This window comes from Chamaea fasciata, unplaced genomic scaffold (assembly GCF_029207755.1).
Source record: "Chamaea fasciata isolate MVZ Bird 193981 ecotype frontalis unplaced genomic scaffold, bChaFas1.0.hap1 SCAF_4, whole genome shotgun sequence".
Taxonomy (NCBI): domain Eukaryota; kingdom Metazoa; phylum Chordata; class Aves; order Passeriformes; family Sylviidae; genus Chamaea; species Chamaea fasciata.
Genome location: NW_027094089.1, coordinates 73,810,252 through 73,880,133, shown reverse-complemented (window position 1 = coordinate 73,880,133; position 69,882 = coordinate 73,810,252). Strand labels below are relative to the sequence as shown.

At 39.9% G+C, this 69,882-nt stretch overlaps 3 protein-coding genes across 4 annotated transcripts; 2 read left to right on the top strand and 1 right to left on the bottom strand.

Moving 5' to 3' along the window:
- Positions 1-14,059: 14,059 nt before the first annotated feature.
- FAM199X (family with sequence similarity 199, X-linked) lies at positions 14,060-26,589 on the bottom strand. 2 transcript variants are annotated; one of them, XM_066182036.1, is made up of 6 exons: positions 26,364-26,589; positions 23,546-23,765; positions 21,307-21,456; positions 20,833-20,994; positions 19,578-19,838; positions 14,060-18,739 (listed from the first exon to the last, which is right to left on the bottom strand). In XM_066182036.1, exons 1-6 carry the CDS (start codon positions 26,549-26,551, stop codon positions 18,569-18,571), a joined length of 1,152 nt encoding a protein of 383 aa, XP_066038133.1. In that variant the 5' UTR covers positions 26,552-26,589; the 3' UTR covers positions 14,060-18,568. The 2 variants fall into 2 exon arrangements, with proteins under 2 accessions (XP_066038133.1, XP_066038134.1); XM_066182037.1 differs by lacking the exon at positions 21,307-21,456.
- Positions 26,590-26,721: 132 nt separating this feature from the next.
- On the top strand, positions 26,722-43,025 carry COMMD5 (COMM domain containing 5). The gene is made up of 7 exons (XM_066182035.1): positions 26,722-26,888; positions 28,927-29,087; positions 30,193-30,221; positions 33,916-33,966; positions 38,044-38,139; positions 39,778-39,853; positions 42,506-43,025. The coding sequence occupies exons 1-7, from the start codon at positions 26,747-26,749 to the stop codon at positions 42,605-42,607; spliced, it is 657 nt and encodes a 218-aa protein (XP_066038132.1). The 5' UTR covers positions 26,722-26,746; the 3' UTR covers positions 42,608-43,025.
- A 6,351-nt stretch (positions 43,026-49,376) lies between these two features.
- LONRF3 (LON peptidase N-terminal domain and ring finger 3) lies at positions 49,377-69,297 on the top strand. The gene is made up of 12 exons (XM_066182034.1): positions 49,377-50,050; positions 51,288-51,406; positions 51,938-52,060; positions 54,215-54,370; positions 55,748-55,991; positions 56,652-56,742; positions 59,951-60,065; positions 60,470-60,591; positions 61,129-61,287; positions 62,313-62,475; positions 63,270-63,419; positions 64,149-69,297. Exons 1-12 carry the CDS (start codon positions 49,429-49,431, stop codon positions 64,305-64,307), a joined length of 2,223 nt encoding a protein of 740 aa, XP_066038131.1. The 5' UTR covers positions 49,377-49,428; the 3' UTR covers positions 64,308-69,297.
- Positions 69,298-69,882: the final 585 nt, after the last annotated feature.

Sequence of the window (69,882 nt, the reverse complement as noted above, 5' to 3'; positions counted from 1 at the left end):
TCAATATCCCCACTGTTCCTACTTAAAAACTAGTTATTCACACCCTGCTTTTGACTAGGTGGTCTCTGTTCACTGTTGCATCTTCCTGGCACCCACACCAATGCTTCTTACAGAACATTCCTGTACACTAGGAATGACCTAAAAGAAACATCTACTTCTAGACTGAAAAACAAACAAATAAACAAGAAGCAAAAGAAAACACGTAGCTCCATGCATACAAGGCAACAAAGGGCTCAGCCACCTGTGGAATGGGAGCCACAGACCACCTGAATTAGAGCTAAACCAGCTCAATGAGAAGATCTAACCATGCTGAACTGAGATTTCTGGTCCCATGGGTATATACTGTGAACAGCACAGGGTTTAGATAAGTTAATAATTACTGTCATACTTTTAGCAGCCACCAAGTTGGGGTTTTAATTGGCATTTTCCCCAAAATTTAGAAATTACTTTTTGCTGTACATATCCTTTCCCCCCTGAACTGCCTTGTGCCAGGAAGCTAAGCCATGTTAGACACCCCAGAATATTACCCTTCACTTCCAGAGCTTGCCAGTGTTATTTTGAGGGTCTAGCTTTTTAGGTTTAAGTTCATTATTAATCAGTTAATATGTCTTGCAAAACACATTTTTAAAAGTTATTTTCATAAACACAACTCAACTGAAATCATGGCTGCATGATAATAATAAACCTACAAAATTACAGTCTTAGATAATTCCTGCATTATCTACAGGGGAGAACGATGGAGGTTGTAATGTCAGAATATTGTTTGTCTCCATTTAAAATTTAGGTGTTACATACAGACTTTGCATTTTGGCAGCTATACATCAAAACAGACAGAAAATATTCTGTTCTCTGCTGCTATTTCAATATGGAAAGGTCTCATACACAATGCAACAGACTCACAGCAGGTCTTTAGAAAATATTGTACCTTTAGTACCTTTGAGTAAACAGGCAACTTTAGAAGGAGAGAAATGAATACAACAAGCAATCCAAACAAATTTTAAAATAATTTCACGAATGGTTTCCCTTTCAGAAGGATAAAAAAACTCTGTCTACTGTCTAAAACACTCAACTGATAGCTTACTTATTAGACAAAAATTAGTGTCCATTCAACCACGAAAAAGACAAGCCATTATATGCTATAAGGGAGATCAAACTGACATCAGCTACTGTACATCTTGACACTTACTACATAATCAAAGTAAACTTTGCTATATGTGTCTGATCTAATGTACCTGTCAGTTATCACTGTCTCTGCTCAGATGAGTTCGTGTGTCACCTATATATGTGGGACAAAACAAATAAATAAATTGCAGTGTTATCTCTTCAAGCTGCTCACACAGTAAGGGGAAAGTACTTAGTATTCCATAATGGAGTTAGGAGTAATTTACTGAGAGATAATTTCTTTTGGACCTAAAATCTCCTACCTCCTGTAGTGCAGACAAATAGAACTATCTTACAGGAAATGGGGCATGATAATACTGCTCTTTAAATAGAACTAACAAAATGGAAATACAATAGACATTACAAAATATATAGCTAACAGTCACCAAAACCTTTGATGTTTTTATAGCTATTTACTGCAAGAGATTGTATTAGCTGCTCCAGTCCATTTTAATATACGGAAAGCTTATCATGTGTTTTTTAAAACACTTTAAAGAAAAAAAAAAAAAAAGAAAAAGAAAGTTAAACCTGTAAAGTAGTACTCTCAGGCATTTGGGGAAACTGAGCACGAGAAGGGAAAGCCACTTGGTTGATGAAATAACAAAGATTTGGCAATCAGCTCCTGTAGCAGATAAGAAAAGTCTTATAAGATAAGGGCCTTCTAGGCCTCTGATCATTTCTGTTCCTTTCTGTCACTTTTGCTCACCCAGAAGAACTCTGGGAAAGGTCCGCTAACATGACAGTAAAGACCAAGTTACATAACCTAGAAAACAAGTTGTTGTGTTGCTTTAACACAGCCTGGTTCTGGGGTTGGGGCAGCAGAAGCCACAGAGGCATCTTCCAAAATAAGCTGCTCGAAGCTCCTACTATGTCCGGCAGAGCCAATCTCTGATGGCTCTGAAGATAGACATGCTGCTGGCCCAATTAGAGAAGCTGGTCACGCCTCTTTGTGATGACAAATTTAAGAAAGGAAAAAAAGTCACGCATGTCTCTTCCAAGCGGTTAGGGAGGCGCTGCAGCTGGGACCATCCAGCAGCATGGCAAGCAATTCCCTGATACGGAGCCCAAACGAAATCAACCCTTCAGTGCTGCAAAACCCTGAGAGAACTATCCAGTCTATAGAACTTGAGAACAAATGAACCTATGGGCAACAATTTTCTTCTGAGTCAGAGAAAAGGAAAAAGTGAGGACACGTGAGGAGAACAATACGGTGACACTAAAGTCAGTGAAAAGGAGGAGGAGGAGGTGCTCAAAAGGTTGAAGCTGAAATTCTTCTGCAAGCCTTGGAGAGGACTACAATACAACAAACTGCCTTCCTGTAATTTATAAAGTCCATGGGGGGATGCTGAGATCCACTCACAGCCCGGGAGAAAAGGTGCTCACACTGGAGCTGGTGGTTGCTGAAAAGCTGTAATCCTATGGGAGACCCGAACAGAGATGGTTTTCAGAGACAGAGACAGAGAGCCCTTGCTTCCAAACTAGAGCAGCATATCCTTAAAAGACTACACCCTGTGAACTAAAATGACCCACCCCCCGGCAGTTTTGGGAAGACTGTTTGCCCATGGGAGGCATTCACATTACAGCAGGTTGGGCAAAACTGCTACTCATGAAAATTAGAACCATGCTAGAAAATTTCACAGAGAAATGTCTCCTGTGGAAAGGACCTCACGGCATAGCAGAAGTGACTCCTCTCCCTAAGTGAAATAAAGAAAGATCTTGAGTGAAAAACTGACCAAAACTCTCATGCCCCGTCTCCCTGTGTTGTCGGTGGGAAGGAAGGAGGGTCTGGAGGGGAGAAAAAAAGGTGTTCTAAAGGTTTATTTTAGTTCTCATTATCCTCTTTTAATTCTGTTAAAACATTTTTTCTTCATACTTTTTAAGTTTAAGCCTGTTGTGCCTTTAGTGTTTTCTCCTAATTGTTAACTCATGAGCCCTTCAGTTCTTCTTACCCTCTCCTCTGTTCAATAGCAGAGAATGAGTGAAAGGCTTTTTTCGTGGGTGCATCACTTTTAGCGAGTGCCAAACCACGACAGGTGTATAACCAAATATGGTCACCTTGTGCTTTGGGTTCAGAGTGGTCCAGGGTACACATGAACACTGCATGATCAGAAAGCTGATTGGTTAGAAGTACACGTCAACAGCAACACCTGCAGTGGCAGCCAGTGCATATTGTTATCTTGTCACAAGAATGTAAATAGATAAGAATTTAGCATCTGAATACAGCATAAAATGGTCCAGATTTTTGCAATAAAATATTCTCTTCGGAACAAGAACCAAGAGGGTCCATGTCTCATTGCCACATGCTCCAACAGTGGTGAATATGGTCTATAGTTATTATAGCCCTGATGGTTCAATCGTTCGGAACTAACCTTCCTGTACATGCAGCAAGGTGCAGAGTCTGGGACACTCGCCTGGGATTTGAAAGGCTAATTCTACTTCTGACTCTGCCCCTGCACCTCCACGTGTCTTAGGCAAGACACTTCTGCATTTGCCACATTCTGCCCTGTCTGCAAAGCACAATGTCCTCAGGGAGAGGAACACCATTCACCCTGGTGCTTTGCACAGCACAAAGAAGTGCCAAACACAACCCTCCAGCACAGTCCTAAAAGGAGTAACCAAGGTCTTACTGGACAAATAAATTTGTCAAGTTGATTTTTCAGGGTTATTTTATCTTTTTTCTGCTTTATACACATACATTCCTCTCATTGTATTCCCTCTTAATTGCATATCTTTACCAAAATCAACTTGGTTCTGGCCTCTCTTGTCTTCTCTCTTTTGTCTTGGGCCTGGTGATACCTCTCTAAAATGAAAAGATAAATTATCCAGGAATATAATTGTTCCTATAACAGAAAGTGAAATGACTGCAGCTACCCAAACCCAGCTTTGTTCTGTACTAAGGTCAAGTTGAATCTCCAGCCACCAAGAATGCTGCTTTATAACAAATTTTTCAGGGCATTTTGTGCTGAGCTTTTTTCCAGAGCATCTCTTTTGTTCATTTGGCTGATGTCACTTCCCTCTCAGGGGACTTTTTCAGTACAACAAAATATTTATCAGGGCTGAATGCTCTGTGAAGTAGAAGTGGGAAGATTCTCTTCAGTGGAAGATATTTAAAATATTTCACTTTCCAAGTAGCTCTGTGAATACAGGGAAGAAATGCATAACTTAAGCACAAGGAGTTACTGACCCAGAAGTGATTAGCATTAGTGTAAAGCTTTCAGACCCTTTTTCATCTTATTGATTCTAAGCAGAATAAATCCGTAAATGATAATAGGGCTCAATTTAAATTACCTACAGCAAGTGCTGCTTTTCAGCTCTCATCAGACAATCATGCTGTTCAATCAGCTCCATTCTGTATGTACAAAGCAAATTAATGTGTATAAAACAGTCGTAACTCAGGCCAGTTTTCAACAAAAGAATCTTTTATGTAGCACACAACTGCCTTTTATCGACATGCTTTTAATTGAACTTATAATGCTATATCCATATTCCACCTAATTATAGCAGAAAATTCATGTGTCTTTCAAAATACTGACCATACCTTTTCCTTTATAAAGTTCCCAGAAACTTTACCAGAGTAGGGAATGATATTCTCAGTTAAGCTGAGATTTGTTTAGAAACACTGAAAGGGCACACGAAGGCAATCCTGAGCCTATGGCAGCCAAACAATGTCTCAAGGACAATTACACTGGTCCACTGAATTGGCAAGGCCAGCTCCTCACTCTCTGAATCCAGTCTGTAAATGTGCCTCCCAAAGCCAGGGAGAGAGCATTGCGCATGAGGCATTGATAGAGAAGACTCCAGTCTGCAAGATTCTTTCTTAAGCAATTTGTTTCTGTTTCAAAAGGCATCTTTTGTGTGTCTCGCTTTCTTTACTTGTGTTGCTGAGTTTACCAGAGAACAGGCAGACAGGATACTACCTCTTTAAAGGGAGAACTCCTGGGACGACAGAAGCAATGGCAGGAAACAGAATTAAAGATGGACTCTGAAAAATACATCTGGGTCAATCCAAGATGTTTGGCCTGTGGAATTATCTTTGAGCGGGCAGCAGTGCCAGTGACGGGGGAGATAACTTGCACTTGTCTCTGCCATTTCAAGCAGGATGGCTTAGAGAGAGCTAGTGGGGGATTCTGCAGAGATGAAGGAGGACAGAGCACAGAGTCTTTTATTTCAATTTCAACATCACCAAGTCCAGGCCTTGCTCTGGGTAGGAAAAATCCTGCTGTCAACTTCCAGAGCCTTTGTAATAAACCTCAAGTTAAGACAACAGCACATATTCTTCTTTAAGAACCATGCATGCCATACCATGGTTACCAGCAGCAAAGAGCAAATAAACCCAAGGCTAAAATCAACTAAACTGTTGACATTGATTTTAACGTGGGTAGAACTCCACCTCAAGGATGTACATTGCAATTACTCAATTTTATTGCCAAGTTCTTCTGACAGGTCTGGTCTGCATTGACACTACACATGGGACTCCCATCTAACATTTAGCTTTAAACATTTTTCTATTAACCAGTCACCCCAAACACAGATTAAAGTGGAGGACATGAGTGCAGCCACTCTTAGGTTCACATAGATGCAGCAAGTAGCTAGGAACACCATGCAGAAAAGCAAGTTCTTCAGAAGAAAAAAAACACTCCTCCTGATTAATGCATACAAAAGAAACCTGTAGTGTAAATTATTCAGACACGCTTCCCACCACACAAACACACTTGCCTGGCACTCAGATGAGCAGGTGGAGCATGGCGGCCAGTGCTCCCACTCAGGGCAACAGCTCTCTACAGGAGTGACCTTCTCTTCCTTTCTTCACATCTCCTTTCTTGAGGAGTTTGTCAGGCACTGCAATTAAAAGTCTGTGAGCACTAGTGGAGTTAAAGTAAATAGATGTTTAATCTCTCTGGGGAAATATTTAAGAAGCGTACCCAGATGTATTTACTGAAGATTTCACTAATTCAAATAAATCAAGTTAAAATTACAGACTAGACTGACTATTGTCAGTTTTCTGAAAACCTTTCAATTCAAAAAAGCAAATGGAAATGGTAAGTTCATTTGTCCTTAGCTTTTTGACTGGGAGCTGAGCTGACATTGATGTGGTGAAAGACATTAGTATTTAACTACTTGAAGAAATTCACATTACCACAGTGTCGTTTTAAATTGCTGTACTTATGTTCGCCACATAAGTTGCTATTAGCAACTCCAAAAAAACAACAAAAAAACCCAACTCTTACATTACAGTCTTGAACATAGCAAAGGTTTATTGTACTAAATTCTTTGGAGCTTTCCTAACTCAATATTTGAAGTAGAATTAAAATTCTATCCCTGGAAAAGAACTGTTTATTCTAAAGTGTATTTATCACTCACTGTAAAAACAGACTTTATACACCAATGTAGCTGACAAGTAATCTCCAAGTTTTATATCATAAAGTAAAACAAGTCCTTGTGAGAATATTGACTTGCCCCTTAAACTTGACTTTCCAGCTTTTAAGCTAAATAAAAGCATATTGGTAAAATCCTTATATTGAAGTGATTTTGATTTCTCTGAAGCATGTGTTAATTCCTGTTTGCCTTCTAACACTTTTTTTATTTGCATATCACTTCTCCAAATTTATAGTACCATGAAGTTCTAGAGGAGTAGAGTTTAGATGGTATGTATTTAAAGTTGAAGCAAATATTTTATCTAGGACATATGAAACCCTTTGAGAGAATCTGCCTTAAATATTTAAGTAATGATTCACTAGGAATAAGTGAGACTACCTGATGTTAAAAACAAAATAATTTTTTGAAATGTCTGCTTTACTAAATAAAAATTGTCTCTGACATTCAGGTTTGGTGGGCTGAGGTTTCCATTCAGGTAAACAACATTCTACTGAAATAGCAAACAAACTCCTTGTCCTTGAAAACAACCACACTCAGCATTAACAACACAGAGTAACAGTATCGCTCAAATTTTAAAAAATCCCAGCATGCCAGTATATTCTCATTTACCATACTTTTACACAAGAGGATCAAATTAACAACTCAAATGAAGAAAACGGGTCCAATCTTGTAATAGTGTAGTATTAAAGGAGCAAAATTATTAAGTCAGGAAGAATGTTGGAAGGTCCTGCTTCCCTTTCAACATGTGTCAGAATCCAGGTTAGCTCAGAGCATTGTGTTTTCCTCTCTAAGAACTGGGCAGTAATGTGTCTTGGACCTACAGGAATGAACTCAGGATCAACTTGCTTTGGTACAGAAGCAGCTTTGCTGCTCTATGCATACTCAGATACAATCATCTAACCTGTAACACAAGATAAACAAAATCCTCAGAGAATGGAATTCTTTCACTGACATTTTAAAATGTCTCACTGGCAATTTATATCTAAAAATATAACTAGTCTCAAAATTTCCCTTTATGAAGTTTGCAGCTTAGTGCCTTGCAGTAGCACAGAGTCCCATGTTCCATTAGGCTCCATTATCAGTAATATTTTTATGGTATTTTAGTCAGGGGGACACAGTTCATTAACTAAGCAGGGAGAAGGAACAACAGTGATAAGAAGAGGAATGTCAATGGCAGAAAATTGTTCACATCACGTGCATTGAGCAAGTGAGTTTATCAGTTTGAGGGGAGGATACACTTTCCCCATCAGTGCCAAAACATTTCACTAATGAAATGTAATTAAATATGCCTTCAGGAATGGGCTGAAATACTGCTGAAGTGGGGCTTTCAGGTCTCACTTTAAAGTGAGACTTCAAATTCTATTCTGTGGAGTTAAAGGGGGACCAAAACTCATTTTTCTCTTACACGAACACTCTTACCTAGACTACCTCCAAAAATAATTTTTAAAAAATTATGGCTGGGCTCAGATTCTTCTCAATTCTTACTTTTTTCTGGCAGTACTGCTCAAGTTAATTTTTGTGGTCTCAGCAGAACAGATCCTAGATTTCCATGCTTTTCTAGTTGCAAAAAATTCTGCTTTCTTCTGGAACAGAGGATCTAGATTTAGTTCAGTCACTGCATTAATTTTTCTAATGCATTCCAGGTCTCTGGAGACAGGAGGTTCAGGATGGAGAGATATAAATATAGCTGTTTCTCCATGGAGCATTCTGTTGCCTCAGGTTTCCAAATCCAAATTAAGCAGTTAATGATTTATGTATACACTGAGCATTAGCATCTTTGTGCCACGTTAGTCATCAGATCACAAGTGCCTCTAAAGAGGCTTTAGTCAAACAAATGAATATTAGGTTGAATGATTCAGCTTACTTCATGTAAACAGTTCCAGCATGTTCACATCGATCATCACTAAACGGCACAGAGGCAGCAGGCTCAGTTGTAAAGGTGAAGGAAAAAACTAACACTGTCATGGGAGCAGCAACAAGACCCTGGCTCTTCTTTGAATTCAGGTTTTATTACATGGATATGCTGTTCTCCAGATGTATTATCCAAGCTTGCAAGCATTCAATGTAGGTAATGTTTTTATTAAAGCTTCACTAATGCCATTATGAAATTGCAGGACTGTGTCTCTTCCTTTAAAGATAACTTTCAGCTTCCACGGTCACAAGAAACACTGAACCTGTAAATACATAACCAGAGACTAGCTGTATTTTTGCATACATGCAAGTATTAATGATTCTTTTTTTTAACCTAATTCCTAATGCAGAGATTTAACTTGGACTTTTTAGACACTGAATAGACAATACAGGGCAGATGTGAATTCACCCTCACCAAAGCTTCCTGTTGTACATTTTGCTCTTTAAACCAAAGTTTCCTCTGCGGGTGTTGGGTTGGCTTTTCTCTCTCAGTTTTGATACTCAAACTCAATCATTTTATCACCTTCACATTTTCTTCACTGGTATAACCAACCCACAGGCATCTCTGACTCAAGAAACCAGGGTGGAGGAATGTTGGGAAGAAGACTTTCCCTTGGTCAAGAAAGACTGGGTTAGAGAACACCTATGCAAACCTGACATCCACAAGTCCATGGGCCCTGAGCATTCTAGGAATGAGCAGGGTTTACTCTGCAACAAGGAAAGCAAAACTGCCTCAAAAACAGAGTTAACTTGAAGGGACGGCCTTGCAAAGAAAAATTCAGAGACAATTCGAATAAACCGGTTTTCAAGGTTAAATTAGTTTTGTTTTACAGATTCAAGATCATTACTGCAAATGGTTCGGCCTGACCAAGTAGAATAATTAAATTTCAAGGAAAGGAACAGTTCTAAAATCTCTGTTTGTTTGTTTATATTCTGCTTTAGATAAAGTGACATCAGAAGTCCTTGAACAAAAGTATTTCTCAGCTGTATTCTCAGTCCCACATTGACAACAAAGCAATTCTCTGAATGTAGAGAAGATAAATTGTGCTAATGCCACTAAGCAAACATGACATTTTTGTTGCACTGTGATCATAGATGAGTCACCAAGTAAAATGATTAATCACAAATCCATGTTACTAGGCTCATTTAGAGATGATTCTCCCTTCACAAAGCAGGTAGAAGCTCTAAATTTATAGGCTAATGCGTTTATTCTAGCTGTAGCAGTCTCATTATTGGTCTTAAGCATCAGAGTCTGCAGGAAATTTGTGTGCAATTAAGCTAAAGTGATGACCTCCTTATACACATTTTGGCACTTTTTTATCTGACAGTCTGTTGTGCAAATATATAAATGAATTGAAGCATTACATAGAAATTACAGCTAATGCAATACTAAGAAAAATAGACGTATCCCCAAACTTTAATACATATGCCAATAAGGTATCTCGACCATAAATTACACTCATTTTATCAGTCTACAAATGGGTTTATCAGTCCATAAATGGGTTTGTGGTAAGATTTTAGGCTGCTTCATTTTTGCTTGGCTAACATTTGTAAATTCTACAAACAGTTTTATGACCTAAATTGTTTCACGAGGAAGTGCATGCATTTGTGGAGCAACATGTTCGTAAGTCAAACACACATTGTGAATACTTTCTATTTGGTAAATAAACTCACCTTATTTAAAAATCAAGCAGAAAAATTATTCTTTCCAACTTCATAAAGGATTAGCACCATAGTGCTTTTTCCCTTACCTTGAATTTAATAAAATTAAATACTCACAGAAACTCATGCGTGTTTTTATCTGCCTAGCAAATTAGTCAATATAAATTGTCACTGAAGTGATCTTTTCTATCTACCAAGACTAAAGGCTTTACCAATCCTAGACATGATAGGCCCTGGTCTCCTGTACTACCCAAGAGGGATTATTCCAAAGTAGAGCTGGCTGAATATCAAACATGACTTAAAGAATATGAAATAAATACATGACAATTTGATGAACTTTAGTGTTCGATTATACTTTCAGCAGGGAGTAATTAGTTGAATATAATAAATATACTTCTGAGTGTGTGGTGAAAGTCACTTTGCACCATAATCACAGGTTTTTAGACCCTCCTAACACACAATGTTTTTGCTTCATTCAGCAGTAGCAAAGAGATGGGATACAGAAGCCCCTACACTGGTCAATGTTCCAGAAGAGCAGAGAGGAGTTGCCAACCTAGGAGTTGTGAGATACTAAGCAAAAAGAATTTGTAGTAACTGCTAAGCAGCTGACACTGCTCTTGCAAGAAAGTAGCAGTCAGGTAGTGAACACACCAGTGTGCTCCAGCTTTGGAACAAGATCAAGAACAAAATCTCTGGACATGCACAAACCTGCCCTGCATGAGGAGCATTTATTGCTCAGAGTATATGCCCATCATCACAGTTCTTGTATACTTCCAGTGCTCCTCGAGACTATAACTGGTGCACTGCATGTTTAAATACCTCTGGAACACAGGAGACATGAAATATACATAATGATCTAAACTATGTTTAGATGCTGTCCACACCTAAAAATTGACCTGCTATTAAAATGAATGAATTTCAGCTCTTCCTTTCTCCTACTAAGCACAATGGAAAGTAAAACAAAACTCTGTGACTAATTACTTATTTCTACACTGAACAAAGGAAGCAAGGTCTAAATCAACTTTTAAATCACTAAGAAAGGAAACAAATACCATGAAATGAGAATTACCTAAATAACAAGAATGGTCTATAATGAATTAAAACTATGTTTTCAGCAACCCCTGCAATGAACTACAATGTTGTACTCAGAGCTTACTGTTCTCAGGAAGTATACACAGGAACTAGGTGTCAAGAAAAACTATGTAGATATAAACAGTTATTTGTCATATCTTAAATCTCTTTACTCTGTGATTATGATTTAAAACTTTGTTCCCTCCTTTCAAGATTATTTGGGCACACATCTTCCCTAGGGGAAATATCCTACAGTTGAAGACTTTAGAATCTGCTACTGTTTTTATGACAGCTACTGACACAACAGAGGATGGCTCTGCAACCACAGAGAAGTGCTCAAAGCCTTCCTAGTTCTGCACAGAACCATTAAAAGCTTGACTTCCAAGAATGAACCAAGATATCAGGGAGAACTCCTCACACGTTCTCTACAGTTATATGTGTTAGTAAGCTTTTTGAAAGGTAGCAATAGCTGTCAGACATGCAAAGAGAGAAAAAGAAACACTACAGAACAGTTCCCTTTGAAGCAGTACTTTCCTTTGCTCCAAAGGAAGCCCAATTCAGAAGTTATTATTTTTAAAAAAAGTAAAGCTAATCAAGCTGTATCTTTTCTGCACTGCCTCTGAAGGACAGACAGCTGTGTACATTATGAGACTCAGCACATTGCAAGCTGGCTGCTTGTTTTCTATCATCACCTAATATTCTTAACTGCAAAATTCTCAGCCCCCCAGTGAAGAAGTCTGAATTCAAAACAGAAATCAGGAAATATAAACAGCAATGCAGTACATACATAACACTAAACAGGAGCGTACTTCCACCTTTCAGTTGCAATAAGCAGGACCAGGCAAGAATTAGCAACCACCATGAACAGAAAAAGCTAACTTTTCCCTTAAGTCACTGGAGATGTTTTTATTGTAAAACTGACCCTTAGCAAAAACATCCCTACTTCAAAAATAGCATAAGAGGAGAAGCAAAACCCCCTAACATCTTTTAACAGGATGTAACAGAATAAAGGCAAGCATTTACAGCAAAGCAACGTTGTCAGCCGTAGTTTAAAATCCAGTAAATGACCACAGCGCTCCCCCTGGTGACAACAGACGGGCCGAGGTACCCGCCATGAGAATCAGCACAGCGCTGTCACACTCCAGCATCAGCTACTGCAATGAATCCTCCTTCTTCGAGAAACTTTGTAGCAATACTGCAGTTGCTTCCACTGAAGTACGATCAGAAGGATTCTAATGCCACGATGAATTACCACGCTTTAGCTTCAGGAATGTGTTCTACATTAGCAGAAATAAGTTCTTACACCAGTGACACTGCCAGGTGTGAGTCACTGCAGCATGGAGGAAAGAGCATTAAATGAGATTTCAGAACAGAAATGTGGACTTGGATTTGGATTTAAATTTACATTTGATTTCACCACTACAGAAACAATTCACAATGGATGGATGTTCTAGAAGAAGGCAAAAAATTGTTTTCTACACAGTAGAGCACGGGATCTTCAGGAACACATAGAAAGGATCTCAGAAAATCAAACTGTAACTAGTTTTGTACTGGAAGATGTTTGAATGAAGTGGACAGTTCAGGTCAGTATAGTAGGACTGGGTTGAGGACAGCAAGCCCATAGCTAATGACACCTTTCAATTAAGAGAAGCAAGCTTATCAATTGGTTTTGCTAGTGTGGAAATCTTCATTCAGCTTGTGCCTCAATAGTGTTTGGCCATCGAGCCAGTGAAACTGGCTACACTTGAGAGAGAAATGAAGAAATGTTTCAGGACAGCTAATAAGAGATTCATAAACATCATTGGTTCTGCCCATGTAACCCTGGTGACAGTACAGCAGATCAGACTTACCTGTGCAACTTGCACCTTGATAATGAACTGCTGCAACAGGACAGAGACTGAGAAAGCTCCTGGGAAAGTGTAAGCACCAGTTTCCCCGCAGTTTCTAGGTGCTACCCAAGGAAACATCAGTCCTTAGAACAAACAAACATCCCAATGGGTCAAGGTCCTTGGAAACATTTCAATTTCGTTTTTGTTACAAAACATTCCACACTGTCACTCACCTTTGGGTGAAAACAGAAAAAACACACAAGCAGGCTGCTCAGGTGAAGGCATAGCACCACAGGAGCAAGAGCTTCCAGAGTTCTGTTCGCAGCAATTAAAGATCTCTCACAGTTTGACAAGACTTGCTGTGATATGCAGCATTTTTCACCCTGTCCTTCTCCATCGCTTGACATCTACAGAAACTGGGTTAGCAACACTTGGCCAGTTTTAACTTCTGTCAGTGTTTGATGAGAATCAACTCCCAGAAGTGTTTGATGAGCTACAGCCAAGACAAAGAAGGCAGTTTTAGATCCCCGAGATGCTGCAGGAAACGTTCTGCACGCTGAGGAATACATCCCTATGCCAACTATCCTCTTCTCAGGTTTTCAGGATTTTTTTTGTTGGATTCCAAGGAGAAAAGGGAGTTTTTGCAACATTACACTTCAAACTCCAGTATTGCAGAAGGCAAATTTTGTTCAGGGACACAATTTATACAAGCTGACAAGTGTCCTCACTCTTGCCTATTCAAAGACTGCTGTCTCCTTGCTGGTGCTGAGCATATTATTAAAAAAATACCTCTGGCACAGGAATCAAAACAGAGGACATGACCTTGGGTTATACAATTCACAACAATTGATTTCTTCCTTATGAAACAATTCTTGTCAGATTTTATGGTTAACAAACCCCTTTAGCTAAGGGGGGACCAGTTTGCTTTCTGCCATCAAGAACAGTTAAGATGTGCCACTTTATTTGTGTTTTCTGCCTGAAGGGTGACTCCGCAGGTCCTATATACAAATCCCCTTCTGAAGAAAGATACCACATCATTTCATAAGAACTTTTGCTATATCATTAATTTTAATTCCAACCTGTACTTCAATATGCACATAACTATTTTCAAATACAATGAAAACTTGAATTCAACAGCATCAGAGCTTTCAGTAAATCCTTCACAACTTCAGAAAAATCTCTATAAACATTGTGTTAAGTAGATACAGAATGTACAGAGAATGGTTTTCTATACAAAAGTGCATTTTAGCAATACAATTAGCAGAGAACCTGGGAAAAAAAACCCTCAATTTAAGCAATACCATATACTCTAATCTATACCCTCATCTCTCCTCTCACAAAAAGAAAAAAAAAATCAATCCCCCCACCTTCCCCTTGCTTTGGTTATCAACTATATTCAAGGCTTCAATATTACTATTTTTTTTTTACATTGAAGAATTTATTTGTCATTTGGAAATGTTTTAAAGTTAGCCAGATGAGAGAGAATGCAAATACAATTCATCTGAGTTAACAGTCAAAATAGACAAACTTAGAATATTACTTAGATTTGCCACTGATAGATTAATAAACTAATCTTTGCAATCCTTAAATAGACAACTACCGACTTTTCTGTGCCCAAGAATTGCAAGATCAGTAAGCTTAAGAACATTAAACCAATAAATCTAACAACATTTGCCATGAAAATCTGGCTTATATGAATGAACTTGAAAATCTCCCAAAACAGTCAGGTTTATTAATATTTATAGATCAATGCAGCAACTGATTTCAAAGTTGAAAGAGTATTAGGAGAAAAGAAATGGCTTCAAGCCATTCACCATAGATGAACAGTACATATTGCCATTTTTATCTTTCTGTATTGTATATGCATCTGCTGTAAATGCATGTAAGTTCAAGCAGGTTGGTTGGTTTGTTTTCTCCCCAGAGAATGATCTTCACAGGTTTCAAACCACAATATGAGAACTAAAATTTGAGCCCAGGAAAGTCTTGCAAAGACTTTTCCTGCTCTTCCGAGTAAGCACCCCTTACTGAGGACATTGTAACCATCTTTTTATCAGTTTCCCAGATTTAAAAAAAAAAAATATAGGTATTTTAACAAAAGATTACATTAGATACACAGAAGTCAGCCAAGTTTGTCAGGCAGCTTTCTTTGTCATATTTAAAATCATATTAGAAAATAATGTTCTCTCTTGTTTACAGTTCTATTGCAATCAGACTTTCAGTGCTCCTTCTAAGCCTTTTTAGAGAAAAAGTTACCATGGAAGCAAACTGTTATCATTACAGAGTGTAAATTGATTATATTCACATTGCAGTGGGTATAAAGTTCCTACAGACACAGTTTTGGTACCAATGAAGCCATGTAACTATGAGTTTTTTCCTGTATGTCTCTGTGTTGCTTTTAAGCTTGACACTTTTTCTCTATTAATAAAAAACAGGGATTTATTTTTCTAAGAAAAATAACACATTAAAGATGCATTATTTTAGTGGTCTGTTACTCTTCTCCATCAGAACCCAGTAGTTATACCTGTAGCCACAATGGCCAAAACTTAAATCAGCAAGACCAGATTTCACTGACATTCCAACTGTTTGACTAATACCACGGGTATTTCACAGAAATTCACAGGTTTAGATTGGAAAAGTCCTTTTAAGATCATCAACTCCAACCCTAAATCTAACACTGCCCACCACTAAACTAAGTGCCACATTTACATGTCTTTTAAAACCACCATGGATGGAGTCCTCCTGAGTAAGCATTGAGCATGCTGCAGGGAAAAACATGAATCTGACAGAAAACCTCTCCCCACCACAAAATGAGTGTGTCACTGGAACTACAGAGGATGAGAAAGCAAAAGGAAAAGAAACCCAAATGTGTAGAAGTGTGGCAGAACTCTTGACTCCCACAGCCACTTCAGGCCTGATTCTCCGAGATCAGGAAAAGACAACATTGTACCTCTGAGTACTCGGCAAAGAACATTCAAGGTAAGCAAGACGTTATTTTGCATTCTTACCAGAATATTCACAGTTTTGTATTCTTTGTTTTCTTATGAGCATCCTGGATCTATGAGATCACAGAGCTATACACTACTAGCATGGAATCCCTGGAAATCCACTCTCTTCTGTCATTTTAACTGTCACAACATATGACTAAAGTACCTGCTGGAGACAACACAGCACAATCAGCTTTTCTGGCACCCAGGACCTTTTTGTCCAATGTAACAGATGAGCAACTGGACCCATCTAATCACTTAGAATAATTTATACTTACATGCTCACACTATGATGGAAATACTATCCTCCCTCACTTCATGATCTCTGGAAGCTAGTAGACAGGTGACCAGAAAGAACTGAACCTCATCAAAATGATGGGGTCTTCTCTCAACAAAACCCTGAGGCATTTTAAACTCTGAATAACTGCTGAAAAAGAATAAAGTGACACACTTTCATGCTCCACCACACTGAGATATTGCACCTTTCTTACAAATCACTTCAGAGTTTCAATTCTCTACAGTATAAAGTGTGCATTTTTCTTCAGAAAAAAAATTCAATTACATTTCAAAGTCACTGCAGAAAATAAAGGTTGTACTGAACTGTGACAGTGTACACATGCTGAAGTATTTCATGATGAATTCATCCATTACCATGGAAGAGTTTAACAACTGCACCCTGAAATTCACCAAATTGACAGCAATTTCATTTTATCTTCCATACAAGATATTTAAAAGAAGCTTGAGTTTGAAGCCAATCTAAATTTTCAGTAAAGTGTATAGTGTTAAGAAGTTTTCAGTATTCATTATACAGGAGGGAGGCATCAATCAGCAACAGCGCAGTACAAGCAAATACTGATAGGTCACGGACACTTGTGGTTAGTGGACAAATAACTGGCCATATGAGATAGCTAACATGAGCTTAAAATGACATTACCTGGCTTTTTAGTCAGACAGTGGCCAAGCCTGGGGATCTACTGTGGAGCAGCACTAAGTTCAAACATATTTGTTTGACTATGGACCTCATTTATTTCTTACCAAAACCCTTTCAGAGGCCATTCTTCAGACAATTTATTGGTCAGCTTATTTTGAGGATGAAAGGAACGCCACTTCTGAAAGAAAAATACTTCATCTGTCAGGGCTGATAAGTCTGTGCAGGACATGGAACATTAATGTCAGTAGTCCTAAAGCTGATCATGCATTTTGCAGGATTGGGTTATATCCTGCAATTACAAACAGCTGTGGCCACACTAAACTGTCAAACTCCTTAATTCATGAGCAAAATTAAAGTAACAAAGCATCAACATAATTAAAAATTATTTCCTAAACTCAGAACTCAAAAATACTTTTATAAACTTTTATATTAAAATTTAGAACTATCATTTTTATCTCAGCCATGGGAGGAAAGAGTTCTATAAAGGTAGTTCCAAGATAATGACTAAAATCAGCTTAAAGACTGTCAGAATTAAGAAAAAGATTGAAAGTACTACTACTTCCCTACCTGAAAGCCACATTTTTACATAATTTTCTTATCATGAGAAATTTCAAAAGCTGATAGAAAACAAAAGGAGAATTCTGATACATGCCATGGTGTAACAACCCACACACAAGACAACCTCAGCTAAACATACAATTTAAAAAGTACAGCTGCATTAAGTTCTCCTGACAACAATATGAATCTATTTAGATATGCTTCTGGGGAAGAAAACTACTTCCCCAGAAGCATACCTAAATATGTTGTGTGCCATTTGTTTGCACTTGGTTTCCAGTAGAGTTTTTAACTATTTTAAGTAGTGCCCTAGACAACTTAATTGCATTATTTTTAATGATAAATGTGTTTTTATTGGACTTTTTTCACAGAAATACTAGGGATGTACTGGTGAACCATTAGTAACAATCATAAGATACTGAGCAGCAAAATAACCTTCTGAAGACTAAGCCTGCAAATTTTTTGAGGTTTTTTTTTCTATTTTAGTTCCTAAGAACTACTTTAGGCAGTATTTGTATTACAGATTCTCTGCATTAGATGTCCTGCTTCTTGTTTTCTGTGTAGTTTGAGTTAAATCACAACTTTTAGAAAAGTATCAACAGTAATTTGATTTTGTACAAATCAAAAGCAAGACTGAAGAAAGCCCCACAGAGCAAAAGATTTTTCCTCATGCTAAACAATCTTCCTAACAATGGGAAAGGAAGACAGAAAAAGACAAGCGTAATAGTAATTCTAAGTTGGACAAAAACTAAAAAAACTGAAGCATAGTAATGCATGCTTTGTGTCATCCAAAAGCACCCCTAGACTTACATGCAAGTAAGTTAGCATGTAAGCTAAGTTCAGATTTCCTCAAAATCATATCTATTCAGCAGCTTTTCCGAAGACAGATAAGTTTCTGAATTCTTTGTTGCAAAATTAGTGTTAAAAAGCTGAAGTTACTCAATACTTAGACCTTCTTAGCAAAATTACACTTGAGAAAAGATCTGGGCTGTATTGTGAATACTAAACAAATTTGGTCAAGAAATATATGTAAACAATAAGGATAATACATTTAAGGCTTAGAAAGAACACTGATAAATTCACCCCTGTCACATTAAAACATCCACATCTCCTTCGTGGTCCTCCTCAGTCACTTTTAAAGACAGCACTTCTTCGTTAAGAAATAATCCACTCAGTCTTTCCTTACGAGCTTGTCTTTGTTCTTTCAGCTGTCTCTTCCGTATGGCCTTTTGCTGGAGTTTCCGTTGCTTGGAACGTTTCTGTCAGAATACGGAAGAGACAAAACATAAGATTTCATTCTGTAAATTAGAAAAAACACTTCTAAAGCTGGCAAATATAAATTAACCTCTAAAACAACATCTGCTCTGAAAAATAACCAAAATGAATTTTTAGAGGTGGTGTAAACAATCATTCAAAATCATGCCTAGTATTAAAATATCAAGACCATTTACCACAACTGAATTATGAGGCACATTACCCTGTGATGTTGCATAGTCAAGTCTTTGATTAGAGGAATCTATATTGCTGGAGAAATGTTACAGTCTTACATAAACAAACCCAAGATGCTGAAGAGCAAGAAAGAACTGCTCCTCTCCTTCACAGCTGAAATTAAAATTACAGGGACAGGAGTGGCACAGCACTACTTTAAATGAAACATACTTCAGAGAGTCCCTTCTCACCAAGGAATCACATGAGACATGCTCAAAAAATAAAGAAGATTCAAAAAGCCTGATGAAACTTCTAGGTGAGGAAAAAACCCAGAAACAATCAAGGGTGTCTCTACTGTCCAGAAATTATGCCTTGATTAGGGTGATCATTCTTAAACAATTTTTTTCTTAAGTAAGATGCATAACCCCTTATTCAAGCCTACTCAACTTATCCTAAACAAAAGGAATTAGAATATCTACTACACACAAACACTAGTCTTTCAGTTAGATGGGAAGAGCCCAAGTTTAAACTCCTTATCATCATTGGTTTAGCTAGGTAACTCATTTACTCTGTTCCTTTAGGACAAACATTCTTGGTAAGATCCCATGAGCAAGCTTCAGGACTTAAGACAGCTTATTTAATACAGATAAACATAATTAGAAACTTTACTTTTGAATCCCGGATTCTTTCTGCAGCACTTGTGGACAAATTGCTGTCGCTGTGCGCTCGACTCATGTTGGCACTGGAGTTTGAAGTGGAGTTGGCACCGCTGGAGCCACTGCTGCTTGCTGAGCTGACCATGCTGGCACTGCTGCTGCTGGCACTGGCACCACTCACACCACTGGTACTGGCACAGCTGTAGCTGCTCCTCTTCCAGCTCTCCCTTGCAGACCGCTGGCGAGGTCCGTGTTCCTTGATATAGTTTCTCACCTTTAGAACAGAGGCAGCAAAATTACTACAGCTTGATAAATGCTGCACTGAAGATACTCCTTCTCATGGAAAAAACACAGTCTGCCTATTAATAATCATGAAGTTATTGGGTCAGTTCAGTTAGGCTTTTAAAACATTTTCCTATGACTGCTTAAATCCCAAGCATCGGGAGTCACCCTATGTAACAATATGTTATTCTTTAAACATCAAACAGGAATATCGGACAAGTTTAACTGAACCTAGTTGTTTACCTAATGTATCAAACCCTTTGTTTTGCTAGGTACACTCAAACAAAAAGTGTGTGCAAATAAAGAAGCACTTTTCTACTTTAAGATGACACAAAATGCTTGAAATATTAAATGGACCAAGCCCATAAAAGCAGTGAATGTTTTCCATTTTCAACTTTATCTTCATCGTTATCAGTGCAACACTAAGGAGTCCAGCTTGTTTGGACACTACATCTCTTCCCAACAACACATCTCAATATTCAGTGATTTAGAAGACAGTAGGATGCATCTACCCTATCAGCCAGGCACTCTTCTTGGTTATAATCTGCATCTTGTAACATCTTTAAAATGCATTCCCTATCCCTTTCTATATGAAATGTATGGTCTTCCCCAGTGAATTCCAATCTTTTGGAGTTTTAAATGCTAGTTTACTTTCAGTGAGCAAATGAAGACTCTCAGCTAGCTGATGGTCATGAAGTGGAAGTAAAGTGTAATAAGCAGCACCAAGTCCACAACCTAATTCATTACACACTCACCAGCTCTGGCTTAACACATAGTGAGAATATAAAACCAGTCTTTTATGTAAAGGTTTAATATACACAATATGCTTTCGAACTCTGTTTCCTGTCACTGACAGTATTGTGCTCTAGTGTCTTTCTCTCTACATCTCATGATTATGCATAAATATTGATCACAAGTCCACAAGATTTTGCAAGATATAATCAGATGCTGAAAGCCTAAAGTCGAATGTACAAACCTTAACTCACCTGTTTCAGTTTTTCATCTGTGAGACAGTTCAATTCAATAATGAATTCACTATCTGTAGGTGAGATCTGAGCAGTAGGATCAATAATTTTAATAATATCAAGTTGCTCTCGAAGGCCCATCTCTGTACTGACTTTGCGACTCAAATATTCAATATATTCAACCTAGGATCGAAAGAAAGGCAGGTCATTTTGAAGCATTATTGATTCTACATGAGAGACAGAAAAAAGAAAGAACCGACAGAATAAAATATGCACAAATATCATGGTTCTATATCCTTAAAAACTTAGGGTGAAAACTTGAGTAGGCATTAAACTACCCCGTATAGATGCAAAGGACAAGATTTAGTTTTAAGAAACAAATAGTACTGCACAGGTCTGCATTTAAATCTATAGCAAACAGGATGGCCTTTAAGTTGTGTCTTTTAATTGGGAGTTCTTCTGTACATTGCAATTCTCACATAGGAAAAAAGTCACCTGTTCATCATTTGTCATTGCACTCCATGGAAGTTCATCAAGATTCCTATGCTTGTTTTTCTTTTTGGGAAGCAGACAGGGAGAGCTGGGAATACTCGGTATAACATCAGAAAGCACATCACTCCCACTTGTAATGTCGCTGCCAGGCAACTTGTGACATGCAAAAGGAAGAACAAAGCTTTAGAATAGAGTAGGCAGAGAGTAAATCATTCTAGCACTATTAACAATTCAAAACATACCATCAAATTAGCAAAGCATTGATTATATCTGTACTTTAACAAACTCTTTCTAATTACTCATAAACCTGCAATACTCCTTTAAAGCTTCCCACAAACATGTGCCTCAAACTCAATCCACACTATTCTGTACTTATCAATCCTCTTTTTAAAAATTTGTGTTTAAGAAAACAGCAGATAGAAGTCGCATTTCAACTATTTCCCTTCTCCATCAGTGGAAATTGTCCATTATAATCCAAACCTAAATCTAAACCTCCCATTTTGGAGCCTAAGTCTAGTTTAAAGAAGGTAATTTTAAAGCAAGTCTGCAATTGCTAACAATCTCCATAATTACACAAGATAATTCAATTAAAATCACTGTCATTTGACTGGAAGCAACTGAGAACTTCAGCTAGCTTCATTTGTACAACTGATATGTGATTTCTGCACTTCCAGTTAAAGTGGGACAGTTGGATTACTTGTGCTCAGATTCTGCCAGATAACACCATGAAGAGCTACAAAAAAGTCTTTCCAAAATCCTACAAATCCAATCAAGTAAGTCTCTTAAGACCAGCTTGTTTTAAAAAACAGAGAGTAATAAAAAAGCTAGTTACCAATCAAACGTCCTGTCAGCTAGCTAAGGCATAAGAAATGGCTTCTTTTCAAAACAATTGCCAAGTTTATCAGTCAACTGAAATTTCATAACTCAGTGAAGCTCTGAATCTTTGGGATCCAACAGCCTGAGCTGTTCCTACAGGCTACATTACACACACACACTTGTAACTTCAGTGATGTAACATACATTGAGACCAGCAGCTGGACTAAACCAGTCAGAAACACAAAGCTGATCTCAGTACACATCTCAGGTTCACTTGCATCTTCTGGAACAGGATTTGAACTTTCTTGAAATCAGTTTCCAGTTCTTGTACTGTCCTTAGAAGACTCTCTACATACTCTGACTAAGCTTTATGACAAAATTTTAAAGTATTCCCCAATAAATTCTGAAGCCCTATGTTGCCTATTTCAAAGTTATGTGTACAATCGTAGTTGATTTAAGCCTTTAATATAAAAAGTCAATTTAGGTCTATAATATATTAAAAATGTATATAACATTTGAAAAACCGCTGAGCAGGGAAGACTGGCAGAAACTAGAAATACCCAACAAGGATTGCACAGCCTAGGGAACAGGATGTGATTCACTTTCCCATTCTGGTGAGACAAAATGAGCTCTGTACTCTCAGTGGCATATAAAAAAAAATAGGATAGAATTAAGCTATGGCAAGAGTTGGTACACTTTACCTAGAGAGTTTCAGTAGGACCAGATATCTATAACCAGATTTCATTAGCAGGGCAGATCCTCAGTACAAAGAGTGTAAGCTCATGGCTGCAAGAAACATACGCAGGTCCCTAAAACCAAATGACCATAATGTGAAAGCATCCTTCTTTGGAGAGCTGACCTTCAGTCTCTCCTCCTGATTAAGGAGACTGGAATAAAATAAAATGAAACAAAACATTCTTTCTATCATTCAAGACTCAGATATGCTCTCCTATGTTCAGTAGTTACAAAGAAACAAGTGCTGAGGTCACTTGGTTTGTTCAGAAGAGGAGGGGAGACTTCATAGCTGTCTACAGTTTCAAGAGGGGAACAGGAGGGGGAGGCACTGATCTCTTCTCTCTGGTGACCAGCTACAGGACACGAGGGAACAGCAGGATGCTAGGTCAGGGGAAGTTAAGGTTAGGTATCAGGAAAAGGCTCTTCCTCCACAGGCTGGTCAGGAACTGAACAGGCTCCCCAGGGCAGTAGTCACAGCACCAAGCCTGACAAGAACTCAACGACTGTTTGGGCAACGCTCTCAGACACAGGGTGTAATTCCTTGGCTTGTCCTGTGCAGGAGCTGGACTTCAGTGATCCTCGTGGGTCCCTTCCAACTCAGGATATTCTATGCTATTACTTCTCAACTAGAGCTAAATCCAGCACGCAATAGTCTACACAAAATTTTACATTTCCAGTGGAACCAGTTTACCTGCCACTCAAACTCACTGTCTGACCAATCCCAGTATGTGCTGATAGAAGAGGAGACATCACTGCAGACACTGCCCTCAGGGAATAGATCAAAAGAGGTGAACTCCTGGTCATCCAGCAGAGAGTAACAATCATCCTGATCCCCCACTGACACTGATGAGAACAGCTCCTCGCTGCACTCTGAGCTGGCCACGCTCGTCCCACAAGATGTCAAGTTCCACCTGCAAAACAGGACAACACAATTAAGAGAGCAGCAAACCTTGGCATCATGTGCCCTAAGAAATTCCTTTAAGCCTTGTAAAACTATCTCCACTTTGCTAGACAGTGATATATACACTGATTTTATTGAAATAAGTCATAATTATGTAAATTGAAGTATTCTTAAAGAATTTTAAAATATTTTTAAAGGTACATAAACAACACCAAAGGGAAAAGTGTCACAAATATTAAGGCAAAAATCCATATACAGTTAGTATAATTACACCTTTATTTTGCTATATTATCAGTGTCTACCCCAGAGCAATGACTCCTGTAGTATGGAAATTGCCCTTTTTTTGCTGCCAGTTGGGTTATTAAAACACACTGATCTAAAAATAAAATTTTCCATATACTGGGATATTTAAGCTTCCATATAAACTGGAATAAACAGAACTAAGTAATTAATTAATCAATTTGACTTCAGAACAAATAGAAGTCAAAAAGTAATTTCAGCTTGATAGTACCCCACAAAATTAAGGCTTAATAAGGAAACACATTATGGATCTATTATTCTCAACTCTGAATGTCAAAAATATTGGACATGCTATTGGAATGAGACAGTGCAGGATGGGGAAGTGACCTGTGTGAAAATGATACCATGCCGAAACTAAGTGCTTTTTTCATCTGATTATTTAATTACAAAGGTAATTAAAGCTGTTGCTAAAGGAAAGCTATTGGGAACTCAATTTTCACAGAACAGATTTTTTTACTGTAATGCGAGTAAACCAGAATGTAAGAAGCTCATGAAATCAGTCTCCTCCATATCTGGACTTATTTTACATTTTGGAGAAAAGTAGGTCGAGACAAAAATGAGTCAGCACAGCACTGCAATATGGCCAAAACAATTTGAAAACGACTTCTAAAATGCACCATACAAATCCACACAATCAACTCCTGTCGCAACAGCTTGTCCACTTCAGCCTGGCTAACTAGAAAAACACTCTTCTATTCAACTGAGCAATCGTATCACCAGAAAGGCTGGTCCTCAATCTCATTAAGCTGCATACCAGGCTGGCTAAATAAGTTTGTGATGGATTCACTCCCACATCTACTTGGCCAGATGTGAATTTATCCAATGTTAAAGACATTGCCAAAACTTTCCTTGTAGCAGATTCAGGAGTTCTTGCCCTGCCTCCCCTTTCTGCATCCCTTATAGATGTGCAGTTCTTTGCTGGTACACAGATTCTTGAGGGCAGGGCAATCCATTGGTAATAAGCAGAAGAAGACTGTGGTGGCACAGTTACCCAACATGAATACAGTTTCAGAATCCATGAAATAATAACAAAAGGAAAGATAGAGTTGACAAAGTTTCCAGACATATCAAAACAAAGGGTGAGGTACAGTGGATCTAGCACCAACAAACTACATAGAGACCCCACGTACTCCAGGCAGTCAGCGTTGCCTTTTCATAGCTGGGGGGCTGCTATGCTCCCTGGGGTGAACTGGATTACCAAAAAAGGGGAACTTCATTAAAATTACTCCCAACTTTAAAAAATAGAAAGCCTTATGTGAAGACCACGGATTGAGCTGCACATCTGCAGTGGCTTAATCAGTGCAAGACAGGGCATGTCCTTTTCCAGAGAAGTCAAACAACCCCTTGAGATGCCAGGGTTACAAACGTGGGCTTGTAAAATGAGCAAACCTGAGCAACACACTTGGGAAGGCAACACAAAGAGAAATGTGCAAAATTAATTAAATACAACTTTGGTGACTATCACGCATTTATTTACAGATATTCTAAGAATAAATCTTAGTGCTCAAGTCTTATTACTTAAAAACTGTATTATGAAAGTATATCGTGTTTGATTAAGGCTCTTCATGCTGAATCATTTAAGAATGTACAATTAAGAGTTTGCCCTTGTGAATGATATTTTTAAAGTGCAATTTCCATGACTACGTACAAATTCACGAGAATTTCTTTGCAGAGCTGCATTTTCACTTCTAGAATAGACCTTTTCTACAAATTACAGGCAGTGTAATTTACTCTTAATTAGTAGCATGGGGTGGAAATGTTTCTGCAGGAGTCAGCACAGTCAGCAAGCCGCCTAACTCATTCTGAATCTCCAAAGGTCTGCCTGGTGTCCATGCAAGGCCTGCCTTTAAGTCTTATAAACGCACCATTTTGTAGCTGCCTATAGCCCTCAAAAATTCAAAATCTCGAAGATAAGAAACTCGGAATGAGGCTGGGAGCAACCTGATCCTAGTGGAAGGTCTCCCTGCCCAGGGCAAGGGAGATGGAACTAAATGACCTTTAGGGTCCCTTCCAACCGAAACCATTCTGTGATTCCATGAAAAACACATCTTAATAAACCGACCCAGCTCACACTGCCAACTTTGACGTGATGAGCCGAACCCCGACTACGCCGAAGGGAAGGGTAACCCATCAGGGCGTGCGGCGGACACGCGGGGCACCGGCAGCCCGGCCATGCCCGGCTCGTCCCGGGCAGGAGCAGGGGAAGGATGCGCGGCCCTGCCAGGGGCGGCCCCGACCCCCACGGCACCCGCCCCGGCCCCTCAGCATCGTCCAGCCCGGCCCCTCAGCCCCGACCCGCTGAGCGGACCTGTTGGAATGGAAGCGGTGCAGTGGGTCGGTGCGGTGGCAGGAGGAGAGCTGGCAGCCGAAATCGCTGACGTCCAGGCAGCCCTCCTCGCTCAGGCTTAAGCTGCCGCCCCGCGGCGGGTGCTGGTGCGAGAGCAGCGGGCACGGCTCCTCGGGGGCCAGGAACTTCTCGTAGGGCTCCTCGGTCATGGCGGCGGGCGCGGGGGCGGCGGGAGCGCCTCAGGCGGTGGCGGCGGCAGCGCCACGGGCACACGCCGTCCGCGGCGCCGCCATCAGCGGCCGGTCCCGGGACGTGCCGCGCTGTCGCGGTGGCTTCTTCCGGCGCCGCGCCCCCACAGCTCCCCCTGCCGCGGGGAGGGCGCGCGGCGGGCGGGCGGCGCGGCCATGGCGGCCGGGGCGGCGCAGGGGCTCGGCGAGGGCGGCGGCGGCCGCGGCTTCCTGGGCCCGCGCGTACCGGCCGAGGTGGAGGCTATGGCCCGCGGCGTGCAGGACGTGGGCAAGGAGACCTTCCGGCGGCTCCTCAAAGGTAGGGCCCGTGCGGGGCCCCCGGGGTGCCGCACCGGCGCGGAAGGGCCGCTCTGCCCCGGTACAGGGACGCGGGAGGTTCCAGCCAGAGCCCGTGGGCGGGAGCCGCGTTCCCCGAGGAAGCCGTGGATCCTCACGGGAAGGCGAGGACAGCTATTAGAGAGCTTCCAAAGGAGACCAAAGTATCCTTTGGTGAAAGGCCGTAGGGGGGAAGTCATACGGGCTGAGGTCACTTGGTCTGTTCGGCCTGGAGGGGACTGCGGGGAGGAGACCTGAAAGCTGGCTACAACTTCCTCGGAGAGGCCGCTGAGAGACAGACACTGATCCCTCTCTGGTGACCAGTGACAGGACCCGAGGGAACAGCAAAATGCTGTGTCAGGGCACTTCAGGTTAGATAACAGGAAAAGATTCTTTCCCTAGATGTTGGGTACTGGAACAGGCTCCCCAGGAAAGTGGTCGCAGGGCCAGCCTGCCAGAATTCAAGGAGTGTTGGGACGATTCTCTCAGGCACATGGGGGGATTCTTGGGGGGTCCTGTGCAGGGTTGAGTTGGATTTGATGATCCTTCTGGGTCTATTACAACTCAGAACATTCTGTGACAGCTGGAGGGCTGCAGCTTCCTGGGGCAGTTCCCACTGCCTTTCCTGACAGGAAGCTGGAGCTGAGCTTTAAATAAAATTAGGGGCTTGATTCGTTGTATTCTGCAATTGTGTGAAATCTGTGATAATGAGGAATGAAGTTCTGCAGCTGTGGATGGTCCCCAAAGTCAGCTGAGTGCTGTTAAAGTCATTCCTCTCTCATCCCTGTGTCCCAGAGCCAGCAGCCCTAGTCTCTGTCAGGTTGTGCGTGGCAGTCAGAAGACTCACGGGCATCTACAGAACTTGCAGGAGACAATACAGCAGCCCCAATGTGCAGGTGTCCTATTGAGGTTGAGGCTGTAAGATTGACAATGACTGATTTCATTTTTGTCTGTGAGGCTTCTCCCTGTGGTGACAGTTGTCTCAAGGCACTTTTGACCATCAAAATCAGGAGTTACACAGTTGAGTACATATGGGTATATAAAACAATCATGAAATAATGGAATAATTGACTAGCAGAGTGAAAGCACAGCTTGCTGGAGAGTAGCTGCTGCCCAGCATGGTATAACTCTGGCATGTTCTCTCAGCTAACATCTTGTCTAGGATTTTCTTTTTGATTTGTAGGACTCAAAGTATCTGGTAGCTGGTTTTTCTCTAAAAGTGTTGCTGCACAGTAGCAGAAAGGAGGAATGTGTCAGGGGTTCCTTGTAATACTGGAAATAATAAATCTGTGTATAGGCAGAGGCATTTGGGACAGAAGTAAATGCACGTGTTGAACCATATTTGCTGTCTAATGCAGGAACATAGAGACTGAGAAGCCTTATCAGTGCCAGGAAGCTGACTGTCTGGGTTTAATTTTGGTGTAAATTATCACCTGCTTTTGGGTGTGCAATAAATGCCCCCTGCCACAGCTGGGGCAGACAGTCCTTCAAACTGCCTGGAGCCAGGGCAGTGACCCCAGTGCAGATCCCCCTGGAGTGGGTGGGCACAGCCTACCTCCAGTTATGCAGAGCTGGCACAAATCTCCCATCACTGTCTGCTCTTGCTGACCTTGTGACTCACAGTTTGCAGGACTGCAGTTTTTCCTCTGAAGGTTTTATAATCTTTGAAGATGTGGCAGATTTCAGCACTGTAAAACTACATTGCTCTTACACTTGCACCAAGTTAGTTTTTCGAGGCTGTTGCTGTTACTGTATTACTAAACAAAGACTAATGTAAAAAAATGAGATGCAGGTTCATGTCCCTGGTCAGTTCACCATGTAAAAACTTCATGTAACAGTATTTGAGGGTTATCCAGCCAGTGTTATTGCAGGCTCTGCTACATTGTCTCAATGATGCATTTCATTTTTGTCTGTGAGGCTTCTCCATGTGGTGAGAATTTGTTCAATGCACATTTGACCATCAAAATCAAGAGCTACACAGTTGAGTAAATTAAGGATCTTGCTTGCTTTCTTATTCACAGTCACTGTTAATGCATTGGAAGGAAAAGACTGCAAGGAGTCTGTCAGGCTGATTGCAGAGAGTGCTAATCTCTCAGAAGAGCAGCTTGCTTTCCTCATTTCTGGCATGTACACCCTCCTTCGAGAAGCTCTGAGACTCCCCTTATCAACTTTCAAACAAGAAGTAAGTTCTGGGAGTACTTGGAACCCTGATAAGATAAAAGCTGCATCAGACACAAGTCACCAGCTCAATCTCATTTCCCTGGGTGGGAAGCTGCACATAAACATGATTCGCTGAGTTAAAGTTGTTGGAAGAAACTGCTGAAAATCTGGAACTTATTATTTCACTTGTTAGGTAGATTTAGAGTGAGCTTTTTGAAAAAATATTTAAGCTTTATGAAAAAGATTCCTCTATCTATTTCTGCTTCAGCATTTTGTTTATTTTGCATGTTTGTTTTCACTCCTAAATTAAAACCACCAAAGAAATCATAGCAAAATGTTATTTCGTAGGCATCAACACTTTCTCTTACTCCAGCTGGGTGTTCATACATACCACTCATTTTTGTCCATGCTTACAATTTCTCTCTTTTTTTTTTTGCCTTCTTTGTTCATATGTCTTCAGAGGAAGAAAGGTCTTATCACCAGAACAATATTATGGAATTTGGAAGAAATTTCCACAGCAATTTCCCCTTGTGCTGTGGATGTTTAGTGTGAATATGTAGACACCTGCCATGTTCCCAATGCCTATCCCGTCTTCATTTTTCATGTTCCTTTACCTTACAATTTTCTTTTATCATTTTCATGTGAGCGAACCACTTCTGGGTTTCCGATACCTCTTGTTTAAGATACAGCTTCAAATTTACCCAGGCAATACTAGGAAAGCTCCCATATTGCAGGCAATGTAGTGGAAGTATACTTTCAGTATTCAGACCTTACATTTTGCCATTTCCTTTTTCTAGTCACAGTTTTAACAAGTTACTGCAAAACATATTTGGAAATAAGGACACATAGGTTGTCTAAAAGAAGAATGTTTCTGAATATAAAGAAGTGGCAGAGATGTTGTTTTGAAAAATAAAGGCTTCCAAAATACTTAGGTCTTTAAATCACATCTTGATTGAACACTTCTGAAATTCTTTTCAATATATTACCAGTCATTGCAAAACTAGCGGCACTCAAGTCTAAAATTTTTGGGGAGAGATACCAAATAAGTAACCACTATTGTTTCAGGAGGTAAGAAATGATCATTTAAGGCTATATGATGTAAAATTTCATCTTCCTTGTCTTTTTAGGTTTTTAAAGAAGATCTGAAGGAGCTCAGGTATGCCTGTTTACACCAGTTCTTTTAATGTTTGTTTTTTCATAGTTTTTATGTAACTGCTTCCCCAGATTAACTTTTTTACACTAAAACATTGTTATAAAAATTACCTGTAAATATCTCATAAGGCATCTGTTGCCAAATGTCATGCAAAGCCAGAGGAAAAAAACAGGTGTTGTGTAAGACTTGATTTAGCACTGAGCATGACCAGTTTTATTTCACCTGCTGAGGAGAATGCTCTGATTTAGTCTGTAATGTAGGTTATGCAAATATGACTGACCTTCTCTCTGCCATCCCCACCTTGCCCAGCAATATTTTTTTAAGTGTTTGGTAAGACAGTGGTAGCATTTCAGAAGCTAAGAACTGCCCTACTTCTTTCCTTCTTTGAAAGGTCAATGATATAATGCTCATGAAACCCTACCACCATGTTCAGCTATGATTTCTCCTGCCCATTACCCAAGAAATCATGACCTTTGTTACAGCCTTTGCCGAAATCTTTATCAGTCTTCCATGAGTATCTCTGAAGGGATCATATCCTAAAAGATAGATATCAGATGCTAGTAATAATTGTAGGTTTTCCCTTATTTCTGTATTTAGTAATAGTGAGAGAATAACAGCAATTGATGTTTTCTTCTGTGGCGGAACTTCTGCATCAAGGCTTAATTGTTTCAAAACACTATTTTCACACATTTCTTCAACATTCTGATTGCTACATAGGAGAAATAGACATTCTAATTCTGTCTTTTTTCATCCTTATTTGTCTGTTAACCTGTACGTTGGCTTTCTCCTCGTAAGCAGTTAAGTCATAAGCATGATTTACTTTATGAGCAACTTCAGGCAAACTAAAACTGCAGATGTAATTGGGGTGTAACCAATGAAAGATGCCATTTGGGCCATAGTGAAAGGTGCCTTGCAAATTGATACCGTTTTGTCTGCTGCTCAGTGCTGGAGTTCAGCCTGCCTTTTGTCTTGAGAGCTCGAATGCAAGCTGCTGCCATGTCATGGAGTTCACACCCAGGTTAAAGTAGGTCAGTAAGAAACTGATGAATTGCTTTTGACCCAGTGGGAGCTGGTGTTTTTTGAGGTGCACGCAGAATATGCCAAGTTTGATTATGGAATAACAAAGAACACTAAAAACTCCGTGCCAAATTCTCTGGGGCTGGGTGAATAATCTTCTGAGCAGTGGAGAAAGTTGGTATAGGAGTGTTAGAAGTCACTCTCTGGGCTGGTTTTGTCTAGAAATGCAGACTCCCAGGTCCCTGTCATTGTCATTTGGCCACACTTTAATGACTTACGCTTTTGTAGTTGTGTTTGGGGGTTTTTTCTCATTTAATGGTTTATTCACACACTTTACTCAGCCACTTTTCAGTCTGGGTGATCTTTTTTATATCTTTTATGTCTTCATACATCTTCTTATCTTATTGTTCTGGTTAATGTGGCTGATCTAGCAGCAATAGTTAGGTAACTGTGTTTGTGCTGCTTGCAGACTTTAGTGTTTTATGTGCTGCTGGTTGGTGCTATGTTCCCATTATTCTCACAGTATTGAGACTCTTCCTAACTTCCATCTCTGACAGTCTTACTTCCTTAAGTAGCTCTCTTCACCTTGTGGCTAAACTTTTGGAAGACTTGTTCTACTCTCAAGCTGTGATAGTTAGAAATTTGAAATCTTCAGTTCCTCTGGGAAACATTATTTCCTACTTTTCCCAATGGGCTTGTGTTTGGAGATTAAGTACTTGCTTGTTTTCAAAGCACTTACTAATTACATTCAGACACTTAGCCTGCTGCAGTGGCCATCCTGTGATCAAACACAAAGAACATGACATTGGTTGAACAGTGATGTTTTGGCATTATTGGCATCCAGTGTTTGGGCAGATATTTGTCTTTTAAGGCAGAAAAAGGGCCTATAGCCCTCTTTTTTGTTCTGTCTTCTTTCAAAAGATTTGAACTCTGTGCCTTTTTTTTTTTTTTTTTTCCCCAGTTCTTGTATTCTGTTTTGTTTCTTTCAGTGAATCTGAAGCTTGAGCTAGTTCTGCCCATATACTATCTTGTAATTCTCAGTTTTCTGGTGAGGTACCTATATTGGCTTCTAGTTTTGATGAAGATAGAGGCTGGAATACATGCCCACTTCTGATTAACTAGATCAATATTACTAGTTTCAAAGAGTTGCAATTCCCTATTTCTTAATCTGAGTGGCTGAGCTTCACACTAAATTGTGGGTGCTTTTTTTTTCCCCTACCCTCACAGATTATTTAATAACTTTATGACTCAGGTGAATAATATGAGATTGAGACATCTTCACACATTTCTTGCCCTTTGAGTCCCTTCCTCAGAATGTTCCACTGACAAGTGATTGCCGTCTGTAGTTCAGGTTGAACTGTGCCATGTTCTGTCTTATCTATGTCATGTGTGACTGGCCTCATGTGTGCTGCTTGAGCCAGGAACAGAATTTTCAGCAAAATCATTGACTGTGCAGCAAAAATAAAGCAAACTCAAAGGTAGTGTTAATGTTTTTGTTTTGGTGACACTCCTGGGTCAAGCAAGTGTTGTGGTAGGTATCATCGTAATCCTATTACAGCCCCCTGTCTCCAGCTATTCCACTACATAGTCAGGATATCCAGTCAGTGTCAGGATGGGCTAAATGATACACTTGCATGAAAATGTAAGTAATGTTTGCAGAAACAGTCTTGTCTCTTCTGAAAGCCAGACTCTTGTAGCCAGAAAAGCACCATTCTAGTGCTTGTTAAAATGAATTTCTTTTTATCCAAGCACTATTTTAAAATGTGGTTTAACCCTACTTCTTTCTTTATGAATTCAAGCTGTAGTAACTGCTGTTTCATCTTTCTGCTGTGTGACTTGATGAGTTGTTTTTTCTCTGGTCATTAGGCACTGTAAGCTCTTTAGGACAGATAACTTCCTTGTTTGCTTTGATTTTTCCTTGAAACACTGCTGTGTGTCTCAAACCACTGGTGAGTAATGTCTCTGGGCACTGATTCATGGTGAGTGCTGGATTTAACTGTGGCAGCAGCAGTAGTGACTTCTCCCACTTGTCCAACCTGCCTCTCTGTAGGAGGTTACTGTCCCTGTGGCAAAGGCAGCTGAATAGATAATGTTTGCTCTGTGGTCTTTGCAATTCAAAGCCTGATCTATTGAACTGAGAATCAACAGTAACTTGTTTGTAAGGCAACAGCAGTGTCAGAGGAATGGTGGAGTGGAGAGGTGTAAGTTAGATGGAGTGTGTGAGTCTCTTCAACCAGCCCCCATGTACTTACAAAAGGCTACTTTTGTAAGTAGCCTTGGCCACAAGGGCCTCTGTTTGAATTTTGCGGGTGCAATTCCTTCTGTCTCCATTACACTTGAGGTGAAAATGAAATTAAGTGTGTAAGTTTGGGATTTTTGAAAGCATGCATTGCTGGCCTGGTTCTTTTCAAATCCACTGTTGCCATACAAGGTAGGACAGAAAGATGTATTACAGTTTTTAGGGTTCTTGATGAATAAACATAGGTTGTCCTTTTGAGAGCCCTGACTGAATCAATACTGAAGTGCTTATGTAAGAGCTGGCAATTTTAGGCAATGGAAGATGGAAAATTTTGAGACATCTTTTGTGTTCTGTAATAGATTTAGGGCTTTTTCAGATAAGGCCATATAACTGTGGTTACAAAAAAAACCCTAACTGTTTTGTCTTGCTCTTCTCTTTCAGGATACCAGAGGATTTCATTGTGGACTTTTCCAGTGTAGTCTTTGGTAACAGGTTAGTGTCTTCATTGTGCAGACAGCAGGGCTGCACAGAGCTCTGCTGACACAAATCCTTGGTGTATTGAAGGAACAGCAATATTTTCCAAATAAATGAGAATAAGTCCCATTATTTTGATTCAGCACAGTATGATGTCCATCATGCATGGCAATACATGCATTAAGTAGCTTTCTTGCCGATTTTCAATTTTTCTCTGTTCGTCAGTTTTTATAATGTTCTAAAGATTGTGAGGTGGATCAATACCTACAGATGAAAACTGCAGTGCAGAATTACTTTTGCCATCATTATCATTAGCAAGTTATAGCAAAAGAGGCAGGCTACGAAGCCCTCTAAATGCTCTGGTTCATGACAGCTTTCTCAGATAGCATTTCTCAAGCCTTACTGTACAATTCAGTTGGGAATTCACACTGAGTGACTTGATGACAACACACATGAGATATCAAACGCTCTGCCTGCTGTAATTCACTTTTTAAGCAACATTCTTCAGTAGCTCTAGAGGAAGTTCTAAATCGAGAACTTTTTGAACAGCCTGTCTCTTTTGTCCATTCTTGGGATTCCCTTTTTCTAGAAGTTTCTCTGCTCAACAATGTTTGGCCTATTCTACATCTAGAAATTCAAGATCTTGAACACTGAATATACGAACTTGTGCAGGGGCTGGAGTTGGATTCTGATGATCATTGTGGGCCCAACTCAGAATACTCTGCAATTCCAATTTTCCTTCTTGAAACTTGAGGTCACTCAGCACATGACATCACTAACCTAATGCTGCTGCAGATTCTCTGCATGGCAGCCCAATAATCATAGTTGTGGTTTTTCAGTTACCCTCAAGAGTCTGAGTGCTGCTACCAAAGCTAAAAATATTTTTCATTTCTTTGATTAAGATCTTGGCTTACAGCTAAAGGTTCTTGGAGTAAAAATAAATTCAATCTTCTCATCTTTTCTTTGCTCTTCTGTTTGAATTATAGGTGTTAAGAATGCAAAATTCATGGTTGCAAAGTGGAAATATTGTTTGCAGTAGGGAAGGAAGATAAATTTAGATGTAATTTGAAGCATGCATGATTGTCTGTTTTCTACTGTGAAATCACGATGCTGGAAAATTTAGCTTTTTCTCATTTTGAAAGCTGTGATTATCCGGTGTAATCTTGCTCTGTGTTTTGAGACCAGAGAAGGAACCTCAAGTTTGATTTTTAGACAGCTCTGCTTCTACAGTCTTAAATGTAACACTGAATCATACATATGCGTATTGAGTTGTAAATATATATGTTTGTGATGGTAAGAGATGCGCATTCGCATGTGATCAAAAATTCGGTAATTCAGTAGGAGCTAGATAACCCAGAAAAACCAATTTTGAATACTTTTCCTGGCATCTTATCTTATTTTTGGAGTTCTTTTCTCTAAACAACAGCTCTGAAGTATTTGGCATTTGTATTTGTGTTCCCACAGTTCCACCAAGCTATGTAGACTGAAAGGAAAAACTTGCCACATTGACACCCGCAAATAACTACATGAAATTAAAACTGATTTTAAGAGAAAGGATAACACTAACTTCCTCCTCTCTGAATCTTTATAATAATTGCACTGCCTTTTTTTTTTTCCTAACAGTCTAGCTTTAGTTTCTACCAGGAGGGTGCATTCTGTGTCCCATTTGTCAGCATTTCACACGTACAAGTTTGTTCAGCCTTCCAGTTCAGTGGCCTGCTAGGCATGTCTTGTTATGTGCATAGGGAACCATCTAGAATTTGTGTATTGGTAGATCAGCTGCTGCTCTAAATTCTCTAATCTTCCATTTTCGAGTTGCATCCTTTAGCAGGTGATGTTCTTGTCACCAGGTGTATCATCCCTTCCACCATACCTTGTATGGTCTCTGGGATGGTCTCTGCCTGATCCATGGTCTTTTACTTGTTCTGACTTCTGCCCTCTGCACAATGTGCTGACAGAATATTGCAGCTGCTGGCACAGAGTGTTTACAAAATGTAATTATTGGCTATATGTTTGGATGTACGATTCGTTGAGTCTTTTCTGCTCCATTTTGCTATTCCTCTCAGAAATCAATGGCTTGATTAGCAGCCTGTGTAATTTCTGTATGCATGTTGGCCGCTATGCACATTCTGTCATCTTTACAGGATTCTTGCAGTTCCCATTGTGGTCTTGTCCAAGTTGGGAAGGTCTTGACAGAAGCTTAAACTAAGCTATAGAAGCTGTGACTCTTCCTGGGAGAATGGTACAGAAGTAGAGTCCTGACCAGAAACAAAGCTTTCATGTTTGACCACAGAAATGCCATCTCTCAACAATATTTAGAAACTTCCTCTCTGTTTAGGAGGTGACCATTTCTGACTTTTCCCACCACTGCTAGTAGAGTATCCCTGTTTTTAAAACTTTTCTCCTCCAGAGTACTGGTGCTGCAGTGAATGGATTGACTTCCATTGTCGGGAGTTAACATGTCTTAAGGAAACGGTAGCAGTGTGGCTATTTTTAGGGAGTCTCCAACTTAAGCAATACTCTGGCAGCAGCTCTCCGCTGAGAGAAAGGCCTCTTCTTATTGTTTAATCCTGCTAATGACTGTTCTAGACTCCAGCTTCTCATGGCTGCACCCAGCTGTGGTGACCTACTTCCTGTCCAGGAGTTGACAGTGAGTAAGAACCAGCTGATGTACTTTTTTTTGCTCATTCTTTTACCGTGCTATTAGGAATGTGTGTCACTTCTTACACCACTCAACCCCAGACCACCCCCCTCCACCAAAGAGATAAATTGTTTCTTGTATCTCCTTTGCAAAATGCAGGACACTTGCAGGATCTCAGCCTGTGAGTCCCATGTACCTTATCAGATCATTAATCTTTCTGGACAGTTTCTAAAGGCCCAGTTAACTTGCACACAAGAATCTGAGTAGTGATGTTAGACTGCCATTCCTATCAATCAGTGCTTAATTTGTTCAGAGAGGATTCCTTTCTGATGCAAAGTCTGTAATTAGATTATGTCTAGCACCATGGATAAAGTATGTAATGTTTCTTATCCTGCCCTTAGTGGAAGCACTGGAGTAGGCTTGAAATGTACCATAAATAAATTCCAGGGACATGGGATGCTTAGAGAAAAAAGCAAAGAAAAAAAAAGGGGGGGGGGGGGGGAGGGGGGCAGGGAGGGAAAGGAGGAAAAAAATGTAAGTAACACAAAGTTCAGAAGTCCGGTAATGGACCAGCTGAGTGACCTCATTCTGAAATTATTTCTGCATCTAAAAATGGTTATTATGTATTTGTATCAGACTTATCGTTTAGTTATCCAGAACTTAGGATGCAGTTAAAATTTTAAACATTGTCAACCATCTGAAGTTTGATTGCTGTTAACTGTATTTCTGCACAGCATTAAACTAGGGCTTGATCAGCCTGATTCCTGCAATATGAGTAACAAATGAAATGCTTGGATTCTTACACATTAGACTAGGCAAAAATCTTGAAGGCTGTGCTGAGGTTGGCAGTGAACATTATATAAGGAACTTAAAGTTTGTACATTATGTTGTATCAACAAGAACCACTGTGGGGTTTTTAAAGTATGCTTCAAAATACACTCAAATACACAAATTCTGTTATGTTTTAAAACATTGCTGCTTGCCAATACTAGATGGTTTTTCCTGAAGAAGGTCAGTGACTTTATGCAACTGATTTGCCTAAGTCATCTGTCTTGTCTCTGCTGGCTTGTTCCTGTTGGATTTGCATGAAGATAAAGATATTTTTGCAGGTCCCTTTCTATGCCTCACAGTTGCATATAATTGAAATAATAGGTATGGCAGCCACCACAATGACTCTTACTTAATAGTGACATCAGTTTACTAGAATTACACAGTCACTTGGTCTCTTTTTTCAACATGAACCATAGTTAAGCATAGAAAAAGGGGATAATCTGAGCACAGATGTCTTAAATCCACAAAAATTCCACTTGTTCAGACTTCTTTAAGTGAGGACAGATGTAGGAGAGAAACAAATTCCAGACAGGTTTGTACTGAGGAATCCTATTTTCTCTTTCGATTGTTTCTTCTTGTATGAATTTTGCATTCCAGTCTCTTATATCTGATTCACTCTTCAGGCGTCCCACTTCCGAAGGCACAGCTCTGATACACAGAAGTCGGCTACCAAGTATCCAGGACTTCAAGTGGAGAGTGGATGTAGCTATATCCACAAGGTATAAAAGAGAATCATGCACATCCCTGGAATTCCGTAAGATTAAACGAATTTCTTGTGCTGCTTAAACATTTTAATGGGGTCAAAATGCACCTTGCTTTTAGGGATTGGCAGGTAGCATTAAACAGTAAGATACAGGTGGAATATTCTGAACAGTGTAGAAGTCAGTGTATATACACTTCACTGTTGTATATACACTCAAAGTTTGAGTCTCTTATTTTGAAATTTAATAGAGCTGATAAAAATCCACACGTCCTGGTGATGATGGTATAAATTAGTCAGATTGAGCCTCAAGCAGCTAGGCAAGGTCTTAATTTTACTGGAGCAGGAGAGGGTATTCAACTTCTCAAGCAGATCATAATTTGTGGCATGTACTCTGCTTCTGCAAAGAGAGTTTTCTGGACAGCACCTTTACACTGCCATAGTTACATAACTGGTCAATGAATTACCTCCTAGTTTCTTTCACAACAGGAGTAAAAGCCTTTGAGATCATCCTCCCTTTACCTGCAGTGAACAGCTTCTTACCATCTGCCACAACAGTGGCATGAGGGGGACAGATCTTTGGCTAGAGCCAGAAGGAAACAGAAACCTGTTGTCTGTGCTGTTTGGTCTCTGTCTACTTCTAGCCAAGACAGACTAAGCTGAAAGAAATTAGGTGATCCAGTCTTTGTTAGTAGTGTAAATTGTTAGCATGAGTGACTTCATGTTGCATGTCTGAATACCTGCATCTGGGAGAGAGTGCTGTCTCTTTTCTGACAGTAAGGCCCATGGCTGACCAGGGATTGCTGCCTGAAGTCAAGGAAAAAGGCTCCTTAGAGAAAATTGGAATGGCCACAAGCTACTTATTCAGGTGGCATTCTGATGAGCAGTGCTGTAAGCACCACACAGACATCACTCTGTAGAAAAAGAATCTATACTGATAAGAGACCAAAATGTCCAGATAAACATCCTTTAGGCACAGTGCTTGCAAGCTGAAAGCAAATCCTATTGTTTTCCAAACAACACAGGAGCAATACATCACTGTTTTTTTGTTTTCCTCCCTGTTAGTTTTGTTTTCAGATAATCTTCCTGCTGGGATTTCTTGTTTATCATCCAGCAACAGCTTCTGCAGACAGTTTTGAGCTGTAGTGCTTGTCTGTACCTGAGCAGGCTTTGGCAGTGTCAGTTGCTGGAAGCTGCACAAGAATGACTCATTTCCGTTCTTTGGGTCATCAAATAAAATAACACACAAATTTAGGATGAAGCCTGGAAGAGGTTGATTCCCCAAATGAGGTGGCAGTTGAACGTACGAAGGGACGGAAATTATTAATGCAACATGGTAAACTGCGTAAGAAAACTGTGCATTATTATTAGCAGTACTTGGTCAGCTCTTTTCCCTGTCATAGTTCCATTAAACCAATTATGTAAAAATGAAAATGCTCCTGAACTTGCAGTTACCAAACTATTAATTAAATGTTAAGTCTCAATACTGAGGTAAATTGGACTGTTGTGTTCATGAGTTTCCAGCCAGACTCTGGTTGAAATTACTCATGTTCTGTGTAAAGCCTACAAGAACATCTATAATTGTTAATGTGCAATGCTGTACTCATCACACTGCTGATCTCTACTGCTGTAATACTAATGATGTAAATAATTTCAGTTCACTGGCCCGTGCACTCCAGCCATCCATTCTGATGATGATGAAGCTTTCAGATGGGACAGCTCATCGCTTTGAAGTAAGTCTGATTGCAATAATAAATAGTTAGGAAACCACTTCTAGTTTTATTTAGAAAGTTGAATTATTAGTTAAAATACTAAAGCTTTTGTAAACTGTGTGTTACCATTAGGTGGTTTGCTTTGGAATCCTTCATGTTCAGTGAAGCCACATAAAATATATAATGAAATACCAATCAAAATCATTTCATACCTTGTTCCTACACATGTTCTGCGGAACTGCAATTTGTTAGAATAATATTAATTACTGGAAAGCACTATTACATAATATCTGGTTTGATTAAAAGTTATGGGGTGGTTATGAACTGTAACCTTCAGACCTGATGGTGGCTCTTGAGGACAGGAAAATTACTAGGGTAGTTTATATAATGTATGATACACTTCTAAACCTTCAGGGAGAGAATGGTAATATTCTTTTCTGTGGCAGAGGTAGTTTTTTTTCTTTTTCTTCAGAACTTTCTGGCTGCTAGAAAGTAAAAAACCCTCTTTGTTTGTTACAGGATTAGTCAGTGGCAGTATTTATGACACTGTACCTAAAGGCTTGCCAGAAGATGGCATAAACTCTTCCATAATTTTAACCTTTGAAAAGGAATGCTGTTTGTTCTATAAATAACGTGGTATTGCATACAGGAATTCAATGCACAGCAGGCATTGTAACATTTGAACTCCGTACAGATCTTGGGTTCAGTTCTCTCATTAGTAGTAGTCTGGAAGAAGCACCAAAGCCCTGTGGGTTGAAAGAGGTGGACTGGTTTTACTGTTAAATTATTTTGCAAGAAAACATCTGTTGAGGAAGGCATAAATTCTGTGCTACATTGCAAACTGTTGAGGGTGTCACTTCACAGGAGATCATATTTACCCCTCTGGACGGTCCAGCTCAGAGCATCCCATTTTTGAGGACTTCCATGGAACTTAAATTATGCCATGGACTTCAGGTTAACCCTTTACAACAGTATAAGTTTCACTTGTGAGAATAAAATCTAGTTTATACTCTATTCCCACTGTATTTCCTGACATATAATGTCAAGTATTGGTCTTTGTGCCATTGTTTCTGACTCTTTTGGCTTGATTTTAGGTTTTGGCTTTTTGATTGGTTTTTTGGGGTTTTTTGTTTGTTTGTTTGTTGTTTTGGTTTGGTTTTGTGTAGGTGTGGTGGGTGGGTTTTTTTGTTTGGGTTTTGGGGGGTTTTGTGTGGTTTTTTGGTTGGTTGGTTGGCTTGGGGTTTTTTGGTTTTTTGTCGTTGTGAGTCTGTGGAAGACCCTTTGTTATTCTGCGGTGGAGATGTGTTTGTCCAGCACACACAAATACCTGATAACAAACAGTGTACTGCTCTTAGATTCAGCTCTTTGCTGTTGATGCTGCTTGGATCTGGATGCCAAGGGTGTGACTGCAAACAGGATTTCTTTATCTGATGAGTCGTCTTCCCACAGTTAGTAGCTCTTTGGGATAAGCTTGTGTTTTGGTCCGAGGTATGGTATGCAAGTAAATATAGACCTCAGATCTTCAGTTTTCCTTTATTTGAACATGTTCAGAATGTCCTGCTAACTAACAGGGCTTATGTAAGATGGTAAGTCCAGAAAATAATTCTGTTGTGAACAGTTTTGAAATGTGTATAGCACAGGGAGAAGTTACACTCTTTGGTATCCATTTGGTATTTTAATCGCAGAGTGGCTTCTGACTGAAGTTGTTGGTTTTTGGTTTTTTAAAGCAGTGGCAATTGCAGCATTTTGAGTCTTCTTGTATGTATGTCAAAAATGAAAAGGACATGGTGCCTTTTTATGCATTTCTGATGTATGTGGAAAATGCAAATCAGGTGTTGAATTCTTCTCGTATAATTGGTGTCTGTGCTACAGTGGGCAGAAGGATGACAAGGGTCTCTGCCAAAAGAACTGCTGTCTTCAGTGCAGTCAGAGGAGTAAATTAGGCAGTGCTGTGCAGACTGCGTGGGACCAGCCAGACTGCACTGGGCACTCGTGTGAGCATGTGTTTCTGCCCTGCACCGATGTCACCAGTCTGTGTCACCAGTCTGTGCCTGCACTCGGCTGGGGGTCTCTGTCTTCAAAGATAAGATTTCCATCCACTTGGCTTCTTGAGCTTGAAATGGTAAAGGAGAGCCCATGAGTCTCCTGCACGGCTGAAAATGCTTTGTATGTTTAACCCTAAATCTTTTGCCTTCCACATATAGTGCTTAGTGCCATTTGCTCTTGAGGTTGCTGTCAAGTCTCTTTCTAAAGTCTCAATTCCTTTCTCTTGCAAGGTCGGACAAGCTGAATATCTTGAATTTGCTGCTTGAGAATTCTGTAGTCTCCATGACCTTCCAGGTGTCTTTCCTTCCAGTCCATGAGTTTTATATCACTCAAGCAACTTTCAGTTTACATTCTTGAGTATTTCCTTTCTCTCTTCATGCAGTTCAGAAAATGTACCATGTAGGTGTTATTTCTGTTTTTTCCCACTCTTCTTTTCCACGTGGATTTAGTTGAATTAACTGAATTTTATTAACCTTAAATCCTTTGTCTTAAGTCTGCAAAAAATAAGTGTTTTAAGAGAGATTGGTCTTACACTGCAGAATGTTCCATATCCACAGGTATGCCCTAAAACCCTAGTCAAGGTTCCTGAGTTGTCTTGTGTTTTCTTAGCTTAGTGCTCTGTTTCAGGTGCCGCTTGCAAAGTTTCAAGAACTGAGGTACAATGTTGCACTTATACTGAAGGAAATGAATGATTTGGAGAAGAGGAGCGTACTGAAGATCCAAGACTGAACACTTTTAAACTGGGAGTTTATGGAAATGATCTGAAACCCTCAACATGCTTTGTGAATGCAAAACAGGGGACCATCACCACTTTGCCTCTCTGAACTTCAATGTGGCATTTATGATGTCTGCTGTAAATTTTTTTTTTTCAATTCAAGTGTTAAAAGCACAAGCTCTTTTTCTAAGACTTAGGAAAAACAAAACATTTATCTATGAAAAGGTATAATGCTGTTTGTGAACGTTTTTGCATGATTCATCAAAACTTTTTTTTTTAATAACTCTCTTAATAGATGTAAGAGTCACTTATTTCTGATTATGATTCATAACTCTTAATTTTTTTTGAAACTGTGCTACCGGAAGCCCTATCAATGTATACGTATCATAAGAAAGCTCTGCAGTATTTCAAATAAAAAAATAAAACAACAAACCCCCTCCTTCTAGTATGACAAATATGATCTTGAGTTTTATATGAAATTGTTGCCTTGTTTCTTACTAAGTGACTAAGTTTTAGCTATGGATATTTAAAGGCTAATTTGGAAGAAAATTGGAAGTCTGTGGATCAAGAAAGAAGTATCAGCTGGGATTCCAGGACTAGTTCCATGGAATTATTGCAATGGAAAAGTGAAATCTATTTCTTTATCTGGTGGATCAGAATGGGCTAAATAGCAGTAATCTCATAGTTTTGTAACTGGAAATGCCTGCCCCTTGTTTCATGTGTTGCCTGTGTGTTTGATTCCATGATATCAGCTGATGTGACTGGGCAGAAACCTCTCACCCTGCAGTGGTGGTGAGCAGCAAGAAGCAGTGATCTTGTAACCCACTACAGCTCATCAATTGTGCAGGCCAGACCCCAGGATGAAGGGGCTACCTACAGCCTCCAGGGTGAAGGTCACAGGGATGAAGATATCCAAACCCCCAGGCTGAAAAAGCAGTTAGTCACAGGCTGAAGTTTTCTCAGTTGCTCAGGCAGTTGGACTGAATGGTCATTGTAGATCCCTCCCTTTGTACTGGAATAGTCTATTCTAAGTTAATCCTTTGCCCCATGAGTTTACGTTGGAAGGACTCCCTTAATGTGAAACATGTTTCAAGTCTCATTTAAATGCTGTGGGGCCATACGTATGTCCCTGAGAGCTTTGCCAAAAACGGATTAATTCCTCACTCTTTGCCTGAATGAATTTTCCCCAGCAGCAAAGACAGGGAGGCTTGTGAGCAATTGCCCAAAGACAGCAGGCTGTGGCTCCAGAACTCAGTTTGGCAGAAGTCAGATGTACTTTAGAAAGCACATGCCAGTGCTACTATTAAGCATTGGCTTATTCCAGCTAATTGCAGGGTTTCTATCACAGTAATACTACCCATACTTGTCTCTTTCGTGTTTTGTGATTGTAGAACTTGCCTTTATCTTCCTCACTCCCTGCAGAAAACTACTGAAATGAAAATTGTGGATTAAAGAGACCTTTTACACTCCCACAGATGTTTGTGTGGGAAAGGATGACTTGCCCTTTGGATTTAAAAAATCACAACAAGCTTAGTAAGACTTATTTGTCTTACTTCTAAAGAGGAGACTTCTTTGACAGCAGTCCATACCAGTCTAAATATAGCCGAATAGCTGTAGTCCAGAAAGCTTTTTAAACCTGTGCAAGAATGTGTCTTGTAGTTTCAAATAAACCATTAGCCAGGATTTCAAGTTGTTCAAAAGCCTCCTGTTCCATTTGCTTTGTAGCAGACTCATCAATAACTTCCAGCTTTGATCCATACTGCTTTGTAGTCTTTTAACTTCCAAGTGGACTGTAGACTGCGTTAATTCCTCTGTGAAGCTTGTTCGTCTTCCTTCTGTATTACCACAGTCTGTGAAACAAAGCACACATCCTTTGTTCATTGTTACATTTCCCTTTCTGACTGTTTAAGTTTACATTGTTTCAAACTGAAAATTCATCTCAGCTGAGTGAAGTCCTTTCAGACAAAGAGAATTCTGCTGCATGGTGGTAAAATTATCTGTTGCTCAAGGCTTTTGCAAAGTCATTTCTTACTGGTCAGAGCAGAGGAATCCACAAATACTTTCTAGACAGCATGTATTCATTTGGTGGTTCTGTAGCAACAATTGCTCATGTTCTCCAGAAATGGAGAGGCTTCTTGACCAGATTTGTCATGTTCTCTGGATCACTTAGTCTTGACTTTGTCTTGCCACACATTAAGCAGCAGTTTACTGTAATTGGAGGGTTACCATGTGTGCTGATGGGTGCTTGAAAACTTGGGGTGTTCATTCCTCTGTATTAAAAATTAATTTGGCCTTTCCTCCTGAGAGATTAGTAAAGCAGAATTTGTCACCAGAATGGCTAGTGGGAGTGCATAGTGGATAGTTCCTCAGTTTTGCTAAAATAAGAGTCTTCAAAATATCATTAGGTTTTTTAAAATTCATAGTGAATTATTTGTTAAATATTTGTTCAATGCTGAAATATCTTCTTCCTTCACAACTAAAATACCCTGGAACTTGAATTTCACTGAATTTCTGGCTGTAACCCTTTCATTCCAATGCAGAACAAAAGTTACCTTCTAAGAATCTGGATATGTCTGAACAGAAATTATTTTATCCAAGTCACTCTAGGTTTGGTTACGCTTCAAGGGCACATTGTGTATCCCCCTCTCAGCATCATGCAGTGAGTGATAAAGCCTGAGTGGGATGCTTGCTATGTCAGTCCTGAGGTCTTGTCAAGCTGATCACTAGTCAGTCATCAATTAGGCAGGCAGGGGTTTATGTGGGAAGGGCGCTGTTTTGTTTGTTGCGGTTTTTTAAAATTATTATTACACAGTTCATGGACCATAGGTAACAAGAACCTTTTTCAGGCTCTGTTGTTTTTTTTTTCCTTAAGAAACAACACCCTGTGATAGAATTGGTCTCTGTTGGTGTCTTGCATTTATTTAAACTGGATCATGTATTTGTGTCTAATTGTAGTGATTTTCTAAACAAGGCATATGAACCAAAACTTCTCCATTACACCTTTGCTTTAATTTCCTTTATAGAGGACAAAACATTATGCCTTTTCTTTCAAGATTAATTAATTTTAAACAGATTTAAAGTAGAACTTGGGCTTGATAGATTCTCAATGAAAATCATGTGTGTATGATAGCAAGGAAGCCCAGTTCATGAAGGCGTAGTCACTGAAAGGCAGAACGCAAAAGAAGAGGTAAAGATAGTTGCCATAAGTCATTCAGAGGTTCAGTGGCAAAATACAAAAGAAAGCACATGTCTTCTCCTCTTCTTCCCTGCGCATAACTTAGTGCAGCTTCCTGACATCATGGTCAGGCCTCCTGCTTGGTGCTTTTTTGAAATTGCCTCAACTGCCTGAGCCATCAGTCCAAATCTGTTCTTGCTATGGACTAGTACAGCACGTGCAGAGCACATGGAAATAAAAAGCCATCTGTGGCTGTATTTGTGATGTGACTTTTCACATCTGTTCTTCCACTAGAGAAGGAGCTCTGTCAGCGTGACTGGTGGTTTGGAATTTCACACTTGAGATCATTATGTGTGAGAGGGGAGAGACGCAGGTTTATTGGTGGCTCTTGTGGTCTCAAAGCCTGATGCAGTTTATAGATTCAGAAGAAGGCTGAAGAATGTCGTCATGCTCTCATGCTACCTGTTATGCCAGCCATTAACTCTTGGAAGATCAGTATTGTGCTCATTGTCATAAAAAGAAGAAATTAAACCTCCCTATGCAGAAAAATCATACAAGGGAGATGTGCTTTTGCAGAGTGAGTCACCTTCTCACTTTAACTTTTTCTGTGTAAGTAAAGGATAAATCCGTTCTTGATCTCATGAACAATGCAGGTAGGCAGGAGGATGCTTCTTTGCCTTTTTCTTTTTTTCTTTTGCCTTCTAATCAAGTACACCTCATGACCTACTGCTGCTCCAAATCCATGAATATATGTATGAATGTATGAAAACTCTATGCTTTCAGGATGTGTTATATAAAAACACCCCAGCATATCTAGATTATGTATGATCAATTCACACAGCTGTTTTTGCTAAAAAAGCCTCTTCAGAGCCAGGCCTGATGTCAGAATCAAATATTTAGTAGTTCTTTGACTTCTAGTGAACAATAAATTAGTATCTTGGCTTTAAAGTATTTTGCTGTTAGTGACTGTACAGCTCACTCTGTACCTGTCACACTGCACCAAGTACTAACATTTACCAAACACCACACATACCAGGAACCAGGAGAGGCAGAGCCAGCTGGTTTCTCCCCTAAGAAGTCACAGAGTCGTTGCCCATGGGCCATCTGTCATAAGGTCTTAACTATTTGCAGGCTTGGGATAAAGATATGTGTTCTGAACCCTCCTAAGCACACCGCTCCCACCACGGGGAGTAGTTCCTAAGTACAGCTGCTCTTTTCCCTTGAAATGTTTCAGCCATGTCCTGCTGGTAGAAGAGAATTCTCAGAAGTGCATTTCCCAGTGCCTTTTTGAGACTCCTTTCAGTAAGAGCACTCAGACTGCCAGCCAGCTCTGCAAATGCTTTCATACATTGAGAATAGGAACTGTGGAAGTTCCTCACAGAGCACAAAAGCTGATTGCATTTCCTATGATAAACCTATTCCTCTTCTCTATCTCAAATGTATGTGCTGCTAGAAATCCTCCCTTTATACTGTGACTTATCTCTTTAAGTGTCTGCTATGTAACTATGTAAATACTGGTGGTGTATCGCTGATAGAGATTGTCACTGCATTGCTACTGGTAACCAGTGGTTATGTCACTTTCCCTCGCTTGAATAGGCTTTGACTCATAGTGGTTTTCAGGACAATGGTTATAAAATAACACACTGAGGGGTTGCTGAGATTATAGTTTTGCAATAGAGACAACTGTCGACCGCAAGGCTACAAGAAAGCATTTTTCTTCTTTTTCTTAACGGTTCTGTTCTTTTATAGCATGAGATTTTCTTGCATGGAAGTTTGGAAAACAAGTCTATGCTAGCAAGCTGGAGCCTGGAAGGGAAAACCCCACACTCCTGAGCACAAATGCTCATTCTTTCTAACTCTTCTAAAGCACTTCTTAACTGAAATTTTAAGTGTTTCAGTTGTCCCACCTTTCTTTGGATTACTTGCTGGCAGGCTGTGCCATATTTTGGATTATTGTCTGATTTAAGTGATGGCAGAAAAGGTACTGAAACCAGTGCTTATTCAATTCTTTTTCTAATTAAAAGACTTGCTTGAGAATAGCAGTTGATGTTAAACTTTTTCTTTCATTTTTGTAAAGATTCAAGAACCCTAGAGACAAGATCCAAATTTTTTGGCAGATCCAAAATGTCTTCACGTCATAATTGTTATTTGTGATACCAAAGACAATTGAAGGGTCTGAGGGCTGGCTTCTGTGTCCAGGTACATATGTGATTTTCTATACAAGCATAATGTTGCCTGCACATGGACACAAACATCACAAAATTAGTGTGTATCATTAGAAGTTAAAATCCAGATTTTAAGCAGCTTTAAACTATTTTTTCTCTTTAAATCTAAGGTCATATGAATTTTCTTAAGTGTCCTCCCTAAACAAGGTCTTGCAAGACTCAGGTTGCCTCTCCTTTCTTTCATCTTTTCTCCTGTCCATTCAAGCTCCACAGGCAGAGCTCGTCCCTTAATATTTGCTCAGCTCCTGCAGTCTAAACTGAGGAGTCCAGACACTTCTGCAAGTAAGAAAATGGAAGTTAATTCCTTCATCCCCTCCCTTGAGCTTCGTGAGGATGCTGATATGTAAGTAATAGGATATAATCAGAAATTTCAAATTCTGCAGTGGATTTTAGGACAGTGTGAAAAGTGATCTATATTTTTAGAATGTATGTATACATAACGTGGACATTTCTGGTAGCTGTAAATATGCATAAAGCTGCAAACAAAAAAAAAAAGCATTACACAACTTCTTTTAGAACAGTTTATTTTCTGTAGTAGCACAGGTGATTTTCTCTCTAGACTACATTTAGCACAGACAGTTACACAACTAGTGCAACTCTCTCGTTTAACAAGAATCGGTAGGAACACGCAGATTGAAACGGTCAACAGAGCTGCTCTTAAATAAAGATACATCAGAAGGCATGTGCATTTCATCTAGAATCTGGCACGGACAGATAGAGCTGTGTAACGTGCCACACTGCGAAACTAAATAAACACAACATTTTGCTTCTAATGTTTTCCTTAGTTGTAAAACCAGGAGCACCTGACATTAAAATAGCTTCACTACTACGTAGATTCCCTTAAAGAGAAGGATTAGCTACAAAGCTTCGCGATTCCAGTTTTAGCAGGAAATTGCATTCTCGCTTTTCAAAACCACTTCGAGCCGAAGTGTTTCTTTAGCTCTACCGGCGGTACCAAAACACCGAACGCTGGCGCGAGCTCCGTGTCTCACCGAGGCGCCCGTGCAGACCAGCGGGTCAAGCCCAACTCCGCGCACGGTGCGCCCGGTGGGCAGCGCTCCACAGCCCAGCGCCTAGGTTCTCCGCACGGCTCAGACCACCCAGCACCGGGGGTAGCGCCTCTGGAACGGGGTGTTCGAGGGGATGGAGGAGCCCTCCCGGGAGCTGTGGCGAGCCCCGGGCCCGGCGCGGGGCGGCCCCTCCCGGCGCGGGCCGGGCCCGAGCGTTACAAAACCGCCTGGTTTTGTAACAACCTGCGGGCGCTGCCCAATCAGCGCCGCCGCCGCCGTCACGTGCCCGCCTTTATATAAGCGGCGGCGGCGGCGCGGGGCGCTCCCGGCGCGGGGCGGCAGCAGCAGCGCCATGGGCCGGCGGGGCCGCGCCGCGCCCGCGCCTCACGGCGTCCCGCGCCACCGGCCGCGCTAGAGACGCCGCCATGGGCTCGCACCTGCCGCCGCGCCCCGAGCCCCAGCTGGTGCTGCAGCTGGCGGCCGGGGCTCTGCAGGCGCAGAACTTGGAGGCGCCGGGCGGCGGCCTGGGGCCCGAGTGGCAGGTGCTGCTCGGGCGGGCGGACGCGCTGGCCTTCGGCGGGCGGCTGCACGAGGCGCTGCCGCTGTACCAGCTGGCGTCCCGCCACCAGCAGCTGCGCGCCGAGCAGCTGGAGAAGCTGGTGGAGTGCCTGGCGCAGAGCGTCCGGATTAAAGAGGGGCTATCCGCCGCCGGGCAGCCCGCGGCACCCCGCGAGTGGGACGTCTTCAGGTGCCGCAAATGCCAGGGCTTCCTCTTCGAGCCCGTTTCCTTGCCTTGCGGACACACGTTCTGCAAAAAGTGCCTGGAGAGGGACCGGGCGCCCGAGTCCCGCTGCGTACTGTGCAAGGAGGCGGGCGGCGCGGCGGCCGGGCAGCTCCTGCGGGTCAATGTCATCCTCAGCAACCTGCTGACCAAGTGGTTCCCCTGCCAAGTGAAGGCTTCGCAGCTCCGGCATGAAGGGAACCTCCTCTACAAGGAGAAGAAGCTCCAAGCCGCCCTGCAGAAGTACAACGAAGCGGTCAGCTTAGGTAAGAGCTCCCCCTCCCCGCTACTGGTCCCCGGCTCCGCGCCGGGCGAGATAACTTTCCACCGGCCGGGGCTCGCTGGCGGCCTCTCCGGAGCCTCTCGTCCCGCCGAGCCCTGGGCTCGGCCGGGGATACCCCAGTGCCCGGGAGTGTGCCGGGGACGCGCTCCCGCTGGCCACCGGCTCCCCGGGCCGGGCCCTGGGGCGGGTGTCGGGAGAACCCTGGAGGGGAGCGCCGTGGAGGGGTCTCGGCTCTTCGGCCCGCGGTGAAACTGGGTCAGGAGAGCAGCGGTTGCGTAAGCCCGAGCCTGCGGTCCGGCTGGGCTCTCCCCGGCCGGCGCCGTTGTATAACCGGCGGAGCCGGGGGGGAGCGGAGCGCCGCGCCCTGGGCATCCCGCCGCGCCCCGGGAAGGGCTCTGGGCCCGGGGGATCCCCGCAGACACCACCCCTGTGCGCGGAGGAGCCGCTCGCAGCCGAGCGCGAAGGCAGCGGCGGGGATGCGTGTTCCGCACCCCCGGCCGGCCCTGCTCCGCTCTCCCTCCCCATCGCCGGGAAGCGCCTGCGGGGCTGTGCAGGGAGAACTTTTGATGCGGTCCTTTTCATGCAGTTTTGAGGAGAAGGAAAAGTGACTCACGCTGCAAGTACTAAGTAAAAGTTAAAGACAAGGTATTATAGAGAGGCGTTTCACTTAAATGAAAGCGTTCCCAAGAAAAGTGCCCAGCCTTCCCCCAGCGCACTCTGTGTCTCCATGCTACAGTTTGTGTAACTCGGTGATCATTGTAGCGCTACCTGATTCTTCATGCTGTCCCTTCTTTTCCTGTGTTTTGAGCTCTGGCATGAAAGGACCTTTATTTATCACTTAAAAACTTTGATGCTACCAATTTTGAAACTCGTCCCTACAGTATGACAGCATTCCTCCTGCTGTGTTAAATGTCTCCTGTGTGTCTCTACCAACCATCTGATCCTCAGTCAGTGCTGGTAATTTGTTGTGTGAGCGTCTCAGCATTTATTTATGCAATGTTCTCTACAGTTATATAATACATAGCTGGCGTTTTGTCTGGAGTTGCCCAAAGAGGTTTCCAGATTTATTTCAGTACATAGTTATTTTCAAACTGGATGTTTTGTGGGTTTGTGCAACTTGGAAGCACCAACATGTGTTTTTTTTTTTTAAAAAAAAAGGAATAAAGCTTATGAAACTAATTTCTTTTTACCTAATCAACCACTTTTTCTATTTCTTACAGCTCCAAATGACCACTTACTGTACAGCAACCGGTCCCAGATTAACTCTACTTTGAAAGCTTGTGAAGATGCTTTGCACGATGCAGAAACAGCGTGCAGGCTCCAGCCATACTGGTTGAAAGTAAGTTCTGACTCCAGCTGTACTTTTTAAAAACTTTGATACTGCCCTGGTAGGAAATGGTTAGAATGGTCAGACAGTGGAATCTGGAGGAGGCTTTAAGTCCTGTAACTTCTTGGACTCCTGCAATTTACAGACATTTAAACATTAAATTCTTGTGCTTCCTGGGGTGAAGGAAGAGAATGCTAGTCCTGGAGAACGAGCTGAGTTGACTTGGATGAATGTCAATTTTGTGAATTCTCTAAAAATTGAATGCTAAGGACCAAATTACCATTTTGGAAGCTAGATATAGGGGAAGTAGATGTTTCCTATATCAGTTTGGGTCAGGTGCTGTGAGAGTCATACTGGCATGAGTGGAAGAATATCCTGTTTTTGCTTATAGTTTTCAGGAGTGTTGTTTTAGAGACCCAGACACCGGTGGATGTCTAGGTGTAAGACATGGTTATAGTGATTTTTCCTGTCTAACTTTTCTTTCTTCAGAAAGATTGTTTGTACTTTCACTGTGGCTGCAGCTGTGAATGTGTTTCCTTGCAGGGTCACCTAAGGAAAGGACAAGCATTAGCTAATCTGGGGAAAACAGAAGAAGCTTTAAGGGAGTTTCTATTCTGCCTTGCTTTAGATACTGGGAACAAGACGGCCAAGTCTGAGGCGCAAAAGGTGAGTTCCCTAAATCATCTGGAACTGCACAGTCGTTTTCAGAGGCCTCTCATAAAGGAGGATAAGATTTTTTTCTTTTCCTCTCTCTCATTACTGTAGAGAGCTGGATGGAGATATAAATCCAGACTGTTGTTCACATTTGAGTCGTGTATTGCTGATCCGAAGATAGGAAGGTAGCAAGAAAATTATACTCAGCAGCCATTCAGTGGAAACAGTGTTAGCATCAACAATTTTGAAGGAAAATTGAATTGTTAATAATTGCCACCCACAGATTATTGTGATTCTCTAATTTCTAATCTGATTCCTAGTCTGGCAATTACCTATGATGGAGTGCAGAAGAGGGGGAGTTGCTATTGAATGATGTATCAGGCCAATGACTGGCAGAACACAACACGCAGCACTCATCAAACTCCACTTGGGAGCAGCAGCTTTCTTCCTACTGCCAGTCATGCTGCCCAAGTGTCAGTGTGTGCAGGAGGTGTGAAAGAGGAAGCAGTTAACAAAGGAAGAGCGGTTTTAAAACAGTTTTTTTAGGGTTGCTAATAATTAATGCTAAATAAGCAAAAAAAAAAATGGATCTGTAGTGAGGCTTTTTGCAGTTTCAACCTACCATGTATGTGAATTCTTGCATGGCTTTTGTGAATACTGCTGTTTTACCTACCCCTCAAATCTCTGAAATCCTGTAAATCAGTAGTTTGACACTGGATCTTTTTTGTTGTTGTTGTCATATTTTAAAGGCTCAGTGTTGCAGTGATTACTTATGGCAATAAAAATATAATAGTTTTATTTTCCTTTATGGCAGTGTATTTATGCCATTCTCAATCACTGGTGGGATGGGAACATTAGGGTTTCTATGTGCTGTAGCATGTAAGGCTTTCTAAAAGCACAGTAGAATTCTTACAGTAAAATTCTTATTCATAAAAGTAACAGAGTATAACTTGGTTGTAGTGAAATCAAATTTCTGTCTCATTTTATATATGGTTGAGATTTCAGGCTCTTGAGGATTTTTTGTCACTGATGTTTGAGGGGGGTTTTTTGCTTTTTTTCCCCAGTGGGTTTCATGCAGTCTTTCATTGTCATTATGTCATGATTTGTGCTCAAAGTCATGCTAGAAGACTTTCTGTGAACTAGAGCAAAAAGACCAGAAAAAAACAGATATGTTTCTAAATTCTGACTCCGTATAGCCATTTCTAAGCAGTGGGGTTCTGAGAAAAACTAGGCTTCTTATGACTGAAAGAATTACTTGTGCACTCATCAGACACAGAGTTCATCCATGATGCAATATTTTACTAGGTCATTTCCAAGGCTGTTCTCATAACAATGACATACTACATTTTACCAAATTCTTTGGGTGCAGTTGTGACGCTCTGCTTGTATTAACTGTCTGCCTGTGTTAGTTTAGACATAGTGTGATCCTGTGAAATCCTTTTTGGCTTTAAATAGAAATCTCGGCTGTCATGTGGCTTCCTCAGGCATCAGCAGGATCACCTCAGTAGGATGTTGAAATTAGTTTTTGAAGTGTGAATCTTCTATTTAGCTCTGTTTTTTTCCTTAAATATTCATCTGGTAATCTATGCCAGCCATACAAAGGGCTTCAAGCTGCTACTTGAAACAGATTCACTTATTTTCTTATAGCAAATGAAAAAATAGCATTTTTCTACTGCCTACCTTTTTTGTATTCTCACATAAGTGAATTAAAAATAGCTACAATTTACAATATCAGACACATTTACCCAACTGGTCTTGGATTAAGCCTGTGAGATGAGTGCTTTCTGTACTAGTAAACTCCAGTGAAAGATGATATGCAGAAAAAAAAAAAACAAACCCACAACCCAAAAACATTTAAGAAAGATGTTAATAATTTCTGATGGGCCCTGAACTGCAGGACAAAGAGGACAAAGACGTGTGTGTCACATCACAGAGAATGGTTAATAACTCTGTGGGCTTGTTTAACTCTGAAAACGTTTCTTGCTGTCTGTTTGGCCTGTATTGCGTTAGCTCTTGTACTTTTTGTTCCTACCCTAGTTTAAAGGGCTCTTTAAATGGTTTTAACAAAACCCTGGATACTTCTTTCAGCCATTCCCTTACTTGCTTTTTCATTTAGAGGTTGCAAGGAAGGAACTAAGCAGTGAAGTGTTCTGTTTTATATCACAGCTTCTACTTAGTTTGTTTTCACTCATCCCGGGAAATGCTCAGGAACACTTACCCGATATCCTGCAGCTGTTGTCACATCACTCTAGATTAAAGGGGAATCTCCTAAATTCAGTGGGATCTGGAGGCACCAGCCATAACCTACAAAGGTTGCTCAAGGTAAAGATCAAGTCTGATGTGTGGTTCTTAATTTGTTTTGTGTTTTGTGTTCATATTGGGAAGCCTTCTCTCCTTTTTGCCTCTGTGAGATAGGAGGGTACATTTTCTCAGATTTTTACTGAGTTTCAGAACATACAAAACAGTGTTAACTTACTGAAGTCTCCTTTTTTGACTCCTTTTCTTTAATAGAACTCCTCTGTTGTTCTGATAAATTTTATGTCAGAATCGACTCGGTTCTACTCCTGTAATTCTTTAGGTCTTTCAAGTAGTTGGTAGTGGAAAAGGGCCTCTGTAGATTGGATTTAGATACCCTCAAAAGCTGTGAAATGCTAAAATCTAGAGCTTTAACTTGAGCTGTAACTGGTGATGCCAGTAATGAAGTCGTTCTATACTCAGTCTGTACAGTACTTAGAGGTTATTGTAGAGCTACGTAAAATATATTAGCTACTTCATAACTTTGGTTTTGCAGCTGTAGTTTTGTGAATGGCTGCAGAGGTTTACAGTCATAGGTTTGTCTGGATCACTTCTTCACTGAAACCTGAACTTTGGGATGGGGTTTGCATCTATTGTATATTTAGGAGAAAACTTGGCTAGTTCTTACAAACAAAAGTGGTAGGTTTTGAGCTGCCTTGTTGAGACTGATAAGAAACAATTAGTGACATTGCCCCATGGAAAGTTTGTTAGGATATTCTGACAAGAAACCCTTTTGCATGACTCTTTCACAAAGCCATTCAAGGCACAGTTCACTCATCTTCCTGCATGTTACACATCACAATCCTCAGTGTCTGTTTTGGGGTCCATCTCAGGAGGTGATATTACAAAGCTGACAGGTCATCACCTGTCCTGTGCAGTGGCTGCTCACAGGATGTCCTGTGGCCATAACGGGATAAACCCTGAATGGTTTATCCTCTGAGAAAGGAATCTGCCTTGCAAGAGGAAACTCTGGGCATTTTCTCTTATAAATTTTGTGTGGTTTTGCTGCTTCCTTAAAATGAACTGATGTTTTGGTTTTCCTGTTGGTTAATGCCATCACCATTATATAAATAATATGCATTTTTCCATAGGTTCAATGATAACAATTTATTTAACATGAAATCTAGCCATATATCTACCTGAATCCAGTTTCACAACCTTCAAGCTTTAGAGTCACACAAAAGGGCTGGAAATACTCAGTGGTGGGGAAATCAAATTTGTTGGTTGGTTGCTTTTTGGGGTTTGGGTTTTTTTAATTAGGATTAGCAATTCCCAGACTCTTGCTTCTTGACCTACAAAGTCCTTCCTGGTGGTCCATAATATTAAAGATTTTTGACAGGTTGAGTTTTTTTCCTTATCAGGTTGTTGGAAGTTTGGTCTAATGTCAGTCCTCTCTTCACACAGGTCAATATGGAACAGAAAAAGGGTTTTTCCATTCAAGAGGAACCAAATGTAACTACTTCTGGTAGTTTGAGGAAATCTATACAAATTACAGAGAGCAAAAAGGACTGCTCAGAGGAGGCGAACAAATTCACCTCCATGCCAGAGTCTGCTTTTCTCATCTCTGAGAAATGCAGCCTCCTGAAAAGGAAGTGCTGCTCAGAGGAGATGCGAAATGCTGAGGTGCCCTGCAAACTGATGAAGAAAGGTATGTTTAATTACACACAGGGCAGGTCCATGGCATGCAACGCATGGAAACTTTTCTTTTGTAGGATTCAGACAAAGAGGGACCAAATTACACTTTGCCTTTTATATTTTCTCTTTTGCCTTATCATGGCATGCATGTGGATTCTTTCCTCTTATCTGTAGAGAGAAAGAAGTCTAAAAAGGGTCATGTGCTTTACCCAGCAGACCTCTGAATCTTTTAAAGAACATCAGTGTTGCACATGATCTTACCACTTTCTATAACAATTTTTAAAGTTTAAAAGTACAAACTCTATTTGTTCTTGATATCTGCTCTTGTTTTCATGCTGTGGGATGCATTTACGAGGGTATGAGAGAGAAATTTGTCTCACTTTAGACTTTCAACACTAACAAAAAGTGTTTTGACATTGATTGCAAAGGCAAGGCCAGATTGAATCCTCTGTAAGTGGGTATAATGTAACCAAAATTTGAGGGACATGTGCTGTTTTGTGCCAAGGCTGAATTTGAAGTTTTGCATAGAAATTACTGTAATGATACTTCATGTTCAGTAAGTTGCAAGTATATACAACACACATTTAAATATCAGATGCTGGCATAAATACATGAGATAGCATTGTGCTTGCATAGTTCTATTCAATTACTTTTTTTTTCCCCTTATTGATAGATGTAGTTGATACTAAGGAAAATAGCACTGGACAACATATTCCATTTGAAGTTGTGGATCCATCAGATTTGGACTGCTCCCTGTGTATGAGGTGTGTTCTTTTCTCACAGATATCTGTAGCTTTCCAGCTGTATCTTCCTTGCTTTTATGACCTAGAGATTTTTTAGCTTACTTGGTACTTATTTTTGCCTCTATCATGAAATTAGCTTTTACTGTGATTTTTACTCCAGTGATGCATTTCTAAAGTTTTGGTTCTGAGCACTGTTGATGAATGGGGACTCTTTGATCTTCTCTGGGCTAGTGATTGGTTTGGAAAGGGCACACACAGTCACGTGAGGATTAAGTATGTTAGTGAAGGTGTCTGAAAGATTTGCTCTCACCACTGATACCCACCTAGCCACTGACACAGTGCACAAACCCACAGTTTGTCATCTGTGAATTTGTAGAGCTGTTTGTCACGAAAAGCACAAAATATCTGAAGAAACCACATCCAGTGAATATTCTGAGTTTGCGTGTGAAGTACTGTGGTGCTGCTATAGCAATAGGAGGATCTTGCGAGTAAACAAAAGAATGTTTTAACTCTTGCTAAAGAGATGTGTTCCTCACTTTGCTGAGTCAGTCACTCCATTTGCTTGAAGATTTCTTCTTCCAGTTAAACAACAGTTATTCTTGGGAACGGCAATGGCTTAGTAAAACAAGTAGGAGTTGTCAACTGCATCTATTTTACTACTTGTTTTGTACAAAACATTTTAACTTTGGCAAATACATTATGTGGGGTGTTTTTAGTGACTTACAAATATTGGGAAGGTGTTTCACTTGCTGCAGTGAGTGTTGCTTAGGTTGTTTCATTTTTTTAATTACCCAAATTTATCTGTAATTCATGTTTGGGTTAGTTTTTCACTCCAAATTATTTAAGATTATTTTTTAATTCTTAAATAGCAGATAACCTCTTTAGGGATTTACTTCTGAAGGCCTGTGTTTTGAGAAATCTGGATTTTGTTTGTATGCCGGAGAGGAGGCTTCAATTTGTTTCAGATAAACTGAAAGCTTTGAGGACTAACTGTTGTATTGTCTGATTTGCTTCTGCTTGGAATAAATAATATCTGCCCCTTCTCCCTCTGCCTGTCTACAGCTAAAATATCTTCCAAAAGTTTATACAGCTGTGAAAACACTCAGTAGTGCAAAGAGCAAAACTTTCCTTTAACAGAAAGCCACACAATTAGTCTTAGATGGTTTAGTGATTCTGCTTGTTTATCATGGTGTCCCCAAAGCATTTTTCAAGTGTTTTCAATAAAATTAGTTAATCCTACTTTCTCATCCTCTGGTAAATCAGAAACAGCCAGACTACAATATATTTGTAAAGGAATTAGCCCAGGGATTACTGTTTCCCTTACAGTATAGAGGATGGAATTGTAGTCCCAACTGCAGGCCTTGCCTTCAGAAGGACGTTAGCTTTTTAACACCACTGCTCAAGGAAGGCTTGTGCTTAGGAATGCTCTCCTGAGATCTTTCTTATTGTTTATGCAGACTGATTGTAATTATTTCCTGCCATATGCTTCAGAAATGTTTGAGATTTGGTTCCTGAGATACTTTGGACTAATTACCTAGTAACCTACTGACCTGTTCACAATTAACAGCAGGAGCTGTTATTAACCTGTTTGTCTGATGGAGGGGTCGAAATGATATTGATCTACCTTTGCTCCAGCAGCAAGCAGAAAATACAAAGTAGTCAAAGCAACATACTGGTGAGAAAAGAAGGAGCATTAATCGACAACAATTTAGTTTCTGTTCTTAGAGTAGCTCAAAATAATGTCATGAGGAGTCTTGCTGTGTAGTGTTTCTTTCTGCAAGTCATGGAGCTTGTCCAGGTCCTCTAGGAGTTGTTAGGAAAAGCTGCTGCTGGCTTTTGTGAGAGCTAGGGCAGACTCAGGAGGAATTTTAACAGGAGTAAATCTTGTCTTTATGCAAGATTTCAGATGAAGTCAGTCCCTACCAAATAATTATATATGTAATGAAGTACTTACTGGAACACGAAGTAGAATTCAGTGTTTCACATAGTGTAAGTGAGGTTTCTGTTTATGAAACAGTTAACAAGTGCTTTCAATTACACCATCAGGTTGCAATAAGAGAGGTGTGGCATTTTAGATACTATTTCATATGTTCCATTGCTTGAATGTCAATGTTTTTAGTAACTAATGACTTTTAATAAGCTCTCTATGGCAGTCTTGTTAAAAGCCAATTGCATTCTTGAATACACTGAAAGATGTCAAACGTGGGTTTACGTATTGTAATTTCCACATGTTTAATAGAACATGGTGTACTGTTTTGATAAACTAATATTTTAAAGAAAAATTAATTCACCTAAATTATAATGAGACTAGTATTTAAGACCTTAAAATGCTCAGACAGTGTGTTGTAAAATACAGTATATTCCAGACAATTTAGTTTCTAGATTTGAATTATTTCTATTTTTATAAAAACTTATGTATTATTTACATCTCCTTAAGGTCTTTATTGACAGGGAGGCATGACTTTGCAATATCACATAATCAAAATAAGGAAAAAAACCCATGAGAAATAGGTGTCATAGAGGTCTTGAAATGGGTGAAAAATAGACATCATGATACTTTGAAGACCTGGCCTTATATATTTAAATATTCTTCCAGGTGAAACATGAATCTCCTATCACTCATTTTCCAGAAAAGCAGTCACTTGAAGGTTAGAAACTCTATTAAAAAAAAAAAAAATTAGAACTGGCTTAATAGAATAATAAAATTGTTTAAATTGGAAAAGACCTTCAGGATCTTTGAGTTCCACCATTTATTCCAGATCTGCCCAGTCCCATTTTATTGCAATTACTGATATGGGCTATTACTGCAAATAGGTATTTTGTACTTAGCTCTACACATACAAGTAATCACAAAATTTCAGTAATAGTTGTGCAAGAATTGCTCAATTTCTTTAGAGAAGTCAGATGGTCCAACTGCTGGTTCTATTTATTGTTCACACGGAGGAGAATTAAATGCTGGCTTGTTGGAAGTTCGTGACAATATTGTCCCTCACATTCACTGAAGTCAGAGTTTGTGGGCTGCCTTTCATGTTGGGTGGCAATAAAAAAGTCTGTAAGCTGAATAAATACAAAAGTTGTTTGAAGAAATTAAAAGCAAGAAGCAACTTTATCCCTGCAGTAGTCAGTAGTTAAGTTAGTGAATGAATTCAGCTTTTTTTGGTAGAAACATTTTTCTTTTACTTTAGTACACGATATTGTTGTCTTTTTGCTCTTGGGTTTTCCAATCCAGGCTCTTCTATGAACCTGTCACTACACCTTGTGGACACACCTTCTGCCTCAAATGTCTGGAGAGATGCCTGGATCACAACCCAAAATGTCCCCTGTGCAAGGAAGGGCTCTCAGAGGTAATCCTTGGATTTTTTCAGCAGGAGTTCAAGTGCACGTGATAAGAACAACTTCAAATTCAGACAGCCTTGATATTTCCCAGCACCAAAAGAAATATTACATAACTCAGGAAGAATGTGACCTTTAAATTCTCTTGTGAGTTGCCAAACGTGGCTAGTCTCTTTTCAAACCTTAGGACCAGGCCCGTACTTAAAAAATCTGTAGGTGATTTTTACTTTCCAGATTTCCTAAGTAAATGTCTGTAACACAGGGAATAGTTAAAAAAACAACTCTTCAGTGGCAAGTTTAGCCAACGATAGAATCACAGACATCAGAAAATGGGGGTAATCGATGATGCCTTTTGCACAGGCACCATACTCTGAGTTGCTGGATGCTGTCTCTTAACTGCGTGTTCTTACTGCAGTGCTTGGCAATGAGGAAATACTGTAAAACGGTCCTAATGGAGGAGCTAATAGCCAGATATCTTCCAGAAGAACTCACTGAAAGGAGAAAGATTTATGAAGAGGAAATAGCAGAGCTTTCCAAGTATGTAATCCATTTATGTAAAATCCCATCTCTAATTCTGCTGCTGTTGGCTGTGAATGGCTCTTGCTGCCATGGAACACAAGCTGAGATGCTGATGGAGCTTCTTTCTCTGTATCATGTGATTTCAGGGAACAGGGTCCAGGTGAAACTGCTTGAGTGAGCATCTAGAACTAGATACTGTGCTAAAGAATACAGAGAAGTAGAAGAAATCCAGAAGGTTGCTTTATAAACCAAGTACAAAGCAATGTGTCTGCTTTCAGTGAACCTCTATGAAAGGCACAGAGTGAGAGAGTAGGTAGAAGCAGTCTGACAGGATGGGGTTTGGAATATACTGGATAGGGAAGAAATGGGATTAAGGGATAAAAAAAACAATAGAGATCAAATAATGCTTTCACTAGTGTTATAATTTCACTAATGTTATAATTTCACTAGTGTTATAATTTCTATTTTAAAATGTCATAATTTTAAAGAATACGAGACTTATATGTCAGTAGTTTGGTAAGACACCATATCTGATTTTTCCTTTCTTTCTTACAGCCTAAATAAGAATGTTCCCATATTTGTATGCACAATGGCTTATCCTACAGTCCCATGTCCTTTGCACATCTTTGAGCCGTGTTATCGGCTGATGATCCGGAGGTGCATGGAGACTGGCACCAAACAGTTTGGGATGTGCATCAGTGACCCTGTCAAGGGGTGAGTGAAGAGTTTGGACCATGTGAGGTACCCACTTAGTCTGGAGCCATGGAGAGGTGCAGAAAGCTCCATGGCTGTAATATCTGCTGTAGCTTTCCAGTAGAGAAAGTTTCTTCCTAATCATGCAGGTTAAAGGCATTGAGGAGACAGAAGTTTTTCTCTTGAGCACTTGGATCCTGACTAATATGATTAATATAATAATGTCTGTTCTCTCAAAATACTCATAACTGAATGTGTGTCACATGTGATTGAGCTGCAGACCTCCAGTAATGCATGAAAAGAAAGTGTGTATTTCTTCTGCTTTCAAATCTGCTGTATGTTTTGGCACAAGAAATTGAAATTGTAGTAAGGTATGTTCTTGGGCTAAATTTCCTTAAATTATGGGTATGTTTATATCCTCCCTGTTCTGAATATAGTGGAGGCTGCAGGAGTATAATAGGACCTACATAAGGACTGGCTGAGCATTTATATTGAGCCATTTGCAGTCAGTCTGAGGTCATTTGACTTCAATGTTTTACTCTCTATTTAGCTTTTCTCCCTTTTTTGCTATAACCTGCTGGGTGTGTGTACTCTGTGAAAAGTACAATTTGCAGAAAATACCCTCCTGCAAAGTAAAATCTGCTGAAATTGTGCAAAACCTTTTTTCCTCATAGATTTCCTAGTCCTTTCATAATGCTAATATTCTGAGTTGCACTTGTCCTTCTGTACAAATTGACTGAACATATTAGGATTATGGAGAAAGTTTGAAAGCTTCTGATCTGTGTATCTTCCCGTTTCGTAAGATGTTCCCTGTATTTCAAAACATCCAGTTAGCATTAATCAGATTAGACAGTCTGAATCTTCCTGATAGTTTTGCAAACAATTGTGGAATAATTTGAACTACAGCAAGTCAGTGCAATGAACAATAGAAATGAGCTGACATTTGTAAATACCTTTGTGGTAGGGACTGGCTGTATGGCAGCTCTGTGGAACTCAGGGTGGGGAGAATAAGACTTGTTTACTTGCTTTTGTTCTGATTTCAATAGGTTTGCAGATTATGGCTGCATTCTGGAGATAAGAAATGTTGAATTCTTTGCTGATGGTCGCTCTGTTGTAGACAGCATTGGCAAGAGGAGATTTAAGGTGATCCAGCACAGCCAGCGTGATGGATATAATACAGCAGACATTGAGTACATTGAGGATCAAAAGGTAAATTTAGAAATACTTCATTTAAACCGTATTACATGCAAAATTCTAAGCATGTATGTTTTTAGTGAGTTCTTTTTTTCTGTAGAAGTTTCTAATAAAACAAATCTGTGATATTTAATAACTGCTCATGGTAAAGGTGGGACACATAATAGTTAGCGCGCACACACACACACACACTGCCCATGTTCTGAAGAGTGTTTCCTGGAGGTACTTATCAGAGGACAAGACAAAGTGAATCCAAGATGAGCTCTTATTGCTCTTCTAGACAGAATAATTGCAGTTTATAAAGAGGATGGAGGGAGAACCTGACATAATTTGTATGGAAGCTAGTTAGAAAATCCCCATTCATGTGAGAAGCAGCAGGATTGGGTCCACCATAACCTTTAAAATTGCTTGCATTAATTCTTAAGAGCTTTTGGTGTATAATGGGAAGATAAAATGTCTCCTCTGAGGCTCTACTGAATTTAAAAAAAAAAAAACAAAAAACTTTACATAATCTTTTTTTCCATTTTTGTGCAATGTTTGTGTAAAGGTTTTTTCATACAACAATCCATAAAGTGCAAATTCTACAAATAGATTTTTTGGCTTAGAATACAGTCAGAGTGAAGAATTTGGATAGCGGAGGGTCATCAGAAGGGGAAACACCAAATGAGCTCTCAGTTTTTATTCCAGAACTCTTTTGGCATACTTTTTTTTTTTTTCCCTTTCCCCTATCCAACCCTAAAAATCCAATGCCTTCCCCAACATGCAGACTGAACTAACAGTAACCTTCCCCCTCTCATTTCTCATTCCAGGTGCAAGGACAAGAGTATGCTGCATTACTTGTTCTCCATGACTCTGTCTATGATCAGGCTTATATGTGGTTTAACTCCCTCAAGCAAGCACTCAAAAGTCGAATTCTCAGTCATTTTGGTCCAATGCCAGCTAAGGATCCTGACCCACAGGTATCCAGAATCAGTGGCTTATGTAACTTTTAGAGACAGAAATAGCAGGTATATCCGATAAGCCGGCAGACATTGTATTTTAAGATGAAAATATGAATACTCTGCATTTACCCCATGTAAGCTGAGCCTCTGAATTTAGTTGCCACAAGCCAGTGGTAGCACAGTTGCAAAGAAAATGCTTATATTTAATGTTGCTAACTTTCTGAGACTGTTTGTCTCACTATTAATCCCAGGAGACTGAACTGCCTTTTTTTCCTGCTCCACTACCCTGATTAAATGACTGAGAGTAAATAGGCAACTGGAAACTTGTTACTTTTGTTAAAGGACTGCAAATGGTGGGGTCCTAAAATAACAGAACATAACAGCAAGAGCTAAATATGAGGTAGTGTCATAAAGTATGGAGAAGGAAGACAAAAATCCTAAAGAGCTGGGTCAGTAATAACATGGGGGGAAAACAGATTTTAAAAAATCCAAAAGGCCCGCCTATAAATTGTTGCTAGTAATAGAAATGCCTTTACTCTCCTATTTTTAGGAAAGATGCCACTTGTATGTAATCTGTTTCAGGCCAGCCAGTAATCGCAAGCCATTAGGCTGGCAATGAAATTATCAACTTGCTACACTGCTACCAAAAACTGTGTTTTCAGAGTTAAATCCTCAAAAACTGGACCTTACCAGCTGTATGAATCCTGACTTCTAATTTGTTGGGTTTTTTTTTCGTCCTGACTGCAGGCTAACCCCAATGGGCCAGCCTGGTGCTGGTGGGTCCTGGCTGTCCTTCCTCTTGAGAACAGAGCTCAGCTCCCTTTCCTGGCCATGAAATCCCTCAAAGACCGCTTGAATGGCATCAGACGTGTCCTTACATTCATGTCTCGTACGAGGTTGCGGTGATGGTGAGGAGCAGAGCTGGGGAATCTCCCACAGTCCTTGACTGCAGACTGTCTCTTGTAACTTCATCTAACTGCAATAATGTCTTACAGATTTGAGTGTCAGGGTGTTTCAAGCCTGAATTTCAAAGACAATGAGTTATAAAGAGCAGGGGATGTTTATGGATACTTCAATAGTTTCCATTTGGAACTGAGACGAGTATTCAATCACTGCACTGCTAAATTAATAACAAATGGGATAGAACAAAAAGTGATCTTGTTTGCCATAAACCTTTAAAAAATCTTAAGGGGTTTTTTTTAATTTATTTTATTTTTATTTTTGAGTGGATAAAGGATAAACTGTGCAGTTTAATGTGAAGCAGAAGTAATAAGGTTAATGCATTATTTCAGTGAACTGCAAAGTCTTTTATTCAAATGGTTCAGGTTTTATATAGCATTGTGTAAAATAATGTTCACAACTTCTGTTTGATAATTTATTTTTGCACTATGATTTTTTGTTTCAAAATGAATATTATTTATGTGTTCATTCACTAGAGGAAAGTGAGCTGCTCTATTTATAGTGTTTTTACCCTGTATTTATGACTGGGGCAATAATGGTGATTCTAGCAGTGCACAAGCAACTGCTTTGATGATTTTTCAGTTATTTGTGTTCAAATACTTTGAATGTTTTTCTACTCATCCCCAGTCCTACTGTAGCCTAAGAACACCCCCAAAACATCCTGCCTTGAAGTCTTTGAATACACAGATTGTCTGAGTTAATTCAAGCACAGCTGTTGAAGGTTCATCCTATGCTTACAGTGAAGTTCCTCATACAACCAAACAGTCAAGCACCTGCTTAGGCATGTGTTCCAGTGCTTGTGTAAATTCAAGTACTGATGGTTGATGTCAGTGGGAATTGACCATAGTGGTGACAGAAGGCTCTATCCCCCAATATTTCACAGAACAGAATAACTTGAAGTTGAATTTATATCTGAACTCTTTCTTGCAAAAATGGACAATGGCTACAAACAACTGCGAAGGAAGAGCTGCAATATATGGAAAGTGGCTTATCCTAGAGAAAACTGGAAGTACTGGTGTCATTTCATTGTGGGTTAATATATAGAATTTTTTTCCCCCCATCAACTCTTGTTGCTGTTAAGATGAGTTTTATTTCTTTTAATTGTTTGGTGGGATTTGGCTTTGGAGTGTGTGTATGGGAGGGGGAGGGGGGAGTTATTTTGAACTGTAGGACTCAGAGGGTAGTTTGTGTCACATGAGAAGGAATATGTTGTAATAAATGCTATTTATTTCACCCCAATCTTCAGGTTTCTGTTAGCTTCAAGTCTCTACCCAGCTATTGCTTTTCTCTTAAGAGATTGGGTAGTGTTGCTAATAATAGTTATCTCCCAAGGAAAGCAAGTGAATTTTAGCATGATTACTTCTAGCTATAAAGCAGGTAAAAATAGGGCAGAAATGAGAACAGGAAGTATCTTGGTTTTGTTTTTTGGTTTTTTTGGGTTGTTTTGTTTTGTTTTATTTAGTTGTTTGTTTGGTTTTTTTTTTTTAATCAACAGTTCATATATTTCTTTTGCTGCTTTTATTGCTTACAGTGTACCACTTTCTGGGACTGCTCTTACCTCCATCTAATTCTTACTTTCACTGATTTCAATATGAGCAAACCTGGGCCTTTTATTCTAAGCTACTGTTTTCCTTTTCAGTGGCAAAAACTAGAATGAAGTGAGAACGTTATGGAATACTATTAAATTCTTTGGGTTTGTTTATGCAGGACAGCACTCTGCCATTTCATGCCTTTATGAAAAAAATGCAGTAGAATTTGATGTCATTTTTCTGCGTGCTTTTGCATCATTCGTGTTTTTCCATTATCGCATCAGAAATATTTATTAGTTAGAAGTAGTTTCCATAAAACTACCTTTGTTCCCCTTCTATTAAATTCTGTAGAACTTTTAATAAGGGTACCAAAGAAACAAATGGAAGACAAACATGTTTCACCCTTGTGGTGCACATGGAATCTGTATCCTGTTTCCATTGAGCTACTTTGGAAATGCTGTAACTTCCTTCCATACTGCTGGATTTGCTGCACTTCCTCCATGAGTGGTACTTGGCGTGCTGTAAACAATGTATAAAAACACCTACATGTTCTGAACAGTACCAAGGGATGACGCCTCCTATGGCGTTTTGTCTTCATAAGTCAACAACAAAGTGATTTCTACTTGTTTGGAAGTGAAGCTGCATTAAATGCAATGCTTCCACAAACCATTATGTGCTACTGCTGAGCATAAGTGTCTCATATTGCTCCCACAGGAAAAAAGCTTCCACTTTTGTTACTCTTATCTGTGAGAAAAGGAGCTTAAATACTAATTTAAGACTGTTTTCTCACTGATGTAATTATTTTTTTATCCAGCATGCTGTAACTTCTATGTACTCATTCTGCCTATTTTGTTTTAGAAACTGTCATGGAAAGAATCCTTTATTTCAGAGAGGAATATTGGGTTTTTTCTGTTAGCCTTGAGTAAACCTGCCAGAATTTCCAAACAGAGACCTGTGTACATGCCCTGCATGGTGAACACCCAGTGCATTTGTTGCAGCCTGGAAACACTGGATCTACTACGTGTAATGCAAACAGGTCATCTGCATATGCACAACAAATCAAAATTCCATCTGTACAGGTACAGTAGCATTCTCTCTGGGGATACTCTACGGCCACACATCCTAGATTAATGGCTAACGTCTGCAAATTCCATCAGAAATGAGAACCAATACTGAGAAAGATATATGCTAAAGAACACAAACCTGTCCAGGAAAAACTGGACAAGGAGTACCTGTAGCCTTCATTTTGTTGAGATGCTGAAATTTCAGTAATGATGTTTAAAACCAAAAAAAATCTAGGTATGCCACACTATCACTTTTTTTTCAGTTGCATAAATAAGTGCAAGGATGTAAATGCAACATTTATTACAGGCATGAATAAACAGCTGAACAGATTTAAAAATACGTTCAGTTTATTTATAGAAATAGCATTGATCTGATAAAATACTAATTGGGGAAATATTTTATTTAAGCTGCTCACATTTTTCTGGACACCAAACCCAGTTTTATAACCAGTATTGCTCATATGTTAAAAACAAAAAACCCAACAAACTAAATCATGACTCAAACTTGAGTTTCCTGTGGGGTCAGAAGTATTGATTAATCTGTTGTGGGGACATAAGTAATGTATAGGCTGCTTAGACAGTAGTTCAGTAGTTTTAATAATGAAATGATAAAATGGTGTGATAGGCCTTTATGCTAAGTCTTAAGTGACATTCTGGTGTTAGTTGTAGAAGTTCCTCTTGGTTTTTTTTCTGTAATTTAAGTGCTGCTATCTTCCATTACAATGTAGCAATAAGAGATACCAGCTGTCAGACTGAATGGCTGAAGTGTTGCTCACCCTGTCCTTCTGTCCTGTACGACTGCTCACTGACAGAACACCTCAACCATGGATTTATGAATCCAAAGATTGTTTTAATCCAAAAAAAAAAGTGGATTTGGATGTAGCAGGTCTGTCTTAATCTGTGCTGTAGAGAAAGAGCTTCATAGAGTTGAGTTCTGTTTTAGATGGTCTTTTCACAGAATCATAGAATCCCAGGTTGGAAGGGACCTCAAGGATCAGCTGGTCCAACTTTTCTTGGCACAAGCATGGTCTAGACAAGATGGTCCAGCAGGCTATCCAGCCAAATCTCACAAGTGTCCAGTGATGGGAAATCCAACACTTTCCTGGGAAGATTATTCCAATGGCTGATTGTTCTCATTGTGAAAAATTTTCTTTTTAATGATTTCTACTTGGTGCTGAAGTTTTACTGGCATTTAAATCAATGACAGGAGTTGTATTTAAATGCAATGTTTAGGAATGGAGAACATGTTCACAAACACTTATCTAAAAAAGAAAGGTAAAATTAACTACAGGGTTTTTGTGCATAAAACCCCCATGGACCTATATGCACTTAGGGTAGTGCTCCCAATTTCCCCCAGGTCCTACATCAGAGGAACACAATCTCTCTTTTCAACCCCTGCTTAGTTCTCATTTAATTCACAACTGAAACTGTAACTTGTGTAGCATGTAGTTTAGGAGCTGGGGTTTATTTCCAAAGCCCAGTAAATCACTGGAAGTCTTATGGCTATAGCAAAATGGTAGTTTGAGCAAAGTCACTCTCTTGAAACACTTTGCTAAATAAATATTATCTGAAAGAAGAAAGAAATGAATCTGCTTAGAGAGGATTAAAATGGTGGATAATAAAAACCTGAACTATTACATTGACTTGCTCATCCAGGTATCATGTGAAGTGCTTACTAATGTTGGATTTTCATAAGGTCTAAAGTAACCCTCACATAGAAGTGCCTGTATTCTGTTATTGCCATTCTTGAGCTTTTTAATAGTCATAGCCATATATTTTATAAATATAAAACATATGCACCTTTTAATCTTTACATTCAATTTGCAGAACAAAGGTTTACAGAGCAGAAGTGTAGCAAAAACAATGTAATAGCTTCTATAATTCCCTGATAAGGAATGGGAGAAGTATAAAAATGAGGAGCAAAAGACTATCTGTGTAAGATGTCTTAATTTGGAACCATATACTTGTCCAATTTAATTCCATCAAGCTATGTGGTTACAAGAGTGCCAGAAATATATCTACCAAGCCATTTTAAATAAAAAGTTTTGTGGACTTGTATATTCCATTTGTTTGTAAAACATCCTTTTGTGCACTGTAATGAACTTGAAATGAAACTTAAGTTATACTCTCATATCACTGGACAGAGTACTGTTCAGCTACCTCTACATAAGTTTGAAGTAATTTGGTTTTTTTCCAGATTTGTTTGCATTGTCATTTAAAATATATTTTAAAAACTCATAGTCCAAAGAACCTGTATGTGTTTGTAGATGTACTTATAACTATGTTGTACCAACAAAGTCTGTGTGGAGAGTTGTTTCCTAATTAAAATTTTTGTCTTCTTTACTCCTTGGCTTGCATAACAACTGCAGAGGTGAACGAATTTACATGGGATCTGCTTTCTGTTGGTGTTTTAGATAAAGGAACAAAGAACAACTCCTATATCCTGCAATCACACAACAACACTTGAAGTGAAGAAGCCAAACCATAGAAATTAGGTTGTTCAAACCTCAGATGTTGTAAAAGAGGACAGAAAGTGCTGCTGGGTTTTGGGGGGTTGGGGCTTGGTTTTATTCCCCTTCCTCTCTTCCTTTGTTGCTGTGGTAAAGCAAAAGGAATGGGAGCTGAAGAAGGCCTGGCTTACTGCTCTACCCTGTACTTCTCCGGGCTTTACCTCTCTGATGCATGACTTTGCTTTACAGGTTGCTGTGATTTAAACCTATGGCCAGGATACCTTTTCATTTACAGTCTCAGGCAAGAATGCATCCCAGCCACATTTAAGCTGTGTCTGTGTGGTGATGAAAGGACTGCTTTCAGTGATGACCACTTAAGAAGTTCCATAGGGCTATCAAACTCAACTTCACTGAGAAAGCTAGAAAATACCTTTATTCATAAACCTAATAGTAACAGTTTATTCTAAAAAATACAAAG

What these genes read in the sequence shown, in the direction of transcription:
- COMMD5 (XM_066182035.1), top strand. Translation starts at nt 26,747, where the DNA reads ATGGCGGCCGGGGCGGCGCAGGGGCTCGGCGAGGGCGGCGGCGGCCGC. An exon ending in GAAGATCTGAAGGAGCTCAG is followed by an intron (nt 30,222 to 33,915) that starts GTATGCCTGTTT and finishes CTTCTCTTTCAG; the next exon opens with GATACCAGAGGATTTCATTG. An exon ending in AGTGTAGTCTTTGGTAACAG is followed by an intron (nt 33,967 to 38,043) that starts GTTAGTGTCTTC and finishes TTCACTCTTCAG; the next exon opens with GCGTCCCACTTCCGAAGGCA.
- FAM199X (XM_066182036.1), bottom strand. Translation starts at nt 26,551, where the DNA reads ATGACCGAGGAGCCCTACGAGAAGTTCCTGGCCCCCGAGGAGCCGTGC. An exon ending in CACCGCTTCCATTCCAACAG is followed by an intron (nt 23,766 to 26,363) that starts GTCCGCTCAGCG and finishes CCTGTTTTGCAG; the next exon opens with GTGGAACTTGACATCTTGTG. An exon ending in ACAGTGAGTTTGAGTGGCAG is followed by an intron (nt 21,457 to 23,545) that starts GTAAACTGGTTC and finishes GCATGTCACAAG; the next exon opens with TTGCCTGGCAGCGACATTAC.
- LONRF3 (XM_066182034.1), top strand. Translation starts at nt 49,429, where the DNA reads ATGGGCTCGCACCTGCCGCCGCGCCCCGAGCCCCAGCTGGTGCTGCAG. An exon ending in CAACGAAGCGGTCAGCTTAG is followed by an intron (nt 50,051 to 51,287) that starts GTAAGAGCTCCC and finishes TATTTCTTACAG; the next exon opens with CTCCAAATGACCACTTACTG. An exon ending in CTAAGGATCCTGACCCACAG is followed by an intron (nt 63,420 to 64,148) that starts GTATCCAGAATC and finishes TCCTGACTGCAG; the next exon opens with GCTAACCCCAATGGGCCAGC.